Source organism: Petaurus breviceps, unplaced genomic scaffold (genome assembly GCF_028583685.1).
Source record: "Petaurus breviceps papuanus isolate PSGF00001 unplaced genomic scaffold, PetGlider_PUasm1.0 79, whole genome shotgun sequence".
Classification (NCBI taxonomy): Eukaryota; Metazoa; Chordata; class Mammalia; order Diprotodontia; family Petauridae; genus Petaurus; species Petaurus breviceps.
The window spans coordinates 1,208,547-1,280,635 of record NW_027186523.1 but is presented as its reverse complement, the minus strand read 5'-3'; the positions used below and the strand labels follow the sequence as shown (position 1 = coordinate 1,280,635).

At 37.4% G+C, this 72,089-nt stretch overlaps 1 protein-coding gene and 1 pseudogene across 1 annotated transcript; one reads left to right on the top strand and one right to left on the bottom strand.

Annotated features, from left to right (window-relative positions):
- Positions 1-45,476: 45,476 nt before the first annotated feature.
- On the bottom strand, positions 45,477-46,343 carry LOC138175784 (activator of 90 kDa heat shock protein ATPase homolog 1 pseudogene; annotated as a pseudogene).
- Positions 46,344-47,433: 1,090 nt separating this feature from the next.
- On the top strand, positions 47,434-51,874 carry LOC138175783 (elongator complex protein 5-like). Its single transcript, XM_069106264.1, has one exon. It carries the CDS (start codon positions 47,592-47,594, stop codon positions 48,459-48,461), a length of 870 nt encoding a protein of 289 aa, XP_068962365.1. The 5' UTR covers positions 47,434-47,591; the 3' UTR covers positions 48,462-51,874.
- The last annotated feature ends 20,215 nt before the right edge of the window (positions 51,875-72,089 follow it).

Genomic DNA, 72,089 nt, shown 5'->3' with positions numbered 1-72,089 from the left:
TTAGAGGAAGAAATAGATAGCAAAACTACACTCGTGGGGGACCTCATTCTCCCCCTTTCCAAACTTGATAAATCTAAATTCAAAATAAACAAGAAAGAAGTTAAGGAGGTGAGTAGAATTTTAGAGAAGGTAGATATGATAGACCTCTGGAGAAAATTGAATGGGAATTAAAAGAAATATACCTTCTTCTCAGTTATACATGGCACATACACAAAAATTGACCACTTACTAGGGCATAAAAACCTCACAATTCAGTGCAGAAAGGCAGAAATATTAAATGCATCCTTCTCAGATTATGATGCAATTAAAATTATATGTAATAAAGGGCCATAGAAAGATAGACTAAAAACTAACAGGAAACTAAATAATTTAATCCTAAAGAATGAGTAGGTCAAAGAAGAAATAATAGAAATGATCAGTAACTTCATTCAAGAGAATGACAATAATGAGACAACATACCAAAACTTGTGGGATGCAGCAAAAACAGTTCTTGGAGGAAGTTTTATATCTCTAAATATATACATGAATAAAATAGAGAAAATGGAGGTCAATAAATTGGGCATGCAACTGAAAAAGTTAGAGAAAGAACAAATTGATAATCGCCAATTAAATACTAAATTAGAAATACTGAAAACCAAAGGAGAGATTAATAAAATTAAAATTAAGAAAAGTATTGAAGTAATAAATAAAACTAAGAGCTGGTTTTATTTAAAAAAATAAAATTGATAGACCTTTAGTCAATATGATTAAAAAAAAAAGACGAAAACCAAATTACCAGTATCAAAAAAGAAAAGGGTGAGTCTATCTCCACTGAAGAGGAAACTAAAACAATAATTAGGAATTATTTTGCCCAATTGTATGCCCATAAATTTGACAATCTTAGTGAAATGGATGAATATTTACAAAAACTATAAACTGCCCAGATTAACTGAAGAGGAAGTAAAATACTTAAATAATCCCATCTCAGGAAAAGAAATTGAACAAGCCATCAACTAACTCCCCAGGAAAAATTCTCCAGGGCCACATGGATTTACCAGCACATTCTTTCAAACATTTAAAGAACAATTGATTCCAATACTCTACAAGCCATATGAGAAAATTGGAGAAGAAGGAGTCCTACCAAGGAGTCCTTGGCTAGGTCAAACTAATACAATAAAAATGACAATTTTACCTAAATTAATTTTAATATTTAGTGTCATACCAATCGGTCTACCAAAAAATTATTTTATAGAGCTAGAAAAAAATGGTAACAAAATTCATTTGGAAGAACAAAAGGCCCAGAATATCAAGGGAATTAATGAAAAGAAATTCTAGGAAAAGTGGCCTAGCTGCAGCAGTCATCAAAACTATTTGGTACTGGCTGAGGAATAGAGTAATGGATCAATGGAATAGATTGGGTACACAAGACTCAACAGTCAATGACTATAGTAATCTACTGTTTGATAAACCCAAAGACCCCAGTTTTTTGGATAAGAACTCACTATTTGAAAAAACTGCTGGGAAAACTGGAATATAGTATGGCAGAAACTAGGCATAGACCATTATCTAACACTGTATACCAAAATCAAGTCTAAATAGATGAACAATCTAGGTATAAAGGCTGATAATGTAAGCAATCTGGGAGAGCAAGGAATAGTTTACCTGTCAGATTTATGAAGAAAGGAAGATTTTATGACCAAACAAGAGTTAGAGAGTATTGTAAAAGGCAAAATGGATAATTTTGATTACATTAAATTGAAAAGTTTCTGGACAAATAAAGTCAATGTAACCAAGATTAGAAGGGAAGTGGAAAATTGGGAAAGAATTGTTACAACCAGTGTCTCTGATAAAGATCTCATTTATAAAATATACACAGAATTGAGTCAAATCTCTAACAATACAAGTCATTCCCCAATTGATAAATGGTCAAAGGATATGAGCAGACAGTTTTCAGAGCAAGAAATTAAAGATATATATAAGCATATGAAAAAATACTCTAAATTACTATTGATTAGAGAAGTTCAAATCAAAACAACTCTGAGATACCACATCTCACTAGTCAGATTGACTAAAATGACAAAATAGCAAAGAAATAGATGCTGGAGAGAATGTAGAAAAATTGGAACACTAATGCATTGTTGGTGGAGTTGTGAACTGATCCAACCATTCTGGAAAGCAATCTGGAACTATGCCCAAAGGGCTATAAAAAATGTGCATACCCTTTGACCCAACAATATGATTTCCAAGGCTGTATCCCAAAGAAATCATAGAAGTGGGAAAAGGACCCATATGTACAAAAATATTTATAGCAGCTCTATTTGTGGTGGCAAAGAATTGGAAATTAAGGGGATGCCCATCAATTGGGGAATGGCTAAACAAATTGTGGTATATTAATGTAATGGAATACTATTGTGCTATAAGAAATGAGGAGCAGATGGACTTCATATTTACCTGGAGAGACATATAAACTGATGCTGAGTGAGGAGAACAGAACCAGGAGAACTTCATACACAATTACAGACACATCATATGTGTGACGACTCAGCAATTCAAGGTTAGAAGGAAACTACAAAAGACTCATGATGGAAAGGGCTATCCACATCCAGAGAAAGAACTACAGAGTCTGAATGCAGATGGAAGCAAACTACTTGCCCTCTCTCTTTTGTGTGTTGTTTTGTTTTGTCCCTTCTTTCTTACTATTCACTCCATTGGTTGTAATCCTTCTTTACAACTTGAATAATGTTCAATGTGAAGGTATTTGTAGAACCTATACTTAATTGCAGGCCACCATGGGGGTGACAGGAGAGGAGAGGGAAAGGGGGAAATTTTGAAATTCAAGGGATTGTGGAACTGAATGTTGTAAACTGAAAGTAAATAAATAAATTTAAATTTTTTAAAAAAGAGAAGAAGAGGAAAGGAAGAGGAGACACCAATTACAGACTGCTTTCTCAAGGAATTTAGCAATGAAGGGAAAAGAGATATAAAACAGTCCCTTTCTTAGGTTACAATGTCTCCAAAAGATCCCTGCTTAAAAGCACAAATTACTTAGGAAGGGCAATACATTAAGGATAGGACCCGTTCACTGATAAAATTATTTAGCTGCTATATCAAGAGAAACACAATTTAGGACTCCAAGCAAACAAGACCTTGGAGCACTAAGCAGAGGCACCTAAACAGAGGCAGAAGAGGAAGATTTCAGTAGGAAGACTGAGGAATGAGTGGTTTGGACTAAATGATCTCTAAGACCCCTTGTACCTCTGACACTCAAAGTCTAAACACAAAAGACAAACTTCCTACTTAGAATATTAGTGATGAAAAGGACCTCGAATGAATGAATGAGAATTTTTTAAGTGCTTACTATGTGCCAACTGCTATGCTAAGGAGGGGGTTTCTTACAAATTCGATACAAATTCAAAAACAAAATCCCTACCCTCAAGGAACTTACAATTCTATGAGAGAAGCAACACTAGAGATTATCTCTATGATTCCCTCACTTCTAAGAAGTTTAATCTGAAAAATATTAAGTGATTCAAAGTCATACTGCTAGAGGCAAAGCCTGGAATCAGGTCTCTTGACTTTCAATCCAGTGTATTTTCAAGTGTATACTTAGAAAGATTTCCAAGCCATCATGACCCACAGTAAGCAACACAAAGAAAAAACTCAATAAAATTTGTTGAATGAACAAGTGACATCTGTTCTTCTAAGTAATAGTTTTTTTTTAATATTGCTTTAAGTGATAAACTATAGAAGGAAGTTATATTCATTTGGATACAGTTCCCAAGAGTGAGAAGGTAAACATAAATGTTAATCTGTTACTCAGGTTTTCACCTCTGTTACTTAATGTTCATAAAATACTTTCCAGTACTCTGGTTAAAGACTTCATGGGCTCTCAGTCTGAAATTTATTTTATTATTACAGATATATATCTTAATTTCATTCTTTTCCTTTTCCATGAGCTCTATGAGGCCTACCTCACAATGTGACAGATAAAGAAAAAGTATTTTCACATAAGAGTTCCAGTTTTCTATGTTGTCTTCACATGTAAAGATTGCTGGCATCTTAAGAAACATGGGAAAAGTTATTTCACTGCAAGTGTGATCCAATTTTTTTAATAAAAGTTAGTGATGTGTTGGTCAGCACTTACTTTATGAATTCATACATGCTTCCAAAATATAATGGCAATAGCCCAACTCCAATGAAACCATTCATATAATGAGAGAATTTTCCCTAAAGGGAGTAACTTTTGCCCAAGGGTATGATTACCATTACAGGGATGGAATTTCCAACAGTATGAATTATTGAAAGTAAAGTCTCATAAGATTTTACGTTCAATCACTCAGCATAACAGTTCTGTGTATAGTATCACAGTTGTGTTCTAGAGCATTTTCCATGGAGTACTACCTAAACACATGAAATTTTACATCCTCTATATGGTCTAAACTATATCTGCTGCAGAATTCTACCATCTAATCAACAAGAATTCTCTGATAGACTCAGAAGTAGTCTAAAGAGAATTATGAACTTTGTTAGCAGAACTGCAAGCTTTCCATTCTTCACCCCTTCCACCCTTCAGTAGCACTCATTCTTTATCCACATCTTCACCTTTAGCTATCCTATATTATAGATCATTGGGTATAGGATTGTGAGGTTGAAAGGGGACACCCTGAAATAAATCTTTCATATTTGGCCATGGTAAACTGAATAAGAGACAAAACTCTCCACCAAGGAGAGGAATATTTGATGCAGACTAGCAAATGCATGGACTTGGCAGAAAAATTTCAATTCATAAGAAGCATGTAAATCTATTTTAAAATGACTCCCAGGAAATAAGAATATATGTTTAGTAATAATCTAAAGATACATTACTGCCAAGAAGATGGACTTAGTTTTAAAATCAGACTTAACACAAGGTCTCATTGTCTACCAGGTTCAAATTAGAAACCTGGAGGATGGGGGAAAGGGTGCCAAGAGTAAAGGAGAGATCAGAGATGGAAAGAGCAAGATATAGAGAATAAAAGGTATGCAGTGCAAGGAGAAAGAAGCTAGAAATGAAGTCCTTTATATGCCCCTTAAATTCTTCCTACTACTATTAGTCTGGTCATATCTTGTGTCCCAGATATTTCTTTGGTAGCCACTATAAACTACTCTTTGTGTGTCCTTATGCATTAGAGATAAAACTGCACCTTCAGTCTCCCAAGCTCTATGTCAAAACTCAGGATAATTAACTCTGAGAGGGATTTACCTTTTTAAGGGATAGGCACTATTATGCTCCTTCCTACTCTATATTCTAAAAAGTAATGAGGTTTCAAAGGATAACAATGTTAAGGACTACCTAACAAATACCTTCATGCTCCATTCCTATATGAAAATATGCTTTCTTCCTTTCATTTACCCTGATCTTATTTGGAACAAGGTATAAGAATGATCATTCATACAATATGTCAAAAATAAAACTAGCCCAAAATCATGGAGGAATGCCCAACAGGTTGATGTGTGTATACATATGTGTGTATATGTTTGAGCCTAATAAGCAATTTTCCTTTTTTGAAATGGAGTATACCAGTTTTTATGTCCACACTGTTGTACCTATGTCTATAGAATTAATTAAGGTGGATAGTTTTCAGGCTTTATGCAATCAGTACAGTGCCATCAACAAACAGAAGAATATAGAAGACCTCATTATCTATAGAATCTTCATGAAATGTCAAACACATTTGGCAAAGAAAAGTCATCCTATTTTATACCTCACTGAATATTAATGATAATAGTACTTATAGAGCTAGAGTTAGAAGGAACCTCAGAGCCCATCTAGCCTAACACTTTAATTTTACACATTAGGAAACTGAGGTATAGGTACACTAAGTGTCTTGCCCAAGGTCACATAAATAATAAGCAAATGAGGTTATTTCTGTGGTTTCCCCTTTCAAGGAATCTTGTATAATTGTGACATATGAATGGGAGACATCTTGTTGCATGACAGACTTTAGGCAGTCTTATTGTGCCAAACCAGTTTTTGAATAATGAATAAACAATTTAATAAACACAGTGAAATCTTGTATTTGCTATACTTCTCAGTTAATTATATTATGGTAAAGATGTAGTATACTATGGAATATCTTTTATTAAAGCTTGACTATTCCTTTCTAATATTCCTATCTAGTATGTTTTCAATGCATTTAATTATATTGGTAAAAGTTTTGTATTGTTAGGGAAATTGTTGTATGGTTCAGTAGTTATTATGCTGATTGTTATTTCAAGTTTTATTTTGGGGACCAAGATTTTTTCCTCACACCTTTGGCATTGCTTGTTCCTTCAGTCACTTTGACTGTCAACCCCTTAATGTCCTCAAAATTGTATCACTTTCCATCATGGACAATTCGTGACATGGACAATATGTGAGCTTGGTCTAATTAAAGTGATTTATGGATCTTTGGGTTTTTTTTAATTCTATTTCAATATCCTTAAGAAGCACATCAAGGACTATGATTTTATAGTCCAAATGTAGTGACTCTATTACCTTTAAAAATGAAAAGAATTTTATATAAAAATCTTTGCAGATCTTTTCTATCTTTTGTACATTTATCGTCCCTCCATGTTCATTCTTAATTGTCAAAGGGATTATTTTCTTTAGTGGAGGTTCTGTTTGCTTTAAACTCATATTCTAGGATGGCTAGGTGGTGCAGTGAATAGAGCACCAGCCCTGGAGTCAGGAGGACCTCAGTTCAAATCCAGCCTCAGACACTTAACACTTACTAGCTGTGTGACTTCAGGCAAGTCACTTAACCCCAATTGGCCTGCCCTCCTCCCTCCAAAAAACAAACAAACAAACAAAAAGCAACTTCATTGTCTCTGTATTTATTCTCTCTTTCTTATATGGAAATATTTCTTGTAGTCTTCTACTGTCTTTCTCTGTAAAGGTTTTACAAACTATTTTCTGTTCCACTCAAACTGACCCTATACTTAACATACTATCTCTTATCTCTCTGAATTTACACAGATTATATAACCTCAACCTAGAATGTACTATCTCCTCATCTATGTCTCTTAAATTCTGTAGCTTCTTGCAAGGTCTGCCTCAAGTGGGATCACAATTGTTAGGCACCTCCCCTCAGAAGTTATTTTGTACTTGCTTTGTAAATATATGCTAGTGCTTAGCAAAGTGCCTGACACATAGCAAGCTCCTCTTGGTGGAGTTCATTAGTTCCCATGGATTTAGTTATCATTTCTAAGCCTGTAACTCACAAATCTATACATCTGTCCCTGAGCTCTCTTTGAACTCTCATTCCTAAACTTAAATGTCCAAAACAGAAATCATCTTTCCTAAGAAATCTATCCTTCCTATCTTCTCCATTCCTTTGAGGGCATCACCATCCTTTTAGTCACCCACATTCTCAACCTCATCATCCTCAACTTTTCACTCTCCCTCATCACTCCCATATCTAACTAGTTACTAAGTCCTGTCAGTTCTGTCTCCAAAGAACCTCTTATAGCCACCTCCTTCCCTCTATTCACACAGCCACTGCACTAGTTCAGGCCTCATCATCTCTTGCCAGGAGTATTGAAGTAACATTCTATTTGGTCTCCCTGATTCAAATGTCTACCCTCGCTAATTCATCCTCCACACAATTTCCAATATATTCCTGAAACATAGGTATGAACATGTAGCCCCAGCTCAAAATGTAGCCTTTTCATAATCCATTCCTCATGCCTGGAATATACTCTCTCCTTAGTTGTATGTCTTAGAATCTCTAGCTTTCTTCAAAGCTCAGATCAAGTGTTGCCTCCTACATGAGGCCTTTTCTGATACACCCAGCTGGTCGTTTCTCCCCTCTTGATATGCATGTACATGAGTGTATGTTAATGTAATGCAATGCCAAAAGAAAGGCAACTTCCCAAGGTTCAGAATACCAGCATAGGTGCTCTCTATTTTATTCAGTGACAAACCAAGAACAGAGAAGATCAAAACATGACATCATTCAAAATACAGCATTTACTAAGTGTGATTAAATAATCTCCAAGTACTACCCCACCCCAGGACCTTCCAATCATTCAATCAATTACAAAGTCCCTGTTCTAAATACTCCTCCACCCCTAGGCTATACCTTAATTAAGTCCACCACAAAGCCCCTCTTCTCAAATGGAGATTAGTTTCCAAACATAAGGTCAAAAGTTCCCCACCCCTGGATCACAATTGAATCTACCCCAGAGTTACATCAAGTTTAAACACAGCACTTAATACCCAAATGGAGCTCTTTTCTTCATCTTGACACGAGGCAAGTTCTCAGCAATCTTAGTTCCTGGGGAGACAAGGCTTAGCAAGGCCATAAGATACATTGCCAGTCCCTTCATGAATTTATCCTCTGTCTGTAGAACAGTCCTAGAACCCCTGAACACATTAGCAAAGCCCTCTCCCAGGATTTCTGTAAACATACAACAAGAAAATCCTTCTTCAGGGCTTCTGAACCAACAGAAAGGCTCCCAGACCCCTGCAACAACAGCACTGTCCTTCACCAGTGGACAGTATTCACTCTGTCTGTAGGACAGTCTCCAGACCCCTGCAACAACAGTACTGTCCCTCACCAGTGGACAGTATTCACTCTCTGTCTGCAGGACAGTCTCAGGGCTTCTTAGCGAACAGCCAGGTTCCAGGACTTCTTCAACAAAAGGACTGTCTTTCACCAGTGGACAAATCTGGCAAAATAACATCAAAACAGACAGACAAAGTACCAGCAAAACAGCCATGTCTCCTCAGTCCTTGGCAGCTCAGGGGGCAGGTCTCAAAAGTCCAGGGCAATTCAAAGCGGCCACCAGCAATTCTCTTAGCCTCTCTCTCCCTCCACGAGGTGCTGCTTCCAAAAAGATCTTCCGCCTCTCTCTTGTCTCTCCAAATCTACGTCACCAGCTCCTCCCAGTTCAGGACTTTCTTTTCACATCAAAAAGTCCATCCCACAGGTGGGATTAACAAGCTCTGGGTTTTAACACAATCAATTTGAAAACCAAGCCAATACAGGGGAATCTTTAATTGCCATTACTATCACAGTATATATACTCCCACATAAACATGTATGTACTTGTACATTTGTATGTGTATATGTATGTATAGGCATAATGGACCTTGGGATTAGACCTGTGATTTTACTAATACAGGGAAACTCCTTCAATCGATGCAAGTTAACACTTCCTCTAAGAATTTTAGTCTTAGGGAGTTTTCTAGAACACTGAGAGATTAGATGATTTGCCCATAGTCACAGAGATAGTATATGTTAGAGTTGGGATTTGACCGAATCTTCCTGAACCCCAGATAAGCACTTTGTCCACTATGCTACACTGCCTCAATTTAATCATATGTGTGTATGCATATATGTATTATCATTAGTTTATGTATAATTTTAATGTTTTTCTTTCTTAGAGGTGCTTTCCCTCATTATTTAATAATAATGATAATAAGCATTTATGTAGGGATCTAAGTTTTGCAAAATGCTTTATGAATACTATCTCATTTTATCCTCGCAATAATCCTGGGAGGTAGGTACTATTATTATATTGAGACTGAGAATCAAAAGATTTGATTTGCCCAGGGTCACACAACTGTAAGAGGTCAAAGGGCAAAATTTTAATTCAGATCAAATTATAGGATAGTACCAATGATGAATGACATTCATTTTGGGTTTTCTTGTTTAATAGATATAAATTGTATATGATGACTATTTGATTCTTTATTATGACATATATATATGCATATGTTATGATTATGTAGCATTGTTAAATATCATTTTTATATTGTACTCTTTTTTTTAAATGGGCAGACATATTTAATAAGTATTGTGATGTTTTTGACTGAAAGCTCATAGGAGCTTTCCTGCTCCACTTTTTATTTAAGAAATAGGCCAGGAAAATAAAAATAAGGACATAGTAAGAATAATGAAAAGAAAGTCAAAGAACTGAGAGATTGTAAGATAATTCAGAGCAAGGTCAGCACTGATTATTCTTGACCTTTTGTTCTTCCAGATGAATTTTATTATTTTCTCTAGCCCTATAAAATAATTTTGGTAGTTTTATTGATATGGCAATGAATAAGTAAATTAACTTAGGCACAATTGTTATTTTTATTATATTGCCTCAGCTTACCCATAAGCAATTGATATTTTTCCAGTTCAGATCTGACTTTATTTGTGTGGAAAATTGTTTTATTATTGTGTTCCTATAATTCCTGGGTTTGTCTTAGCAAGTATACTCCTTGATATTTTATGTTGTTTACAGTTATTTTAAATTGAATTTCTCTTTATCTATCTCTTGTTGCTGGGCTTTGTTGGTCATATAAAGAAATGCTGATGATTTATGTTGGTTTATCATATAGCCTACAACTTTGCTAAGGTTGTTAATTATCTCAAATAGTTTTTTAGTTGACTCTCTAGAGTTCTCTAAGTATACTATCATATCATCTGCAAAAAGTGATAGTTTTATTTCCTCATTACCTGTTCTAATTCCTTCAATTTCTTTTTCTTCTCTTATTGCTAGAGCTAAAATTTCTAGTACTATATTGAATAATAGTGCTAATAATGGGCATTCTTGCTTCACCCCTGATCTTATTGGGAAGGCTTCTAGCTTATCCACATTACAGATAATGCTTGCTGATGATTTTAGATAGATACTGCTTATCATTTTAAGGAATGTTCCCTTTATCCATGCTCTATAGTGTTTTTAATAGGAATGGGTTCTGAATTTTGTCAATTTTTTTCCCCATTTATTAAGATAATCCTATTATTTCTGTTGGATTTGTTATTGATATGGTCAATTATGTTGATAGTTTTCCTAATACTGAACCAATTGATTTCTGGTATTAAATTAAATACACATTTCTGGTATAAATCCCACTTGTTCATAGTATATAATCCTTGTAATATATTGCTGTCCTAGTTGCCTTAGTAATATTTTGTTTAAAATTTTTGCATTGATATTCATTAGGGAAACTGGTCTATAATTTTCTTTCTTTGTTTTAGCTCTTCCTCATTTAGGTATCAGCACCATATTTGTGTCATAAAGGGAGTTTGGTAGGACTCCTTCACCTATTTTCCTGAATGGTTTATACAGTATTGCAATTAATTAATTGTTCTTTAAATGTTTGGTAGAATTCACTTGGGAACTCATATGGCCTTGGGGACTTTTTCTTAGGGAGTTCATCGATTTTGCTTGTCAGAGAACTGTTTAACTTTCTTCACTTATATAGAGGGATTTCCTAAGCAGCACCAGTTTTGGAGTTATCTGTCTGGCATCTTCAAGTACAAATTATTTTTCAATGGATCTCCAAATTCTTCCAAATTATATTTGGATTACATTTAGGGGACTTATCCAAGATGCTACAATTTTCTTTCCAGCTATACTATTTACAAGACAATTCATCCAGGATTTCCCTATAGACTAAAGGTACATAGGAAAGGAGTTAATATTGCATTAATTTTTCTTTTGGGGTATTATTTTTGTCTTCTCTTATTTTTCTGTTATTCATTTTATTTTTACTTTTTCCTATTTAGGTGGTGGGTATGGTGGCAGGAGGAAAAATCTGGAGGAAACAATAGCTCCCCTATTGTAGGAGCTATGAATGACTGCCTTGGAGCATAGATACCTTAAAGTTACATTTACTTCTTTTGTTGCTTATTTGTTTACTTGTAGAATCCCCAGGCTGGAAGTGCAACAACCATTCATGGGCCTGATCTCATTCCTGACTGGCATGAAAGCTTTGACTTACTCTATTTCTGATTTGGGAAAGTTCACCCTTCCTTAGGCAACCTGATGCTCCCTACATCACCCAATTACACCCCCACTAGGGTTCATCAAACCAGGTTGAAGGTAACTAATAGGCCTCAAACCCATCAATGAGTTAGGGAGCTGTCAACCCCAAGCATGGGAACACTTCCCCCAGTGGATTGTGTGGTTGACAACAGTTTGTTCCAACAGCCATGAAGGCTGCTGAAGCAGACACTGTGGAGTGCTTAGACCTTGATCAGACCTTGAAGACACCAAGGTCATCTACTACATCCTGGGTCATTGCCAGTTCTGACTTTTGTCTTGCCACTGGATTTTGATAACTGTGGAAGAGAGAGTGAAGCTGATGTTTTTGTGTAACTCTGCCTCATTTAAGTTCAATTTATGCACAAGTCAAGACATCACCCTATGATGTCATTGGTTGTCTTCAAAAACAATTATTTAGGCAATATTAGTATTAGGCAATAAGGATACAAATAAAGGAAGAAAATAGCTAGCCCCTGTCCTCTAAGAGCTCATAGTCTAATGAGGAAAATAACATACAAGCAATATATAGATGGGAAAAATTGGAGATAATCTCAGACAGGAGGCACTGAAGTTAAAGAGGACTGGGAAATGCTTCTTGTAGAAGGTCGACATTAGCTAAGACTTGAAGGAAGCCAGGGAAGCCAAAAGGTAATAGTGATATGGGAAAGAATTCCAGGCATAGGGACAGCCAGGTAAAATGTCTAGATTAGATAGAAATGGAGTATTATATGTGAGGAACAGCAAAGAAGTCTTAGACTACATGGAGGTGAATAAGATGGAAGAAGACTGGAAAGATGGCAGGTGTCAAGGTTATGCAGGATTTTCAAAAACAATGGATTTTATATGTGATCTTCAAGGTGATGGAGGAACCACTTGAATTTTAGGAAGATCAATTTAGCTTAGAGGAGGATGGACTGGAGAGGAAGAGAGACTTGAGGAAGGAAGACAAACTAAAAGGTTATTATTATAATCCAGGTTTGAGGTGATGAGACCACATTGGACCTCAGAATGGTGACGACATCAGAGAAGTAAAGGGAAATATAGAAGAGATATTTCAGGTTTGAAGTAAGGAAAAACTTCCTCACAATTAGAGCTATTCAAATGTCATCAGCTGCCTGAGGAGAGGCTGCTTCCTCATTAGCCTCTTCAAGCAAAGGCAGGGTAGCCACTTCACTTGTAATGTAGTAGGGCATAGTAGGGGTTTTTTATTTGGTTATAAAATGTCCTCTCAGGTCCCTTCTTACTCTGAGATTTCATGATTATGGGTTTGAATAGTAGTTCTCTGACCTGAATATTGGAACAATTATTAGTTGTAGATCTTGAAAATTATCATGTTTGCTAATGTTGCAAATATAACAAAATGCTATACAGTGTCATAATTAAGAGATTTTTTCTCTACATCGAGTAGTTTTCATTTTTATCATTATTTCTATTTTGCATGAAATACACTCTCAGTCCTTATTTCTTAAGGAGGCAGTAGCATTTAGTACAGAACAAAAAAAAAAAGCTCTGGATTTAGAGGAGTTGAATAGCCCTAGCTATGTAATTAATTAATTGTAGGACGAATCACTGAAACATAATTTCATCAACTACAAAATGGGAGGGAGAGAGTAGACATAACAATATCCAAGGTCCTTTCCTTCTCTATAACCTTTTTCAAAAAAATTATTTTTGTCTTAAATAAGGAAATAGATTTTTTCAAGATATTAAAGATATTGTTACTTATGTTATTGTCAGATGTACACACACATGCACGCCCCTCTTTTCATACCTAGCCATAAAAAGTTACTGCCTTTATGACCAACATCTATAATTACAACCTAACATGAAAACAAGCATACCAGTCCTGGTGAAATTTCACAAAACATTTATTCCCTTGAGTTTCTCACCCTCATATAGTTCCTGCTAAGCATTCTGCCACAGCACAGCTGCCACTGTCCCCTGCTGCTACTTATGGTCCCAGCCTTTGTTGCTCTTCATTGCTCTAACTTGTCTTCTTGCCCCCTGAGCTTTGCCTCTCCCTGGATTGGAGGCTCCTTCCTTCTTACTTGTAAATTCATCCCTTAGGCCCCCAACACCATCCTTCCAGCTCTACCCCAAAGATGGGTTCTTACCTCCATAATATGATAACTAATGTTTATCCCTTCTAGTACCATCCCATGTGGGACATGTTCAGAGTTAAAAGGCATTTCACTATCCTGGGGCAAGTGTTACCTTCTCTCCCCCTTATAGAAAAGCACCAAAGATTCAAAGTAAAATTGGTATTAAGATATTCCCCTTTTTGTAGGAGAAAAGGCCCTTCTCAATCAGTTCATTTAAAGTCCAGTGGCAAAGGCTGGGCCCATACCAGATGTTACATGATATGAGTCAGCCCAGTCCTCCCTATCCAGTTAAAACCCCTGGGCTACTATAAACATTTTAGCTGAAGAAACTTATTATTTCCACTGAGAACTGTGACAGCAAGCCCATTAAATAATTTGTATTGCCTAACAGTAATATGGTTATTATAAAAATGACAGAAACCCTGAGTTGGAAAGGACCTCATATTTCATGTAGGCCAACCCAAACCTCAGAAGAAATCAGCTATAATATATCCAACAAATGGTCATCCATCCTCTACTTGAAGACCTCCTGTGATGAGAAACTCAATAGATACCAAGATGTCTAATTCCATTTTAAAACAGTTCTAATGATTAGAAAGCTTTTCCTTTTATAGCACCAAAATCATTGTAACTAGTGCATGTTTGCTACTAGTTCTTTTGGGGGCTAGACTGAACAAGTTTAATCACTGTTATGCATAGCAGTCCTTATGAACACTAGGAAATAATTACTGTTTCCTTTCCCATATCTTCTCCAAGCAAAACTGCATCTATTAAATATTTTAAATATCAAATAGATATCAAACAATATTTAAATATGCATGTGCTCCATACTTCTCACTAACCTAGCTGCCCTACCTTGCACAAAATTCAACCTGTAAATATCATTTCTCAAAATATAGCACCCAGAAACTGGGCACACTATCCTACATTTGGTCTGAATATAAGACTGACTACAATGGGCCTATCAACTCCACTGTTGCACATAAATACCTCTTATAATGTAGACTAAGATAAAATTATCCATTTACATATATACATATACATACATACATATACATATACTAAAAAAAAAAGGCTGATGAGAGAAGCTGCTTACATGATACAGTTGGTGTGGAGAGCTGATTTTATTGGGAGAAAGTTTTTATTCTGGAAGCTGATTGGAGAAAACAATTTCCTATATTGTATGAAGAACTGGATGGGTAAAGGCTACTATGAGCTTCAGTGCCATCTATAATTTGGGGAAGGGAAACCTCTCAGAGGCTTGCCTGCATTGACCTTTACTGTTTTCCATGGTTTGATGGGGGGAATCCTTCAAAGCCTGTAGGGAGCCAACCTGAATAATTTTACACATCTGAGGCTTAAAGGAAACTGATTTTCACTGAAAAAAAACATGGCAATGCCTCAGTGCTTAGCAAAGGCAACGGACTTGGGAATCTCTGTAAATCCCAAGCTTGAGATTACTGTTAGCTAAAAGAGCTTAATACTGTTTCAACAGCCCAAGAGTAGCAGAGAAGTATCTTCATCCAGTAAGAGATCAGAGAGGTTCAGGAGTGGTCCTGCCCAGTAGGTGGCAGATAGTATAGATTGTACCTAAAAGAAGCCACAGATTCCCAAACCTGAGATCCAGGGTTGTGAATCATTCCAGGCATATCCAGGCTGGAAGTCCAGAGTTCTAACCAAGGTACATAGATTTCCCTATTTATGTGACCCACTGCTATATTTCTGCAATTTTGTGTTCTTCTCTTCCCACTGTATGAATTAATGGGAGAGCGTGAACTACATTTATCCGTGGACTGTTGTATTTTCATTATTATTGCTTTTTCCTACTATTTAATTAATATAGTATTATAATTATACTTCCTTTTGCCTTCTTGCTTAGTAAACACTTCATATTTAAGAGTTAACAATGTCATTGTAACTGATTTGTACCGTGTTTCCCCGATAATAAGACACTGTCTTATTAATTTTTTTGGACAGAAAAACACCAGAGGGCTTGTTTTCAGGGGAGGGCTTATTTTAATGAACATTGACAGCAATTTTAATAAACAGGTAAATGTGAACAAAAAAATGTACCTTTATTCAATAAGCAAATCACTGGGGAAGAACAAGATGACGCACTCACTGCTGCAGCTCTGATTGGATGCAGCTCGGAGCACGGAGTGCGTTTCAGGTGGGGGGGGGAACGGTGCATAGAGAGGGTACCGTAATGTAGCGTGTAGTGCAGGGGATCACCTTCACTACAGTAGCAATCTCAATAGGGCTTATTTTGGGGGGAGGGCTTATTTTCGAGGAATCTTACACAGTAAAGGGAGGGCTTATTTTCGGGATAGGTCTTATTATTGGGAAAACACGGTATAAATAAGAAGCACACCAGCTGGGGCTCAGGAGTTCTAGCAGTAAGTAATCAGTGTGTCTCATCTCCAATCCCCAAACATCATGGTTACACTTAGGACCCTAAGAGAGTGAGTTGTAATTGCATGGCAAACATGGTCATGTCTTGAGGGGAAAAACAGACTTCCCAGTGTGAATGTACTTTGGATGAATAAGCCACCAAGAAAGAAAGGAGGGAGAGTGCCACTCCTGACCACACCCATGCTTGGGGGGGACAGGGTCAGGAACTGTATTAAAACTAACCAAAATGGAAGTCTTAGAAAATCAGGTATGGATTTGGTCACTTAGATATAAAAAAGTTTTTATGATTGTGGTATATGGTGTCATAATTATTATTTCTTGAGCATTCACTTGACATTTTAAACTCTACTTATTTAAAGTCATGTGTGTGAATGTACATGTGTATGTGTCAAATTTCCTCCTTGCTGGATCTCTTTCTCTCTTGCCTTTTCTTTTCATTGCTACCATATAGCTAGCCTCAGCTACAGCCTCTTCTTCTCTAGAAGAGGAGAGATTGTTTTTGCCATCTTTCTCTTAGTTTATAGCCCAAGGATTAAGCTTCAGCTCTTTTACAAAGGTAAGCTCTTATATACCCACTCATCAAAATAGAGAACAGACTTTTCATAGAGAGAGAAATCTGTCAGTTTCCAGAGTTCTCACTCCAGATTCTAAATTTTTTCAGTGTACAGATCAGTCAAAAGCTAATAAGAAGCCACAAATATTTATTCTGTCTTTTGGACTCACTTCTCCTAATAGCAGGATCAGAGTCTGTCCCAAGCTTTTATCTGATTCAGTGTTAGACAGTCTTCTTTAACTCTAGTCAGTTCCTGACTGTCATTCCCACAAACCACAAACGTCTGTGTGAGTCTGAGGTGCTGCAGTTTCCCTAAGCTCTCCAAATCCTTTGGGTCTCTTTTAACAAAAGAAAGGGAAAGGGAAGGTGTTTGGCAAGTACAAAAAGGCTAGGTGGAACCAAGTAAAGCTCTTATCCTCCACTTTGCAACAATTGTCCTAAATTCCTGTTTTTCACTTGTAAATATTGGCTGGCAAGAAACTTCCCAGCCTTGAAATACCTACCATGAGCTTGAAAGTTACCTATGCTTTCTATTATATATGTCCTGTTAGGTATACTTGTGATTGTAAACAATATCTTTGATTCAGCCAACACAATATCATCATGAAGCAAGCTAGCACTCATATGTGATGTACCTGACCTAAAGAAATCAAATAAACAACAAAATTCCCCACAGTACATAAGCCCTCCCATATGTTGAGAGAGGCAGCATGGTAAAACAGAAAGAACAGTGGATGCAAAATTAAAGGATACAGATTCAAACTTCACCTCTACCATTTAACCTCTCTAGACTTCAGTTTCCTCAATTGTAAAAATGAGGGGGTTAGACTAAGTACCTTCTAGATCTTAATCCTATGGTCCTATGGTCCTCTGATCTCTCACCAGGACTATTGTAATAGTCTTCTAATGTATCTCCCTACTCAAGTCACTTCCCCCTCTAGTCACCCTAACTACTGCTGCCAGCTTCATAATTCCAATATACAAGTCTGATCAAGTCACCCAACTGTCCAAAACCTTTACTAACTCCTCATTGCTTGCCAATGAAATCTATATTCCCTAGGATAACATTCAAGACTTTCCATAATCTGGCTCTCACCTAGCTCTCAAGTGTTTTGTGTAGTCACAGTTCAAATGGAAAGAACCTTGTCTTAGGAGTCAGGAGATTTAGATTTAAATCCCAGCCCCACTACTTGCCACCTGTGTTATTTTAGACAACTCACTTAATTTCTCTATGCCTCAGTTTCCTTGCCTGGAAAATTAAGAGGTTATACTTCAGTGGTCATTTCAGTCATAACTGACTCTTTGTGACCCCATTTGGGATTTTCTTTGCAAAGATACTGAAGCAGTTTGCCATTTCCTTCTCCAGCTCATTTTACAGATGAGGAACTGAGGCAAACAGAGTTAAGTGACTTGCCCAGTCACATAGCTAGTAATTATCTGAGGTCAGATTTGAACTCAGAAAGATGAGTCTCCCAGATTCCATGCCCAGCACTCTATTCACTATGCCATCTAGCTACCCAAAATCCTTTATCACTTTACTGTATATAGGCTCTTAAGTTACTCTCCCAACACCACCTATACTGGCAGACTGAGTCCCCAGAGTTTGGCTACTGCTACCTCAGGGCCCTAAGGGCTAATCGTAAAGGGTTGTAAGTTGTTTTTCTCTAGTTTATGAGCCACCATCCATTTGTTATCCCCAATATCAATCACCAGTCAATATTTCCCCAACACCATGTTACCTCTTGACCAACTGATTTCATGAAGATTTTACAAAGGGATATTTTCTGGGTATATATTACAAGGACAAAACAAAAGCATCCCCTAGAACTGGGGCATACTCTATCCTCTGCACATCTCAGTTCCTGGGATAATGAGTTTAACCTTAAAATGATTATTATAAAGCAACACATGCTTGACCCACCCCCATTCATTTCTAGTGTGGCGTAGCTAATGACCCTTGCTTGCAGGCCACAGTATCTCAGGTGCTGGATCAATCTAGATCAGGCAGGTCACTCTTCAGCAGGCTCAGATGTTATGACTACCCGTCATCTCTGCTATGGATTTCCATTGCTGGGCCTCTGGTGGCTCCTCTGACCTTCAAAGCTCACGAGGTAATAACTGCTCTATTCTATTTCTGATACTCATTCATCTAAGAATAGGAAAGAATACACATGACAGAGATAAGAAACAAAGGCAGGCACGAGTTCACAGTCACATGAAGGCCTGGGAGGGCAGATAAGTAAGATAGTGGTACCTATTACTTCTCTCCCACCCAGAGGCTTACATCAGTTCTTTCCTCACTTGACACCAATTCTTCCATTTGTTCATGCCTTTTGAATACATATTCAGTTCCAGCTCAGCAGCCAAGTAAAAGACTTTTCATGGCCATATGGTAAGCAGGCAGGAAATAGTCACAGGTGCATGCTCTGAATCAGGGAGGGCCCCTCCATCACATCATGGATTTCCAGAAGCAGGTTCACTGAGCCTCCATGGACAGTGATATCAGGCAAAATATATTGTTTGTTGCTCTAAGAACTGTGACTGTCACAGATCAGTCCCCTTTTTGTGGGACAATGATTGTTTTACATTCTATTTAAGCTGAACTACTCTCCAACCCCTGAACAAATCTGGGTCTTTATTTTAGCAACCAGGTTCCATGACAAAATCCACATATATGAATGAATCCAGATACCCCATTCTCTTCAAAGGCAGAATAAGGTAAATTCTAGAACCTATGTCAATGACTATCAGAAAGGGTAGCATAATAACTATGAGGGAATATTAAAGTATGTCAAGGTAAGAAGATGAATCTAGGGGTGGCCAGGTAGCACAGCTAGTAAGAGCACCGGCTCCAGTGTTGGGAAAACCTGGAGATCGAATCCCAGGCTCAGACACTTAGCACCCACCCAGAAACACCTGGCCGTGTAACCTTGAGTAAGTTACTTAACCCCAATTGCTTAGGGGCAGCCAGGAGGCTCAGCGAGTAGGAGTACCTGCTCCAGTGTCAGGATGACCTGGATCAAATCCGGGCTCAGATACTCAGCACCACACCCAGAAATAACTGGCCATGTAACCTTGAGCAAGTTACTTAACCCCGATTGCTTTAAAAAAAAAAAAAAAAGATAAATCTATCATTGCATAAGCATTAGAGTACAGGTCAGATGGAGGTTGAGAAGGATCTTTTGTGGGCTCAATGAAAATGGAGGATTATTTGAATATCCATGGTGCTATGCAAATATTTTTTTCTCCCTGTAGCTTAGTGTATTTGTATTATACTAGTCCCTATTCCTTTCTGCCCTTTCCCTAATCAGAAATCAATTCATTTTTACAGTGTTTGCCTTGAATTTCCTGATGGGCTGGAGCAATTTACCTCATTGGACCCTTGTACATAAGCATCAGGGACTAAGTGCATAGACCACCACCTTTCAGTCTGACAACCTGTCTCAGTGTTGAAAAACAGTTCAAGGTAGCACTTCAGACCAAACATGTCATTTTCCTTGTCAAAATGAAAACTGTAAATTTTAAACCTAATGCTTAATGTATCTAGATATTGAACACAGGGACTTTTATCCTCAGCTTAATGGTCTGTCTAAAAACATCAAAAAAGATTACTTAAAAACTCATGGTCTCAGAGGTCCTATAAAATTACGTGAAGCTCTTTTTCCCCTACAAGTTTTAAAAAATTTATTGAAAAACACTTATTCAGCATGTAAACTACTTTTTAAGCCTTGATTACTTGGACTATGTGCTTGAATGCTTGGGGATGGTGTGGAAAGGGAGGATTGAAAAGAGAATAGCATGAAATTTTGTTAGGTTATGATCTAAAATTTAAGAGACCTTACTTTGGGGAATGATACTTCAATGGATCTATGATCTCAAGGATATGGAAATTCCAATGCTACAAATAACAATTTATCCTTGTGCTCTCAAGCTAAGAAAGTTGCTTATGCCTTCCTGAAGGTCCTCCACAAAGGAGGTACATGCATCTTGGAGACTGATTGACATTGCATGGACAACATGAAAGTGTGGGTACTCTTTATCAGTTATCTCTAGCTCTGGCCGCATGACTGACCCACCTTCTTTTCCATCACAAATCTCTCCAATAACAAGCTTTATGTTTCTTCTCTTTTGCAATTCTTTACTGGTAATATTGTTCAGCCTGCCTTCACCCTCCCACTCTGTGCCTTTTCATTGTCCTTTGGGTGACCCTCAACTTCAGTTCTTTGTATGCTGTGATATTTCATGACTCACAACAATACAGCATGATCAGGAGAAAACTGGTGTTAAAATAGGGGCCTTCGTTTCATTCAGGAAGAATCCTGGGTTTATTAAGAAAATACACAAATTCCCAAAGGCAACACAACCTGTTCTCCTGTTTATTTCTGAGAACAGCTCACTGGTTGTGTTATAGCGTGTACCAGACATGATATTGGGATGTCCATCCAACTGCATAGCATAGATTGTACTTTTTCAGTCTTATTTTGTATTCTCCCTCTTTTCACACTCTACAAATCAATCAAATTAGCCTATTTACTATTCCTCAGGCTCCAATTCCTATCTCTGTTCTTTTGCAGAAGCCACAAGCTTGGTACCACCTCTTCATCTCTTAAAATCCTTAGGTCCTTTCAAAACTAAGCTGCAACATTGCTTCCCACGTGAGGTCTTTCCTGATTCTCCCCTCCCACAGATAATAAAATATTTTAATTTTTACATACTTATTTTACATACACACATACATGTACATACTGTACATGTTGTCTCCATCCAAGCCCCATGAGGCCAAGGATGACATTGTCCTTTTGTCTTTGCATTCATTCCTAGAACCCAGCACTATCCCTAGCTCTTCATAGTCATTCAAAAATACTTACTGTTGATGGACAATAGGTATTCTTTATCCTTTTGGATTTTCCTATGTGGATAATTAAGCAGAATTCTCTTGAGAATTTATAGATTTCATTTAGGAGGCTCTGCAGTGTTCTGGGCCTTGATTCAGTCAACACAATGCAATTCACAAATTATAACGACCTTACTATCTAAAGGGAATCTCTCTTCCATTTGAACTCTGTTCACTAAAAACAGTGATAGTGGCTAACATCTTTAGTGGGTACATATGTCCTTTTTTAAAAACAACATTTTTCATAGATAATTATGATCAGAAAGTTGTCAGATAAAGTTGTCTATATTGCTACATCTTGAGGTTGAAATTTTGAACAATTCTGAAATATCTAATATATCATCATATTATATTTGTATGTGCATGTAAATATATGTATGTGAGATCATACAGATAAATATACTTAAGTATATATTACTCTAAGAATGCTAATAGTCCCCAATAAACATCTTATTGAACAGGTTAAAAAGGATAAGCACATTTTCTCCTAATATAATTTGATAATAAAGATAACCAGAGCTTCTTTTGAACTAGACATAGGGCAGCTATGTGGCAAACCAGACAGAGGGCTGGACTTGGAGCTAGTAGTAGGTGCTGAGTTCAAATTTGAACTCAGACACTAGCTGTGTGACCCTTGACAAGTCAATTAACATCACTCAGCCCTTCTGTTATGAAGTTTAAAGTAAATAAGGTATGTAATTTGCTTGACAAATTTTAAAGAATCACATAAATGCTAGCTAGCTATTGTGGAACCTGGCCAGAGTTAGATTTTGTTATTGTTTAACAGTTTCAGTCCTGTCCAACTCTTTGTGACACCATTTGTGGTTTTCTTGGCAAAGATCCTGGAATGGTTTCCCATTTCCTTCCCCAGTTCATTTTATAGATGAGGAAGCTCATAAGGCAAACAGGTTCAGTAACTTCCCCAGGGTCACAGCTAGTAATTGTCTCAGGCTGGATTTGAACTCAGGAAGATGAGTCTTCCTGACTTTAGGCCTGACATTATCCAATGTATCACCTAGCTGCCACAGTCAGAGTTAGAAGAAGGGAATAATAATCAAACAGGAGTACCTATAGAGTTCCAATACTATCTGTTAGCCCTCCCTGACACAAAGGAAGAAAACTAATATTGAATCCCCTAAGTTTGGTTAAAAACTGAGTTATCTTTTATCTTTATGAAAAAAGTAAACTAGGTATTTTAAAAAACAACAGTAAAAACTAAACAGTGAATCCTGTATTATATGCAGAACAGTTGTGTGTAACAGATCTTGCTTTCAGTCTCTCATACCATTCTTATGGAAAAGATGGAAAGGGGTGGGCTAGTCAGTAGGCAATAAAATTAAGCGAATTCAAAATGTATCGAATGTCTAGACACAAAAAAAGGAATTATCAAGGTTTGGATGTCAATCTGAGAGGAAGGTCTTTAGTGGAGTTCGTGTTTAATACTATATGCTCTTTACCATTTTTATTAATGCCTTTGATGAAGGCATGAATGGCAGGCTTCTCAGATTTGCAGATGACACAAAGCTGAAAGAGATAGCTAACATACTGGATGCCAGAATCAGGATTCTAAAATAATTTGACAGGCTATTTTGAACAAAATAAAATGAATTTAATAAAGATAAAAGTAAAGTACTTAGAATAGAAAAATTCATATACTTCATAAGTAGAAGATTTGGGGCAGGAGGAGAAATGGAGTTACACAGCAGTACTGCTTAAAAAAAGGCTTAGTGTTTTAGGGGACTATGAGACAAGTATACATCAACAAGATAACATAGCATCCAGGAAAGCTAATGCCATCCCAGGCTAAATTAAGAGGCTGAGTTCTCGGGAGAAGTTGGGTGATACGCTTATTTGCCCTGGTCAGAGCACATCTAGAATATTGTGCTCAGTTCTAGGTGTCACGTTTTTAGAAGGATGTAGAGAATAAGGTGAGGGATGCCTAAAAGATGGCAAGAAGGATGGTAAATAGCCTCCACACCATGCCCTAGGAGGATAGACCGGAGGAACTAGAGAGGTTTAGCATGAAGAAGAGAATATTGATGGGGGGATCATAACTATCCTCAATTTGTAAAGGGCTCTCAAGTGGCAGAGGGAAGAGATTTCTTCTGTTTGACCCAAAAGCAATGGATGAAAACTTCAAATAGGCAAATTCAAGCTTAATAACAAGAAATTCTTGCTTAGCAAGCAGAGCTATCCAAAAGTAGAATGGTCTGTGTCAGGAGGCAGTGGGTTTGCCCTCACTGGAGGTCTGGAGCAAAAAGCTAGCTGAATGTTTCAGGGCATGTTTTACAAATAATCCTTTTTCAGGTATGAGTTGAATCATATGGTCCTTGAGGTAGAGTCTGATTTTTGGATCCTGTGATTCTTATTGGTGTAGCCTTTCTCTGTAGTTAAGCTCTGTCTTAATATAAACAGGCAAACTCACTGTGTAACACTTCCTAGGCAGTTCACCTCTTTGAGATTTTGAGTAAATTCTTTGAGAAAATGAGTTCCTAATGTTCCTTCCAGGTAAAATGGTCTTTAATTTTGCCTCCTTGTTTATCTCAGTAGAGTAAGAGTTTAAAATGAAGGTATGAACTATAAAGTTGAGGGAGATTGCCACTGCTTCAGAATGGTGTCATATCTCTCTGAAAAGTGATGCTGTTATTTTTCCTTATGGTGTATGGAATAGGTAACAAAACAAAGAAAATGAACATCTTTCTAGCTCCTCTCAGAAATATTTTGCTTTAAGTGTCACAAATTATCAGAACATTATCAACATAGATTTAATTTGTATAGCACTACGAAATGTTTTCATTTTACATCTCACAATGTAAAAACAGACATGTACTCCAAATGCTATGTCATATAAGCCAGCTATTTAAGGTTGACTACTCTTACCCCACATGAAGACCTACTTGTATCATCTTCAAATGTGTAAGAAGTATGCCACTTACACTTTTTTTCAAAACATCCAAAATGTTAAACAGCATAGGGTCAAAAATATATTACTGTAGAATTTATGTATATAACCATTCATGATTACTTTGGGGACCTAACCATTCAATCAATCCCAAATCTGCCTGATTACTCTGTGGTTAGCCTATATCTCTCCATCTTTTCCAGAAAAAGAACAAGAAATTTTAACAAATTTTTGTTAAGTCATACATGACATGACAACAAGCAGAACTTTACCAGCCTCGGCCCAACAGCAGAGCTACCTCAATCCTCTTTTTAAGAAACTAATGTAAGTAGACTAAAGCAGCTGCTCATGGGATAATGGAGCTGGGGTGATCTTTGCCCATTAGCAGCTGCTTGAACAGCAGGATGAGAAGAGCTCTGTTCCCAATCAGTCATAGCTGACAATATTGGTAACAGTATGAAGGTGAACTTACATACTGAGTATACTCCAAATCACATAATAATTTAGAGCTAGAAAGAACTTCAGAGATCATCTAGCTCAGATAAGGAAATTGAAACCCAAAGAGGTCAAGGGATTTCCCCAGTGTCATGCAGCTAGAGAGATATTCATGCATACCGGAGCTGGAAGAACGACTTTAGACATCCTTTAGTCATTGACATGTAGAGTCAGGGGATTTCAGAATTGGGACAGACCTCAGAGACCATCTATTTGAACCCATACCTGAAAAAGGATCTTCTCTGAACTATACTCTCCAAGTAATCAGCCAACCTTCACTCCAAACATCCAGTAAAGGCATACTGTATCCCTATCTCCTGAAACCTCCCATTTCACTTTGGGATAGTTCTACTTGAGAGGAAGTTTTTCCCTAATATCAAACCTAAATTTGCCTCTTTTTGACTTTCAGATATTGCTTCTAGCTCTTTCCTGTGGGAATAAGCAAAACATTTTTTCCTTCTTCCCCAGCACAGCCCTTGACATACCAGAAGTTAGCTAGCATGCCCCTACAAATGGCCTCTTTTCCAGGCTAAACATGACCATTTCCTTCAACCTATTCACATATAGCATGATCTCAGGTCATTTCACCATAATTTTGGGTCTCTTTTGACCACTCCCAGATTATCAATGCTTTCTTAAAATGTGGCATCTCAAACTGAACACAGTATTTCAGGGCAGAGGACAATATGACTATAATCTCCTTATTTATGAACATTCTTCCTCTCTTTGTGTTGTCTAACACTGTTAACTTTCTTGACTGTTTTGTCACATTGTTAATTTATATTGAGCTTCACTGGTTGAGGTTCACTATAATCATCAGATCTCTCTCAGAAGAACAATGGTTTAGCACCCTGATCTCATACTAGTGAAGCTGATTTTCTTAATTCAAGTGTAGATATCACAATAATCCCTGTTAAATTCCATCTCATTTGATTCTGTTCGATGTTCTAACCCATCAAAATCTTTTAAAATTCTGTAATCTACTCTGTAAGTGATTCCCTCTCAATGTTGTATCATCTTCAAATGCATAAGAAGTATACCACTTACACTTTTATCCAAACATCCAAAATGTTAAACAGCATAGGGTCAAAAATATATTACTGTAGAATTTATGTATATAACCATTCATGATTACTTTGGGGATCTAACCATTCAATCAATCCCAAATCTGCCTAATTACACTATGGTTAGCCTATATCTCTCCATCTTTTCCAGAAAAAGAACAAGAGAAAATTTAACAAATTTTCATTGTCATTTTTCAGTCATGATCCCATTTGGAGTTTTCTTGGCAAAGACACTTAGTGCCACTACCTTCTCTAAATTATGATGAGGAAAAAGATGAGGAAACTGATGCAAAAATCGGTAAGTGACTTGCCCAGGGACACACCGCTAGTAAGTGTCTGAGATCAGACTTGACCTCAGGTCTTCCTGACTCCAGGCCCTGTGTTTTATCCGCTATACCATCTAGGTTCCCTAATTTAACAACTGCATTGCTAAAATTAAGTAACTGTGCCTACAACATTCTCCTGATCTATCAGTCCACTAAGCCTCTCCCAAAAGAAAATCAGATGATTCTGGCATTACTTGGTCTTGGAAATAAGGTTCATTATGATCACCACTGTTTTTTCTGGAGGATCCCCACCTATTTAATATTATAGTGTAGAATTTTGAGAGGAATCAAAGCCAAATTCATTAGCCTATGTTTAATATACTCTATTTCTACCCCTCTGTGGAAAATCAGACAATATTTGCCCTTATCTCTCCTGTTATCCACAATGTTTAAAAGACCAGTAGTTTAGTACATATTCCAACTTTTTCAATATCCTAGGGCATAGATAAGTAATGTCAAATGTCTTGAACTCATCAAGGACAGCAAGATGTTCTTTTACTATCTCCCTATTCATATTGGTTGCCAACTTTCTTTCCAGTCGGATGAAAATTCTTCTTTACAGAAAAAAAAGAAGAAAAACAATAATAAAACAACAATAATAAGCATCTCTACTTTCTCTCCATGGTCACTTATTCTATCTACCTGAGTAATGGTCCTACCCAATTCTTTAGTACTCCTCTTTAACCAAATGTAACTTAAAACTTAAATCTATGATCCTGTCATTTATTTTACAGGTGAAGAAACTGAGGCACAAACAGGTTGAGGAATTTACCCAAAATCAATTTAGTTGTGGGAGGCTAGAATCTAGGCCTTCTGGCTCATAGGTCAGTTTCTTTTTATTATGTCATATTTAATACGCTGTGTATATAGGTGGCCAATAAAAACCAAATGAATGATTTATTAGTTTTATTCTACAGACTTTTCCATCAATATATCATTATCCTTTTCTTTATTTCCTATATTCTTCTACATCCTCTTTGTCTGTCTTTTTCCTCTTCTCTTTTTTCCTCTTTTTTTCCTTTTTTTACTTACATTTTCACAGACTGCACCAATGTCTGAAATATAATATTTCCTTACTTCCACTTCTTAGAATTTCTCCCTTCCTTCAAGGCTTGGGTCATGTGCTGTCTCCTGAGGGAAGACTCTTTCTACCATGAAATAATCATGTATAAACATATGTGTTTACATGTTATACTCTCTCAGTGGAATGTGAGCTTCTTGAAGGCAGAGGCCCTTTTTTTTTCATTTTTGTCTTTGTATCCCTATCATCTAGCACAACACTTAGAGCTTAGTAGTACTAATAAATGCTTGTTGGAATAGAGTAAAGAGAAAAAAGCAACTACTGCTAAAATTCCCTTGAAAAAACACAGTGAAGTACACAGTTCCTATTCATCACACACACTGAAATTCATCACTTACTCTGCTCATTTTAAAGTAATATGTACAAATATCTACCAGAAAAAATTAACATAATTTTGCTTTTGAAGATACTAAACCACTTTAATGTGAAGACTTTTAAAAATCCTTACCTACAAAATATTTTGATTCAAAAGGTGTATCTTTACCATACTAGTTCAACTTATTGGAAGGTGAAAAATATAAACAGCCCATGCAATTCCAAGGCCTTCTCCATTTTTAAGAGAGTTATGGAGTGGGGGGGGGGGGAGACACCAGGAAGATACTGTTTAGATTTTAAAGTGTGATATTATGAAGAGAGTGCTAGCTTGGAAGCCAGAGAACACGGGTTCAAACTTGGCTCTCCTATTCACTGCCTGCATAAATTTGGAGCATATCACTCAGTATTTCTGAACATCAGTTCCTTCCTCAGTAAAAATGAATAGGTTGACTAGATAATTTATAAGGTCCCTCCCAGCTCTAAATTTATAAAGCTATTTTATTTACCTAGAAAGCAGAAATGGGCATTTGTATTTGACCGAGCTAACTACTGGTGACTTGAGTTTAGAATTCAGAACTCCAACAAAATTTTCAGGATTTTCCTACCAGAAGTCATACTCTTTCTAGAAACATCTAACCACACACTTTCATAGGTCCTTTAAGAACCAGTGTCATCTTCAACACTTCCTTCTCTCTAACTAACCTTATCCAATTAGTTGCCAAGTCTTGTCAATTTTGTTAAAACAGACCTCACATTCACATGGTCACTACTCTACTTCAATTTCTCATCAGCTCTCCCCGGTCCTATTGAACTAGACTACTAACTTTGGTTTCTTTCCTCTCCAGCCCTTGACACAACTACCAAAATATCTTCATGAACATACATTTGATCATGTCACTCCACTGCTCAAGAAGTATCAGTGGCTCTCCATTGCTTCTCAGAGAAAATACAAACTCTTCAGCTTGACCTTTAAAGCATTTTATGGTAGGATTCTGGCCTGCTTTTTCGATCTTAATTCACATTATACCTCTTCATTCAACTTACATTCCAGCTATAATGGCCAACTTTCTGTTTTCTGAACCTAGCATTTCATCCTCTGCCTCTGTACATTTTCACAGACTACACCACTGCCTGGAATACAATTTTTCCTCACTTTCACTTATTAAAATTCCTCCCTTCCTTTAAGGCTCAGCTCATGTGCTGTCTCCTGAAGGAAAACTCTTTTCATTCTCAAATAACCATATATAAACACCCATATTTACATATTGTATCCCCTCAGTGGAATGTAAGCTTCTTGAAGGCAGAGAATAATTTTTTTTTCTCATTATGTCTTTGTATCCCTAGCATCCAGCACAACACCTTGCACTTAGTAGTATTAATAAATGCTTGTTGGATTGGAATGAAGAGAAAAAAGCAACTACTGTTAAAATTCTCTTGAAAAAACACACTAAAGTACACAGCTACTATTCATCACACACACTGAAAACTGTATCAGCCTTGAAATGAACACTCCTTTCTAACTTTCCATCCAGCTTAATTTAATTTAACTCAATTTAGTCTAAAGGCTTACACACTGTATTAGGCTGTCTTTTAGCTTTTTGAAGTGAAAATAACATTGATACTTGAACCTGTGGACCCGTTGCATATTTTCTAATGTCTATGTGTTTGTTTGAAGCTTGTAATGAAAAGCAACTATTAAAAAATAATAAATGTGTGTCCACATTTTGAAATGTCAGTAAATACACTATTTATATGACAGATCATAATGACTTGTAAAAGGCAGCCATATGTGTATCAAACTCTGTCTTCCTGGGGTTCTTTCTTTTTCTTTTCTTTTTCTTTCTTTTTTTTCCTTTAAATCAGAGAAAAATAGAACTAAATAAGAACAACATTTAAGGAATTTTAACACTTTCACACAATTCTGAATTATAGCTGATGTTCTTGGCCCATGACCCACTCCCTTGCCAAGAAGAATCAAAGGAGCTTTTCCAGAGTGTGGACTGATATCACATCACCACATCTGGGGCAAAAGTGAAACACAAGAAAAATGAACTATTTAAATAGAGAATATTTGAGTCAGTTCCTTGGCTTTTCATAGTCTATTTCACTGACTTACAATGCCTGTAGCAGTTCAAAAGCTCATGACAATCATAACATTCAGGATTAGAAGAAGGGTCTTTAGAGATAACTTTGTTCAAGCTCTTCATTTTACAGATGAGGAAACTGAGACTGAGAGAGATTAAGTGACTTGCCATATTTGTAGGTGTTTCATAAGAAAAAACAGGCTTAAACAGTACTTTACATTCTTAGATCATTTGACCTTCCAAAAACAAAACATTTCTAAGACATCATACATAAGACAGATTTTAAATTATACAACTGGAAATCGAGCAGTTATGGGGCAAGTGGAGGACAAGTTGTCACTGACAAAGGACATTTCAGAGATTTTTATTTTTAAGGAAAGAAATTCAAAAGATGGTCTTAAAATTGCTGGGGATGTTAAGTGTTTTCTAAGGAGTGAAATCAAATACACCAGCATAAAGCTGGTACAAAATTTTCAGAGGAGACATAACTTCTGTTTCTAAGTGATTAAGCATTTAATCAACATTCATAGTCTTACAAATTTCACAGTCCTATATACATAAACTGTATCTTAAAATGCACAGGAATGATATCTGGAGCATAAGCTGTCCTTTATTCTGAAGCCAGTTTGTAAGTGATCTTTCCATAGACAAAAGCTTTTGCATTTATACTGACTAACCATCTTTCTTTAGAAAAAAGCTCCGAATATACTTTATGGATGCCAAATTGCACAATAGAGAAAACCAAACAATTCTAGCAAGGTTTGAGGAGCCCTCAGTAAATCCTACAACAATTCTAGTCATCTGTCAATCAGGATGTTTCTTATAAAGAATTGTGTGGCATTGCTACTGTCTATTACCTGTAACTATTCCTTTCGGTTCACTTGAGAATTAAAAAATATATATAATAAATGCATTCAATAATTGTTCAAATTGCTGCTGTGCATTCTGTCATAAATGGTTTATGGATAACCATCAATTGGTTCTGCTCATCAGTCTAACAAGTTCAATGTACTACTCAGAGCAGAGGAGGACTATTTATTTAACAGCTCTTGGCAGGAAAATTTGTTGCATGCCACAACTTTACAAAGAACATTAAAATCAATGACAATTTATAAACCAAAGCCTGGGAATTATGGTTTGGATTCCCATAATTCATCAGAATAAAGCTGTCAGATAGCTTTTATTATAAATTAATAGCATGTTGTCTAAAAGCTCGGTAGTGCAGATGTTTTGCCAGTTCAGTACTGACATCTAGTGGTCGATGGATAAAATCCTTGATTTGAATTTGAATCGGGAATTTTCTTTCATTCCCCAAAGTGTTCGTTATCAATCATGAAATTTTATCATGCTAGAAACTAGTTGTATGTTCAAAAGTACATGACATGCTGCAGAATTTAGTGCTAAATATTTCCATATTGTACATCTTAAATTATTCAAGTCTAATCAGCAATCTTTTTCATTGTTTCTATGCAATATTTTAGATTTGTTTTGCTACTTCTTGACATATTTGATTCCTATCCCTTCACTATCAAAATAATTTTATTCTAATTCAGTCTTAAAACCACCAGTATCAACTAATGCCCTCTTTTTAAAAATAGCAGCAACAGGGAGTTTTCTGTATTTCCAAAATGCTATACCATAATTTTATTCAGAAATTTAAAACAGCAGTCCCTATTTAGAACACATTTGGTTTAAAGGCAATAATCATACTTGAATTAATTTTTGCAAGTGTCTTCACTCATAAAAATTTATTTTATTATGTATAAATTACTAAGTAAATGAATACCATCTGATGATGAGGTCAGTAGAAATAAACAAAATGTTCTTTTTCTGTCCATGTTTATTAAAATAACTTGTAACTAATATCACTTGAATAATAGCTACTGTATACAATACTCTTGGAATCACTTCCTACATCTAGCAGGTTAATTACCTCTATAATGTCTTCAACAGGAGGTCATCTCATTTCTGCTCAAACCCCTACAAGGACTGGGCCATTCAGACCTCATGAAACATGTCATTTTTGACAGCTCCAGTTGTTCAGGAATTCTTTCTTGTATTAAAGTGAAATCTGTAACCTTGTAGCATCTTCATTTCTCTCTATGACTTTCTTCCATATGAGAGTATTTTAAATATTTGGAAACAATTTTGGATGTGCCCTATTGTAAATAGTCTCTTTTCAAAAATAACATGTATCGCTTCCCCTTACACTACATTAATGCTGTCTACACAATAACATACACACACACACACGTACATTAAGAAGATGGAAGAACTCCCCAGTGTTTGCTGGTGTACTACTAGATTATTTACTCTTTTACCTTAGTGAGTGTTCTACCCTGATACATTCTGGGCATATATCAGAAACTGAGTCCAGTACTGGACCTCTCTAACATTCCAGGAAATCAGGTTTGTCTTGGGTAGGACATGATTAAACAAGAAAAAGAAAGGGTTTTTTTAACCTATTCTGGAAAAAAAAAAGATGATGGAAGAAGGGCTAGAATCTTTGCTTTAGGCTGATGAGTGACAACAGAAGGAACCCAGAGCTACTCAATCCTTTTTTTTGTTTCTTTTTTCCCTGAAAATAGGGAAGAAATTTTGCTCTGGACATGACAGGGAGAAAAATGTCAAACAGAGAAATAATACCCAAGTAAAAAGATAGAAAGACTGTATCTAGCTGCCCTTGATGAATTCAAGTCACCTGGCTCAGAACAACTACATTCTCTGGTCCTAAAAAAAACTCAAAGATGTGATTACTAAGCCACTTTCAGTAATATGTGAAAGGTCATAGAAAACATGTGAGGTACTACAAAATTAGAGAAGAGCAAATGTCATAGCTATCAAAAATAAGTGAAACTTAACAGTCTCTAAACTATAGGTCAGTGAGTTTGATTTTGACTCCTGGGGAAAGTCTACAGTAGTTCATTAAAGGGTAGATGTACTAAAAGAAAATTGGTGATTACAAAGAGCCAGCATAGCTTCACCAAGAATAGGACATGCCAGACTAACTTAATTTCTATTTATTTTACAGGAGTATTGACCTAGTAGAAGGAGGGATTGCTTTGGATAAAGTTTATGTATATTTTTGCCAAACTTCTGACAAAGTATTAAATTATATTCTGGTGGAGATGATAAAGGGATATAGATTAGACAAGAATACAACCAAATAAACTCAGAACTGGATGGATGAATGGGTTCAAAAGTGGTTGTTAATGATTCAATGTCAACAGGGTCAGAGATCTTCAATGGAGCATCTCAGAGATCTGTGCTTGGTTTTGTTCTGATTAACATTTTTATCAGTGTCTTGGATAAAGGCATAGATTATGTGCCCATCAAATTTGCTGGTGATACAAAGCTAGGAGGGACAGCCAATACAATGAATGACAAAATTTGCTGCTGAAAGGATCTTGACAGGCAAGAGCCCTTGGCTGAGTCTAATTAAAAAAATGGAATAGGGATGTATAAAGTCTAGCATTTGTGCACCAAAAAAATCAACTCACAAGTATGAAATGGGAAAGAAAAAGACAGAAAGTAGTCTTGCAAAAGAAATGGGGTTTTTTAGTAGACTGTAAGATGAATATACATTATAATGCAATACAATAAGCATTTATTAAATGCCTACCATATGCCAGGCACTACGCTGAGACATATTGATGCAGTCGTGTGATGTGGCAGCCAAAAAAAAAAAAGCTAATGAAAGTTTGGGTTGCGATGAATGGCATAACTTCCCAAGAATAAGAAAGTGATAAATTTCTTTACACTCTGCCTTCTCTAGACCTCAACTGTAATACTGTGTTCAGGTCTGAGAACCACAGTTTAAGTATACTGATAAACTAAGCATATTCAGAAGAAAGCAAATAGATTAGTGAAGGGCCTTGAGTTTGTGACATGCAAAAGTAGAATGAAGGAAGTGGGCATTTTTAGCATGAAGAAGAGAAGACAGCAGAAATGATAGCTATCTTAAGTGGAGGAGGAAATGCACTTATTGTATTTGACCCCAGAAAGTAGAACAAGGAGAAATAAGTAAAAATTGCAAATAGGTCAATTTTGACTTGATGTCTGGAAAATTTTCCTAAGAGCTTTCCAAAAGTGGAATAGGATGCCTTGGGATATGGTGATTTCCGTTTCACTAGAGGTCTTCAGCCAAAGTTGCCTGACCATTCTTTAGGTATATTATAGTGGAGATTCCTTGAATTTATAGGTTTAACTAGATAACCACTGAAGACCTTTCAAAATTTCAAATTTTATGATTTTATCAGGATTTCAGGCAATCATAGGAGAAAGTCATTTTCATAGCCTTTTTTATCACATATTCATCCTTAAGACAGAAATTGAGATAGAAGGAAGAAAGGCAGAAGTGCACCAAGAGTTTAGAATAAATATTGATTTAAAAACATTACATGCTTCCACTAAAGTTCTACTCTAATATCTCATCATGGTATGTAGGTAACTCTGTATTCTTGAAGGTTACGTGAACAGAATGAAAGTTCTAACCAGTCTTACAAAACTGTTTGAAAGGCTTCAATCATGGTCCTGGTGGTGGACTATATGTCTGTTGGCCAAGGACTCACCTAAGTTCAAAGCATTAGCCACCAGCTAACGAATTTTTTGTCACACCACAATTTCTGAAGAAGCACTAAGTGACAAAGAGGTTGTGATCTGTGTCACTGGAAGGAGATGCCACATCAACACAATCAAAAGTGTTTGAAGTATTTAAGAAGTAATTGATACCAAAATGAAATGTGTCATATCATTCAACTCTTCTATGAGACATTCAACAAAACTTTTCAGAAGACATTTAAATTACCTTTTACTCTCCTGGAGTATAAAATAGGAAGAAAAGTGTGTGCTACTACTGAGATTTTGTGAGTTTATAAAATCATATTTAGGCTATTTTGTAAGAAATTCATTGCACTACTATTATTATTATGAAGGTGAATAAAAAGAACAAAATACAGCATCCTCCCACCACAAAGGAAAATCAACTTCAGATGTTTTTTAGCTGAACAAAAAAGGCTATTTAAAGAGAAGCCCCACAATTTTGTATAGATTAATGTAAAAGAAAATCTTCAGGAATTTAATTTTTCCCTTTCAAGAGCCCTTGCAATCCTTACCCTCTGCCTCTATCCTCATGTAGACATTTCCTTTTAGAACAAGCTTTCTCCTTTCATTAAAGAAAAACCAGTGAAAGAATAAAATTGAGGCAAAATTTTGACTACTTAGATGCCATACCAAAGATTAGTTTTTTTTCTCTATTAGAAAACAATCTATTCTGTTCCCCTTATAATAAAAATAATCTATTCACATTGATTTTTCCTAGTATTTCCAGGCTTCTCATAGCTCTTTCCCAAACTTCTAATCATTCCCTCTTTCATATCCCACCTACATGGCCTCCATCCATTCTAATACTCTGGTGATATGGTTCCATAATCCCAGAAAACTAGAAATCTATATTTTGTACCATGTCTATCATGCCCTGGCCTATGTGGCAGCAGAGCAGGTCTGACCAAAACAAACTAAAACCAGTATGTCAAAATGAGGTAAACCATAGGCTGGCATCCAATGAGAGAGAGAGACAGAGAGAGAGACAGAGAGAGACAGAGACAGAGACAAAGAGAGAGAGACAGAGAGAGAGACAGAGAGAGAGAGAGAGAGAGAGAGAGAGAGAGAGACAGAGAGAGAGACAGAGAGAGAGAGACAGAGACAGAGACAGAGACAGAGACAGAGAGACAGAGAGACAGAGAGAGACAGAGAGAGACAGAGACAGAGAGACAGAGAGAGAGAGAAACAGAGACAGAGAGAGGGACAGAGACAGAGAGAAAGAGAGAGAGATTGAGAGAGGGAGACAGAGAGAGGGAGAGGAGGAGAGGGAGAGAGAGACAGAGACAGAGAGAGAGGAAGCACAATGCATAGGTATAGATATGTAACTTGATTCAGAAGTCCAACTGTATGGGACTTATGATGCAGCTAGGTGGTGTAGTGAACAGAGCACAGGCCCTGGAGTCAGGAGGACATGAGTTCAAATCCGACCTCAGACACTTAACACTTACTAGCTGTGTGACCTTGGGCAAGTCACTTAACCCCAATTGCCCTCCAAAAAGCAAAAAAAAAAAAAGAATTGATTACTCATTTCCCTACACCTGTGTGAGGAACAGGCAGCAACCAGGAGTGCAGCATGAACCTAAAAATTACTTCCCCTAGACTAACAATATTTAAGGTAACAGATAGACACAAGTCTTACCAGGAATCCCCTTTTTCTGAGGAGAACAGAGTAGCTAGCCTCTGGTCCTTAACCTCCTGCTTCTCCTCCTGGAAGGAATCAAAGTCTTCTTTGGAGGAGAGTCAGGGGTGGAGTTTCAAGAGCTATCTATTCTTGCTTTCCTGGAGCCACATCTAGACAGAATCATCTGGACACTTATAATCTACATGGACTAGACTGGTCACCCCACATACTCTACCTTAAGAGATAGAACTAAAGATGATATAGATAGACTATACATAGTTATATGTATATAAATATGTATATAAATATATTTTAAAATATATATAATAAAAAATATATACAAATACATTTGTGTGTGTGATGAATTACTGCCCAAGAAGCATTGAGTAACCTCCTTTCAAACACAGAATTCCCAGAAAAGCTATCTGAGGTTCAGGAGCCTCTATGTGTCAGCATTCACTCAAAACCATAACCCATGAGGCCTCATCAAGAACAACAAAATTTACTTTTTCTTTAATCAGTCAGAAGGCACAATTAAATGAAAATAAATGCATCAATGAAATATCACAGTAGGAAAAGTACCAATGGAACATTTCACCATAAAACTATTTCATATTCACCTACAAACATACATACTTTCAGTGGGAGAGAACACAAGCATTTGGATGAATAGCATATGGAGAGACTGAGTGGACAAGTTACATGCATGGAAGGACAACTCAAGCCTCTGATAGCACAAAACCAGTTTCTTCTGGTAGTGTCACTGTGTTTTCCTCACTGGAAGATTATGTGTATATAGTGTGTTTATATCCACAGATATACATACATACATGTATACATATATGCACAAATACATGCATACATACATATGTAATATACATAGCTGCGGCCCTACTCTCTAAGAACCAGATCTGTTATATCCCCCCTTAACCCTCCCCAAGATTCTCTGAAACCCTGAGGGGAAGTAGAGGCGTCTTTTTCTGCCATTGGCTTAATCCAACACCAGTTGCATTTCTTCCATTTTGAGTGGACCAATGACTAGTACTCCTATTCCATTTAACCATTTAACACCTAATCAGTTTTTGCAAAGAGATGTTTACTTCAAAAATATAGCAAGAACAAATATATAAACATTTTCCCCCAACACTTTAAGAACATAATCCACACACATACACACACCTTAGACCATTTCACTATCTGGAGAGGGGATAGGATAAGGTTCACAGTTTAGCTTAGTCCCACCAAGTTTAAGTCCAAAGCCAGTTATGCCAATTTTTGCTGGGCTCACACCTAGACATATGCTCCTCAGGGCTGCCAGCCTAGCTGAAACATCCAGATTAAATGCCATGGCTCTAGCTACTGGACTAAAGACTGCACTAGTGCACCTAGAATGAAAAAAGACAAAGGACAAGGCCAAAAGCTCATGCTCATTTCTCAGGGCTACATGCCCAAAAGACTGGGGGGGGGAGGGACATGTGTGTGTGCATACATACATGCATATATACATATACATACACACATATATTATACCACTTGATCCTTACAAGATCCCTACAAGGTAGGCATTATCCTCATTTTACAGTTGAGGCAACTGAGACAAATTGAGATGAAGTGACTTGCCCAGGGTCACACAATGAGCTCAAATCTGAACTCAGATCTTCTTGACTCCAAGCCCACAGTCTTACCCACTGTGCCACCAGGTGCTTCTGCAGTTGGGCATCTTGCCTAAACTAGACTCTCCCTGACTTTTTCTGAGAAACTTCTTCACCCTGGAAGCTCAATCCACCCCTAGAGTTCACACACTGAAATATACTCCATTTCTGTGACCTTTCCCTATAATTAGCTGGTTCCTCCCCAAACCTCCATTTTCAGGAGCATACCTATGCCACTCTTCATTCCTCCAACTCCAATCAGTGTTCTTTCCATTAGAACATGCTGCCTCCTTATCTATTGACTACTTAACCTTTTTTCTGTTTTATTTACTTTCATGTCTTCCATCTTGGATGTTTTTAGAGGGTAGGGTTGCAGTATTTTAAGTAAACTCCTATATTTCATCCAAAAATATTTTAATTTCATTATTTAATTTTATAGTTATTATGATTATGACAGCATAGCGTACTGGATACAATTTTGTCTTGAAGTGAGGAAGACATAGGTTTAAGTACAGCCTCTGATACTATAGCTAAGTGACCATCAGCTAGCAGCATAGCCTCTCAAATGCTTCCTGGCAAATGCCCCTTTACAAAATGAGTTACTCATCTGCAACCATCAAAGTTCTTACTGGAAGTTCCCTATGCCAAGAAAATCATACAATAGAATTTTATTGGCTTAATAAGGTGAACTCAAATAAGTTTATTTTTCTAGTATCTTTTTCAGGTAATTTATAGGAGAAATATAATGATCTCTGATTGTACCTGAAGACAATCCATTCCCCTTTCAGCCTTAAGATAATGGATTGCAAAGACAAATAAAATTGAAAAAGAAAAAGAGAGGGATATAGGGGAAAAGGGGAGAGAGAGGTGGAAGGAAGTAGGGAAGGAAGGAAAGAGGGAAGGAGGAAGGAAAGGAAAAAGGGGAGAGAAGGAAAGGAAGTGGAAGGTACATGAGAGGTGGCATGGTTGGAGATATCCAAGAAGAATTGGAACATAGACTTTGACCTATGAAAGCCCAGTACAATTTTAGAGACAGAGTCTAATTTTCTAATTGAGAGGAAGTTGAGATAATTACCTTAGTACAGTCTAGTGGAAATAGCATAGCTGGAGATATCCAAGAAGCACAGATGATGAAAAGTAAAATGAAGTTTATTATTTATTTTAAATCTTTGTAATTTTAATGAATATTTAAATTACATGGGTGTTTTTAAATTATATCTGTGATTTTATGCATTTATGTATATGTGTAATTATTATTACATAACAGTTATCACAATTATACATGTGCATGTATACATACATTTGTGCGTGCATACTCTGTCATTTGTAGTTGAATGTTTTCTTTCTTAGGTATTCACTTCAGTCTATCACACAAAGACTTTTACCTAAAGCTTTAGAAGTATCTAAACTAGAACTTGGAGAAATAGTGTGCAGCTGGGTAGTTGATTGAAAATTCCAACAGCTTTTTGTTTATTCTTTTTGATATTCCATCAGTAAGGTTTTAATAGTTACACAAGAAACACATGTTGATGTTATATGATAGAGTCCCAAGCAGAGATATCAATGACTGTAAATGATTAAATAAATAATACTGACAGCAAAAGTACCTCCAGGATGGTAGAAAAGAACATCATGTAGAGAGGGAAATGAGTTGCTTTACAATATGTAAACAAGAATTTGGCACTGTTTATTTCTCCTTTCCTCCAAATATATTGTAGAATTGTTTTGTACTTTCTGTTTGATAGAAAGTTTGTGAAATGCAATGAAATATTTCCAAAGGAGGAAGGAGAGAAGGAAGAAAGGAAGGAAAGGAGGAAGGGAGGGAGAGAGGGAGGAAGGAAAAGCAGTAAATCCAGTAGTCTCAGATATCTTGGGGTGGGGGGGCAGGAAACCTATGGCCTTGAGGCCACATGTGGCTATCTAGGTCCTCAAGTGCAGCCCTTTGAATACAAACCCACCCACGCCCAAATGCACAAAGTGAATGACAAGTAAGGAGAACTAGAGATCCAAATATAAAAATACAAAATTGATCACCCAGTTTGTCATTGAGACTTAATGGGATAAGACTTAGGACTAGAATATTTCTCTGGAAGGTTATACCTTATTCAAAAGGGACAGTATAGGGAAAATAGGAGAGAGTGTAACATTGTAAAATAAGAAAATATACTCATATGAGAAAGTAAGCATGATGAAGAGCATTTGGGTGAAGATAAATGGAGGCAGAAGATGTAATTAAGATTGGCATCAAAGATGATTTCAACAGGAAGAGGGAGTAAATTAGGAGTTCAGGAAACAGCTCACAAAACTGGCACAAGGGAATGTTGTAGTAGTGATGAGGGACTCAAATTATCTGGACATCTGCTAAAGTTCTCTCTTTTCCAAAAGCAGATCATCGAATAATGCATTGGCTTCCTTCATTGATAATTTCATCCTTTAAAAGCTGGAAATGAAGAGGGGAACTGCTCTTCTAGATTTCTTCTAACCAACCAGGAGGAACTTTTTTTTTGGTTGTTTAGTTGTTTTCAGTTGTATCCAACTCTTTGTGACCCCATTTGAAGTTTTCTTGTCAAAGACATTGGAGTGATTTACCATTTCTTTCTCTAAATCATTTTACAAATGAGAAAACTGAGGCAAACTGGGTTAAGTGACTTACCCAGCGTCACACAGCGAGTAGGTGTCTGAGGCTGCATTTGACCCACAGAAGATGAGACTTTCTGATTCCAGGTCCAGCACTCTATTCACTGTGCCACCTAAAAACACTTACTACTGTATACTGAAGGTCAAAATTACGGGAGCAACCATTTCATCCTAAAATTTGTGATAGAGGAGAGGAAAACTAATTTGACATGCATTTGACTTTTGGGTACTAGATTTCACAGGGTTCAGAGGAACACTACAGAGGATCCCATGATGAAAAATTCTGTGAAGATAACTTTAAATAAAATAAAATTCTAAAGATATCAAGAGCAAACAAGTCTGTAAAGCAATAAAAGGACAGAGAGTAGGAATATGTTTAAAGAGACTAATATGGATGCTCAGGAAATTAACTTGTCTATCAGTTTAGGGTTCTTTTGTTATTTTTCTTTTAAGATATCAACAAGGCAGAAATTAAAAGTAGTGGGGGGATGATACAAAAGGCCTGTAAAAATCATATGAAAAGGGGCCACCAGGTAGCACAGCGAGTAAGAGCACCGGCTCCAGTGTCGGGATGACATGTGGATCGAATGTGGGCTCAGACACTTATTACCCACCTGTAAGGGTTATGGGATTTAAAGATCTCCCATGCCCCATGGACGTGCTGACATAGCAGAGCAAGAGAAAGTGAAAAGCCGAGCTAACAGTCCTGCGGTTGGCAGTTGGCGGCAGTTGCCTTTTTTTTTTTTTACCCACCCAGAAACACCTGGCCATGTAACCTTGAGCAAGTCACTTAACCCCAATTGCTTAGGTGGCCAGGTGGCTCAGCGAGTAAGAGCACCGGCTCCAGTGTTGGGATGACATGTGGATCGAATCTGGGCTCAGATACTTAACACCACACCCAGAAATAACTGGTCGTGTAACCTTGAGCAAGTTACTTAACCCCAATTGCTTTAAAAAAAAAAAATCATATGAAAAGTGCCAAAGCTCAGAAAGATCTGAGGCTGACAAACAAATCTAAGGACAACAAAAAAGACTTTTAAAATAATTTTTAAAATGTATTGTCAAAGAAAAAGAAGAGACTCGAAAACAGTGTAAGATTGCAGTTATGTGTGGAAAAGACGATAGTAACTGATTTTGGAAAGAAGCTGCTTAACTCTTTCTTGGTTTCTTTTTTCTCTGCAAAGAAGAATAATCTTTGGACTAGAAAGGAAAGCAAAATGATGAATAAGAAATTGCATCCAAGATAAGTAGGGAAAGAATGAGAGGGAATCTGGCTGCTCTACACTTATTATATTCATATATGTTCAACTCATCAGACTCAGATGAACTATATCCTTGGGTACTATGCCTTTCTTTGGATCCCCAAAATTTAGTACAATGATGTGGAACATGATAAATTCTTATTGACTGAGCTGTGGTCAATGACCTTTTAGAAACAAAAAAGTATGGAAGAAGTACCAAAGGCCTAAAGACCAAAAAGGTCCCTCTTTTGGGAAAAAAATTAAGAATAGGGTCTGGAACTTTAGGTCAGCGAGTTTGACTTTAATTTCTGCTTAGAGATGATTAATAAATATCTAGAAAAGGAAGTGGTGATCACAAAAACTGTCATGACCTCATTTCATATTCAATAATTATTTATTAAAATAATCAATAAGTATTTATTAAAAATGCCTATGTGCTGATCAGTGTGCAAGGACAGAAGATATACACACAAGAAACAATCTCTGCTGAAAAGCTGACTTTTTAATGGGAAATAAAGTACTCATATAAACGCCATAAAGTGAATAAACACCAATGTATATCATATAAACAAAGTAAAGTACTAGACAGTACCGTATTTTCTATTTTTAAACAAGTTTACTAGACTTGATGATCAAGAGAATGCTATAATTTATTGGAAAGGCTTTTTAAAGTTTTGAGGCCTTTTGCTTTTACATTAGTCATTTCCTTTTATTGCCCCACCACCAGCCCCACTGAATCCTTCCTTAGAGGCAGGTAAGTATTACAGTGGATAGAATGCTGACTCTGGTATCAGGAAAACCTGAGTTCAAATTCCACTTCAGACCCTTCTCAGCTAGGTGACCCTGGGCAAGTCACTTAACCTCAGTTTCTTCAACTATAAAATAGGGAGAATAATAGCACCTACCACCTCCCAAGGTTGTGAAGATCAAATGTAATATTTGTAAAGTGCTTAGCAAAGTGACTGGCACATAATAGGTGCTTAATAAATGTTCCTTTCATTCCTTGTAACATAACCCTCCCTTGGAGAACTATAATGAAAGAACCTTTTTCATTATCCATGAAGATTTGCTTAATTGGCAGCTGAGCCAGAACTCCAGAGATATACTATGTAGCAAAGGCTGTCCCCATCATTTAGCATGGGGGTGTCATTTTGTGGCTTGGAGGTAGAATAGTCATCTCCAGCCTCTTCTCCCTCTGAGGTTTCTCCAAGAGAAACTTTCTTTCCTTCCAGGAGAAGAAGCAGGAGATTGGGGCCAGGAGCTTGGCCACTCTTTTCTCCTCAGAGAGGGAGGATGCTTGGGCTAGAATTATATCTGCTGTCTTGAATATTATTGTTCTAGGGGATATGATTTTCAGACTTAAGCTAAATTTCTGATTGCTAGTCATTAATGTGGGGAGGAAAGAAAGACCTCACACACCCAAAGTTTATATACAAGGCTTGATACTCCCCGCTACACACACACAATAAATACCAGTTCCACAGTGAACATAGAGAAGGCAGGAAAGAAACCCATTTATCCATGTGTGATAGTAATGGCAATTAAAGATTCCCCTGTATTGGCTTGGTTTTCAAATTGATTGTGTTAAAACACAGAGCTTGTTAATCCCACCTGTGGGATGGACTTGTTGATGTGAAAAGAGAGTCCTGAACTGGGAGGAGCCAGTGACGTAGATTTGGAGAGACAAGAGAGAGGCAGAAGAACTTTTTGGAAGCAGCACCTCGTGGAGGCAGAGAGAGAGACTGAGAAGGATTGCTGGGGGACACTTTGAATCGCCCTGGACTTTTGAGACCTGCCCCCTGAGCTGCCAAGGACTGAGGAGACATGGCTGTTTTGCTGGTACTTTGTCTGTCTGTTTTGATGTTGTTTTGCCAGATTTGTCCACTGGTGAAAGACAGTCCTGTTGTTGAAGAAGTCCTGGAACCTGGCTTTTGGTTAAGAAGCCCTGAGACTGTCCTGCAGACAGAGAATGAATACTGTCCACTGGTGAAGGACAGTGCTGTTGTTGCAGGGGTCTGGGAACCTTTCTGTTGGTTCAGAAGCCCTGAAGAAGGATTTTCTTGTTGTATGTTTACAGAAATCCTGGGAGAGGGTTTTGCTAATGTTTTCAGGGGTTCTAGGACTGTTCTACAGACAGAGGATGAATTCATGAAGGGACTGGCAATGTATCTTATGGCCTTGCTAAGCCTTGTCTCCCCAGGAACTAAGATTGCTGAGAACTTGCCTCGTGTGAAGATGAAGAAAAGACCTCCATTTGGGTATTAAGTGCTGTGCTTAAACTTGATGTAACTCTGGGGTAGATTCAATTGTGATCCAGGGGTGGGGAACTTTTGATCTTTTTGGGTTCTATGGTTGAACAAGTGAATGTACTTTACTTATGTTTGGAAACTAATCTCCATTTGAGAAGAGGGGCTTTGTGGTGGACTAAATGAAGGTACAGCCTAGGGGTGGAGTAGTATTTAGAACAGAGACTTTGTAATTGTTTGAATGAATGTAAGGTCCTGGGGTGGGGTAGTACTTGGAGATTATTTAATCATCCTTAGTAAATGCTGTATTTTGAATGATGTCATGTTTTGATCTTCTCTGTTCTTATTTTGTCACTGAATAAAATGGAGAGCACCTATGCTGGTATTTTGAACCTTGGGAAGTTGCCTTTCCTTGGCATTACATTACACCATGTCTCTAGCAAAACAGAAATCAGAGAAAGTATACATATAAGAATATATACCCAGAAAACAAAGTGTGAACAAGTCTCCCACTGGAAGTGAGGTAACTAAGTTCAATAACTGAGGGTCCTAGATCTCACCCAAGGGGAAGTTTCCCAAAGTCTCTAGTGTTGACATAGGGACATGATGGAAACTAACAGCTCCTTTCTTGTTGGCTTCTTCTCAAGAGTTTTTTCCTTCAGCAACTTAAAGTAGGGTTGGCATTTTCCATCTTTCTTGAAGTTGAAAGCTAGAAATACCCAAAGCAACTTCATGCAGGTGTAGGACATTGCTATCCACTAATGAGGAGAGAATTCCATACCTACAGGCTTTCAGACTCAGCTTACAACTAAAAGGGCAATCTTGGCCTCTCCTTTCTGCTGAGCTCCCAGTAGTCAATAGGAGGCAGGAAGGAGACGGCTTCCCCACAAGCACATAAGGCAACAAATCTGTTTGGGATCGGGTCACCTCTTTTTTTCTGCCTTCTTTCCTTTGGTTCAGGACCTTGTGAGATCTCAAAGACATTAAGTATCTTTCCTCTTCCCAGCAACAGCTATCAGAGCAGTTGCAGAAGAGCAAAGGAAGTAACAGGACTAGCCAGGAAGTATCACCCAGAGAGAAAGAAACCACAGGGAAGAGAAAGATCCCACTTGGTTAACTGGAGGGGAAATGCAAAATAGTCAATAGTCAGTTGTTTCAAAGTAGCAGTAGTAGTTGTTGCTGTTGTTCTTGTAGCACTTAAGTTTACAAAGTCCTTTATAAATATTCTCTTTTTATCCTAATGACAAACCCTGAGACCTTTTTTAAAGTTATGTTTATTTAGCATACATATACATAAAAGATAATTTACTGTCTGACCTGCCCAGCAGAAAACATGCATAAACCCATGGTATATGAATTGGGAGGGGAGCTAGGTCCCACGATAGTGGTTGCAATGGTGCAGTTCTGCCAATCACAGCTGCAGGACACTAGAGAGCTGGACAGAGCTACTGGGTGGGCCATAGTTCTGTATTAGTTAACATCAGAATAAGTGTGCACCAAAGCCAAAGGTCTGTTTGATGCTCTCAAAATAATACCACTGCCAGCCCTGCTTTGTCTGTTCCTCCTTATGGGATGCCTTCGCTCTCCATAAGAAGTTCTGTCTCTCTATCTTTGCCAATAAAGGTCAAGGCAATAGTAGTAAACCCATCAGGCCAAGATTTAAACCTCCATTTCATCACAATCTTTTTTTCAGGGACCAGATCTAAGAACTCCCAAGTGACACTGTCATCCAGTAAGTGAAACTTTCCACCCTTTCCTGCTTCTAACAAAGGCAGAAGCATGGGTTAAGGTCTGAAACCATCTTCTGAGAGACAAACACCCTAAAGACCTCCTTTGGTGATGAGTGTCCTCCTTGCAGGTGATAATCTTCACTCAAACAGTTTTAGGATGACTTGCCAAAGTACCAGGTTTGACTTTGGACTCTTCAGCTTTTGCCAGCAGCTGGGAGGCTAGATCAAGAGAAGGTAAAATCTTGCCCTCTGTGAATTCTGTTTTAAGAATCCTAATATAAGTTTCTACTGCATCCTCAGATCTTTCGTGACACCTTGCTTCATTAAGGCCAAGAGGGTTGTGTCAGATTCAACTTTGGCAAGGCTCACAACAATCTCTACTTGACTGACATTATTTTCATCTGACAAGTTGGGAATCTCTACATGTCCCTTGTATTTCACTGCTGACTTAGAAATACTTGTCCAGTTCGGTTTGATGGTCTACTTATAGAAGATGAGTTTGCCTTTGTGACTGTTGATTGATGCCTCTCCATCAGCTTATCAGTGGACCAGTTTGAAACATCCCTTTCAGTCCAGTGCCAGTTATTGACATTAGTGGCATCTGTCTGCTCCTCCATGATTTAATGTGGATCATCCTTGTTTTATTATTATACCCATTTTACAGATAAGGAAACTAAGATTGACATTTGCCCAGGGCTACACAGCTAGTACTGAAACTGATCTTCTATTATGTAAGTGTGGTCAACAAAACGCCTTTCCCAGTTTGGGGCTCCTTTTTCTATTTCTGAAAATTAGCACTCTCGACAGTATTCTTACACAAGGCCATGCCAATTTATTCTATATATTCATTCCTCATTACATGCTCTTCCTTTGTTGCATATGCTTCTTTTTTCTTAGTTGCTTGATTTCTCTGTACATCCACTTCAGACTTTTTCTTCATCGGAATTGTTTCCCTTTGTGTTTTTGGAATTTCATTTTTGAGAATTTCAGTCCTCCAACTTTCCATTCCTCTCCTGCAATTGAATAACTACTATTTTATTGCTCTAACATTTTATTACTCCATCCGTATTTTAATAAGTACTAGCATTTACGTAGCTCTTTCAGGTTTTCCAAGTGCTTTTATTCTCCAGGTAACCTTGGGGGTAGCTATTATCTCCATTTTTACAGATGAGGAAACTAAGGCACACAGAAGTTGAAGTGAGCTGCCCAGAGGCACACAGCTAAAGCCACATTAGAACTCAGATCTCCCAGTCTCCAGGTCCAGCGTCCTATCCACTGCGCCATCTGGCGGCCTCCTCTTTCCTGTGCTTACTAAGATGATTGCGGAGCACAACAAAGGTATCCTTGATGAAAGTATGAGAAAGCCAAGGACTTGCGAAAGGTAGAGGGAGTAGTCCGGCGCATGCGCTCACGCAATCACAACAGTCCCTAATGGCTATTTACGCCTTTCCAGGAAACCTAAGCGGATGCAACTTCCCCCACTCTTTCTTAAAGAAGGAAGGGGTGCTCTCCTCGAAAGGCCATACCAGGCTGGTATTAACTTCCCACCTGGACCTGGGAGGTGGCTTGAGGATCGACCTTCAGCTTCTCCCTTTGAGCGTCTCTTTCCAGCCCTAACTCCCACCCCACACAAGCCGCGGGACCCGGAGGCGCGCCTTCCCCAAGCCCCGCCTCCCGCACGGAGGAAGACCGATGACGTCACAGTGAGCGACCTGAAGAGGCCTTCGGGACCCGCAGGGGTGGAAGAAGGTCCCGCCGCGGGGGATCCGAACTCAAGCCCCGTTACGCCATCAGTGCGCGCCTCCTGGAGCCGCGTGTGGGGCCGGGCTTGTCCAGACTGACGGGAAGGAGAGCCGGGAGGAAAGATGCTGCAGCTGCTCGGCAGCCGCGGCGACTTGGTGCTGCTGCGAGACTCGGTGGAGTGGGAGGGCCGGAGCCTGCTGAAGGCTTTGATTCGGGAGGTCGCCCTGAAAGGGGAGCAAGTGCAAGTCCTGGGCTGCGAGGTAAGCGAGGAAGCATTCAGGGAAGGCTTGGACTCTGATACCAACCGCCGGCTTGTTTACCATGATGTCTTCAGAGACCCCCAGGGCTGGGCCGGGAACGGGGGACCCCTGGGAGCCCTAAGAGCATGCTTGAAGGGAGCAGACCCCGGCCAGTGCACCCTCGCCGTGGACTCCCTCAGCTGGCTGCTGCTCCACGTCCCCTGCAGTGCCCTCTGCCAGGCTCTGAGAGCCCTGGGCCGTGGCAGCGCCCACCCCGGACAGGTCCGTGTGCTTGGCCTGTTGCATGAGGACATACATGGCCCGGGACCCTTGGGCGCCTTGGGGAGTCTGGCCCAGCTCCAGGTGACTGTGGGCGGGGCCTTGGGCTGCACCACCGCTAGAGTGATCCATCCTAAGCCCAGACATCGCCCGATCGAGCAGACCCATTGGTTCTCCATCCTGCCCAACTTAAGCCTGCAGTTCCACAGGGAACCCCCTTTGGAGGCCCAGCTCCAGCGCAGACCCCCCTCACCCACGATGGACGCCATGGCAGACCTGACCTTTAACGTGCACTTGTCCAAGAAAGAAAGAGAGGCCCGGGATACACTGGCCCTGCCCTTCCATTTCAGTTCTGAAAAGCAGCAGTCCTTGCTTCATCCTGCTCTAGCCTCTTCCACTAGCCAAATATTTTATGAGCCTGATGCTGACGACTACCTGGACCAGGAAGACCCAGACAATGACCTGGATATCTGATGATAATGGGACACCTAGCTCTGGCATTGGCTTAGAGCCTCCTGATGTGCTGCCCTGATATCTCAACTTGAAAGTTATGGTTTAAAGGCAATGTGTAAACCAAAAATTGATACAGTCAGAATTGCCTTTGAAAATACAGTTGTAACTGGGAAAGGACTAGGATCTCTTTTTTTTTAAAGCAGTGTATCAGAGAGCAGATGGTGCAGAAGTGGTTGCTGTAGAAATAATTGAATATAAATTTTATTTTTCACTATACTCAGAGTAACTGGTCTTCTCAAATCAGGAAGAAAACAGATAAACATTTAGCTGGTAAAGAAAACTGACGGTTAGGGGGAAAAACTGCTGAAGGGGCTTTACACATAAGTATGATTATATTAAAGATGGACCACACCACAGTGTGAACTGTTTCACCAGGAAATGCAAGGGGACAGTTCATCAGGAGCCTTCTAGCTAAGCAGAAGTTCTAGAAAGGGTAACTAATGAGGCTACCCTTCTCATTAGCTCTACCAGCCTCAAGATTATGAGTAAAATCAGGAGATTCTAGAATCACTCCAAATCATGTGCTCATTGTGCCACTGAATGGAGTAACAGGTTTCACCTCTGTTATTTGAATAATTTTTTCTACTCCCTTTTTAATAATTGTCCAACAAGTGCAATTGAATTAATTTAAGATTAAAAAATAAAAGTGGGGTTGAGTTTGACTAAATTTGGAAGAGAGAATCAAAGGAGGGGTAGGAGCACTTTTCATTGTGAATGGAAAGATTAAAACCATTAATGGAGAGAAGGCAGAGCTGCTCAGATTTTATTTTGAATCTGTTTTCTCTGCTAAAGAGAATAATCTTTGGAATGTAAAGGGCAGGGGGGTGGAGAGGGGCAGGTATCAGAAGTGAGTTTCTGTCCAGGTTAAGTGTGATGGTGGTTATTAGAGAAGCCCTCAGATGCCAGTCACCCATGCTCTGGCTAGGGCACATCCAGCATGCTTTCTGGCCTCTTCTAGTGGCCCCATAATTAGTCACTTCTGATGACACATGAAGCCTTGGTCTCTTGCTCAGGAGTGTGCTGGAACAAAAGTTCCTAGTTGGTCCCCTAAGTCTCTGTGACAGGTGGAAAAGGGAGCGTAGCTGTGCCAAGTCAGGCCACTGAGCCAACCCACCTTAGTAGACTTGAAGAGGACTGACTGCCTTCTTGCTCATTCTCTTCCTGATGGTCAAGTATGTCAGGACTCTTCAAGCTTTACCTTAGGCTTTCAGTGATGGTACAGACAATTGCTCTCCCTTTCCCCCAACAATTTTGGCAGCTGCTCACACATGGCAGTGAGAACATGTACTGTCTAGGTAAGACTGAGATTAAATCACCATGACCTAGCTTCCTCTTCTTTGTGTTTCTTATCCTGAGCAGAGGTCACCAAACATTAATCCTAAAATGCATAATTCCTAACCTTGGCAGCAACCTTGTGAGCACAAGAATCTGTGATTTCCAGAATCAGTACAGTTTGCCCAGTGGAAAGTACTTGCTGTTTGGGCAGTATTTCTTAGAAGGAAAGATAACCACTGGACAAGAAGAACCTGACTTGCTAGAAAATACAGACCTTGAGTGAGCTGAGCAGACAGTGTAGATCTGAAGTGAAAGTGCTCAGCGATTCCACGAGTTTCTGAGGAGCCTTTGCCTTGTGGGAGAAAATAAAAATTATGAGTTACTGTATAGTGTTTAAATATTTGTCAGTGTGTGCTTTCAGGTCTTGTTTTAAACATTTCTTTTGTGATAAAAAGGAAATAGCCATCCTATATTTTTAGTATATTATACATTTTTTAATATAAGATCTACTTTATAAACTGAATGTCTTTCTATAAGGGATCTTACTAATTATTTTGGGGCAGCCCCTAAACATTAGCCAAACCAAAGATTTGAGAGATGTGCCCCTGACAGGGCCTTGAAATGGAGGTGTAATGAGCCAGAGAGTGTAAGAGAGCTTGGTCCCATTGCTGGAAAGGTTCCTATACTTGTGCTGTTGTTCCTTGCATAGGTAATGAATAATAAGAACATGTAGCTGTTTGGTGTATTTGAGGCACCAGACCAAGATGAACTACATTCTAACTGTGAAATCTGATTAGTAAACCAATATCAATTATCTTTTAAAGATTTTGAAGAATCTTCCCAGTTTTTAATCAGCCAACAAACATTTGTTAAGTGGCTACTATGTGTCAGGCACTGTGCTAAGCAGTGAACCTTTTGATAGCAGATTGTTTCATGCACTATTGGATATTGTTATTTTGTCAATCATTTTTCCTTAATTGTTTTTATTTCTTAACAAGGGAGAGAAATAGAGTAACAGGAAATGTCTAGATTCTAAAACAAAAGGTATTAACAAAACAAAATGAATAAAGATTATGGAGGATGGGAAAGATACAAAAAAACTTGAAAATTTTAGTGTTGAAACTTTTGAAACATCTGAGCAGGAATACTAAAGAATGTGTGCAAATTAAAACAAGTTACCTCCTCACACCCATCAAATTGGCAAATGTGACACAAAAGAAAAATATAAATGTTGGAGGGGATATGGGAACACTGGTACACTAAATGCACTGTTGGTGGAGTTGTGAACTGATCTAGTCCTTCTGGAGAGGAATTTGGAAGTATGTCCCAAAGGGCTGTAAAACTGCATAGTACCCTTTGATCAACAATACCACTATTAGATCTATAGCCTAACAAAAGGGAAAAGAACCTATGTGTACAAAAATATAGCAGTTCTTTTTGTGGTGACTAAGAACTGGAAATTAAGGGGATGCTTATTCGTATCAAATGGGGAATGGCTAAACATGTTGTGATATATAATCATAATAGAATATTATTGTGCTGTAAGAAATGACAAGCAAGATGCTTCAGAAAAACCTGGAAAGACTTACATGAACTGATACAAACTGGAGTGAGTGGAACCAGGAGGACATTGTACACAGTAATAGCAATATTGTATGATCAAGAACTGTGAATAACTTAGCTATTCTCAGCAATACAGTGATCCAAGACAAGCCCAAGAGACTCATGATGAAAAATATCCACCTCCAGATCAAGAACTGATGTCATCTGAATACAAATCACTTGTTGTTTGCTTTTCCTTGCTCAAAATGACATATGGAAATGTTTTACGTGATTGTACATCCATAACATCAGATTGCTTACCACCTCAGGGAGGAGGAAAAGGAAGGGATAGAATTTGGAACTCAAAACATAAGAATGGTGAATGTTATAAATTGGTTTTACATGTAATTGGGGGAAAATATTATTTTAAAAATAAAAAATACATGGGAAAATGTGTGTGAGTGTGAGAGAGAGCACCACATGGCACCTTTATAGAAACAGCATGTGCTAGGGGCTAGAGAAAATAAAAAAAAAATTTTTTTTAAAGCAATACTAAATGCCATCTTTTCCAGTGTAATGCAATAAAAAATAGTGCAGAGAATACAAGAAAAAATACAAACCTAAATGGTGACTTACTGTTATGACATACTGAATAGTGTATCAGAGAACAAATCTTAGAAATGGTGAAAAGAGAATGATGTTAATGAGACATACCAAAATTTGTAGGATATAGCTATAGAAACATCTGGGAGCATAGATCAACAAAATTTAAAAAAAAAAAAAAGACGCAATTAGAAAAATCCAAAGGAATAAAAAAAAGGGGATATTGAAAATTAGAGGAAAAACAGACAATAAAATTAATGAAACTAAAACCCAGTTCTTAAAAGAAAACTAGCAAAATTAATAAACCTGAAGTTAACCTGAACAAAAATAAGATTACCAAAGTACAACATTCAGACAAAATCATAAGACAGAGTAATTTAAAAGGATTATCAGAAAATACCATATACCTTTGTGTGCCAGCAGAGCTATGAATTTAAAAGAAATGGAAGTTTATCTAAAAATATTTATAATATTCATATCAGCATATGGCTGTGATGGGAATACTATTGTGCTATGAGAAATGAGGGAGGTGATTTCAGAAAAACATGGCAAGACCTATATGAACTGATGCAAAATGAAGTAGAATCAGTAGATCACAGTGCACAGTAAACAACAATATTGAAACAATTTTAGCAATGTAGCAGGATGTAAAGTAAACCCATATAAATCATCAGCATTTCTATATATCACCAACAAAACCCTACAAGAAGAGAAAGTAAGAGATACCTCATTTAAAATAACTCTAGACAGTATAAAATATCTGGGAGTATACCTGCCAAAATAAACCCATACACTATATGAACAAAATTTATACAAATAAAATCATATTTAAATAATTGGAGAAGTATTAATTGTTCATGGGTAGGCAGGGCCAATAAAATAAAAATGAAAATTTTACCTGAACTATATATGCAATGCCATCCTAATTAAATTACCAAAAAATTATTTTACCAAGTTAGAAAAAAATAGTAACAGAATTCATTTGGAAGAACAAAAGGTCAAGAATATCAAAGGGACTAATGAAAAAAAGGCGTAAAGGAGGTTTAGCAGTAGCAGATCTTAAACTATCATAAGGCAGTAATTATCAAAACTGTCTGGTACTGACTAAGAAATAGATCAGCAGAAGAGTAAACATACAATTTAGAGCAGCATCTGACTATAGTAATCTTGTGTTTGACAAGTGTAAAGACTTAAGTTTTTTGAGATAAGAATTCATTATTTGGTAAAAATTGTTGGGAAAACTGGAAAGCAGTCTGGTAGAAATTGGGCATAGAGCAATATATTACACCATTTGCCAAGATAAGATCAAAATGGATACATGACCTAGATATAAAAGGAGATATTACAAGAAAATTTGAGGAAAATGGAATATATTACCTATTGGATTTACGGATAGGCAAACAATTTATGAATAAACAAGAGATAGAGAGCATTGTGAGGTGTAAAATGGACAGTTTTGATCACATTAAAAAGCTTTTGTACAAATTTAAAAATGTAGCCAAGATCAGAAGAAAAACAGAAAATATAGGTAATTTCTCAGATAAAGTCTCATATCTCAAATATACAAAGAACTTTGTCAAATCTTTAAAAATATGAGTCATTCCCTAGTTGATAAATGATCAATGGACATGAACAGGCAATTTTCTGATGAAGAAATCAAAACAATTTATAGTCATGAAAAAATGTTCTAAATCATTATTGATTAGAGAAATGCAAATTAAAACAACCTTGAGATATCATTTTACACCTAATCAGATTGGCTAAATGGTAGGAGGGGAAAATGACAAATGGTAGAGGGGATGTGAAAAAATTGGCACATTAATTCATTCTTGGTGGAACTGAACTAATCCAGTTATATTAGAGAGCAATCAGGAATTAATACCCAAAGAGTTATTAAACTATCTTATACCCTTTGACCCAGCAATACCACTACTAAGTCTGTTTCCCAAGATGATCTGGGGAAAAGGAACAGAACCCACATGTTCTAAAATAAGTATGGCAGCTCTTTTTGCAGTGGCAAAGAACTACAAATTTGGCAAATGACTATCAGTTGGGGAATCGCTAAACAAGTTGTGCTACGTGATTGTGATGGACTTACTGCTGTGCTGTAAGAAACACATGTTTGTACCTCATGGTAGCCATCTCTAGGGTGGAAGGAAGGGAGGGAAGGAAAAAAGGAAAGTTACATGATAACTTTATTATGTATTTAAAAGGAAAAGCAAGTTGCACTTAAAGAGATTTGCAGTTTCATGTGCAATCCTCTTTTTCTTTTCTACTTTGTAATGGAAATGCTTATTTTTTTCTTAAGTTCAGAATAAAAAATAAAAATTTAAAAAAGATTTCACATAGACATTAATGCTTAAGCGGGTTCTTGAAGGAAACTAAGGATTTTAAGAAGTGGAGGTAAGGAGAAAGTGATTTCTAAGCATGGAGGATAGTCAGTACAAAAGCACAGATATGGGAAGTAGAATACTGACTAGAGTGTTTCATGCATAAAGAGAAATGACACCTAATAAAGCTGGAAAGGTGGGTTGGAGTGAGGTGAAAGGATGTAAGTGGTAAACAGGATTTGACAAGCTCTAAGAGGTAGACATGAGAAGGGAAAACATTTCCAGAATGGTAAGCAGCTAGTGCAAAGACTTATAGATCAGACATGGAACATTATGTGTGGCAAGTAGTATGGCTTCTAGAGAGTGTTTGGAAGAGGGTAATTGTAACACCAATCATAGCAGCACACCTGAGGACTGCTGCTGTGAATAATTTTCAGGATCTAATCACATAGTATAATTAACTCTCTACTCAGAACTAAACATTGTTCAATAATATAAAGCATAACATTCATAACAACATCCTTAAGCAAAATATATCACTATTATATAATAATATGTATATATGTATATACATAATATATCATTGCATTCAGTAGCATTCCCCAAATACTTATTTACATAATCAGGGGTCCCAGGCTAGAATCTTTGCTAGCACAGCACATCCTTAAAGAGTAGCAGAAAATACACCATCTACCCCTAGGTCACAGTAAGAACATCACAGTACACAGCATATATCATTGCATCCCCCAAATCAGAGGATCCCAGGCTAAGGTCTTCCCTAGCATAACACATCCTTAAAGGGTAGCAGAAAATACCACACCATTTACCCCTAGGTCACTGTAAGAATAATCTCCTTAATAAGTATCCAAGTAAAGTCCTCTTTCATCTTAACTTGAGGTTGAGTTCCAAGTCCCATGGCTCTTCCTCTGTGGACTGACTGCTCCTGACTCTTGCCTGAATTCACACATAGGCAGCTCTCTGCTCCTGCTCCATGTCTCAGCTCATAGGGACTGCTCCACTCCAAACTCTCCTTGCTTCTCCCCAACATCAGGTTCAAGGGGCTCCTGCCACAGCTTCTGCCTCTGGGAAAACAAAGCTTAACAGGGCAACAACAATACTGACATGCACCACTAGCACCATCATCTCAATTCATCTCCAAAGTCCAGAGGCTCTGTAATAAGAGCTTAGTTCACTTTAACAGCTCTCAAAAGGGACTAAAGCTAAGCCTCCCTCCCAGGAGGCAGATCTCTGCCCCACAGTTCTATTCACTTTCAAAGTTCAAAGACTCCCTCAGCAAGTCTCTGCTGTCAGAGATCTCCTCAGCTCCCAGAGGTTTCTTCATTTTTTTCTCAATGCTAACAGTTCTCTCAATACTGGCTCTCTCAACATCTGCTCTCTCATACCACCAGCTGTCTTAATATACAGTTCTAATTGGCATTTTATTGGATAAAACTCACTACCCATATCTGATTGGCTAAAACTCAATACCCATGTCTGATTGGCTAGAACTCACATACCAGTCTCTGATTGGCTAGAACTCAGTTATGTATAACAAGAAGGGGGAACATTTTGAAGAGCTTCTAAATAGGACACAGAGAAGATTTTAGTTGATCTTGAAGGGAATAGGGAGTTATAGAATATTACTGAGAAGAGTGGTATAATAAGACGAGTACTTTAGGAAAATCATTTTGTGAGCTTTGTAGAGGATGATTTGAAGTACGCCAAGATTTGAGGCAGGGAGATCAGTTAAGAGATTATTGCAGTAGTCCAGATGAGAGACTGAGTTAGTGATGGTGGCCATGTGAGTAGAGAGAAGCAGATTTATACAAGAAGTGTTGTGAAGGTAGAAATAACAAGATTTGGCAATTGACTATAGTTTGAGGGAAAATGAGGACTTGAAGATGGAACTGAAGCTGCAAACCTGAGTGACTAGAAGGATAATTGATATCTCAGTAGAAAGCAGGAAATGTGTAAGAGGGGATCATTTTGAGGAAAAGACAATGAGTTCTGTTTTTCCCAAATTATTTAAGATACTTAAGGAGTTCAGTTCAATATATTCAGTAGGCAGTTGGTGATATGGAACTCAAGAAAGAGATTAGGACTTTATAAAGAGGCTTTAAAGTTGTCTACATAGAGATGATAATTAAACCCATAGGAGACGATAAGGTCACCAAGTGAGTGAATGAAGACAAAGAAGAGAAACATTTCTGATTAAAAGACCAGAGCTGAGTAGAAACTTTTAAGTACAAGAGTCAAGAGAAATTTGAAAAGGTAAATTCATTTGAGCAATCAGAAGGAATCATAAGATAATTTAGTGCAAAAAATTCTAAAAGGGGGAGAAGAAACAAGTGTCCTTTCAGAACCTTATTGTCCTCAAAGAGTTTGCAGTTAGTTAAATAAGAAAAATTAAAAGGTGCAAGTGAAGTGGTTCAAATGTTTGAATTTTAAGAGAGGAAAGAGAAAGGAGGGTAAAAAGAATATCTTAGGGCAGAAAGGAAAAAGAAGATATAGAACTTGCTATTTCTTATCATTAGGGTGTGAAAAGGAGAATATACAAATATGGAAGTAAAGGGAGTGGACATGAAACTTAGCCAATTCAGACAAAGGAAGGTTTGGAAAGTGGTATAGAAATATAGCTAGACTCCTAAAATAATAAATGTGATTGCTGAGCTACTTACAGAGAGCTTTTAAAGATTATGAACAATGAAAAACATACAGGATTATTGTAAAAGGGCAAATGTCACAAGCATATGGTCTACAGACTATAGGCCAATAACCTTGACTTCATTTCTGGCAAACGTTCTATATCAAATTGTTAAATTATGGCTAGGAAAAAGAAACAGAAGCAGTTAACATGAAGAATAAGTCATGCTGATTAACCTTATTTTCTTTTTTTGACTCAACAACACTAAAAATATATCTATACTACAAAAAGCTGCTATAAACAATTTTGTACTAATAGGTCCTTTTCTCTTTTCCCTCTTCTCTTTTCTTTTTGGGATACAGACCTAATAGTGGTATTGTTGAATCAAAGGGTAAGCAAAAATTTATAGCCCCCTCGGCATAGTTCCAAATTGCTATCCAGATCAGTTCACAACTCCACCAACAGTACATTAGTGTCCCAATTTTCCCTATCCCCTCCAACATTTATCATTTTCCTTTGTCCCTCCTTTCCATTGTCCTTCATAGACAATCTGATGGGTATAGGGTAGTACCTCAGTAAGGTTTGTTTTAATTTGCATTTTTCTAATGAGTAGTGATTTAGAACCTTTTTTTTCATATGACTATAGATAGCTTTGATTTCTTCATTTGAAAACTGCCTATTCATATCCTTTGACCATTTATCAATTGAGGAATGATTTGTATTCTTACAAATTTGACTCAGTTCTCTATATGTTTGAGAAACAAGTCCTTTATCAGAGATACTTGCTGTAAAATTTTCCCAGCTTTCTGGTTTCATTCTAATCTTGATTGCATTGGTTTTGTTTGTGCAAAACTCCTTTAATTTAATATAATCAAAAGTATCTATTTTACATTTTGTAATGCTCTCCATCTCTTACATAAATTCTTCCCTTCTCCATAGATCTGAAAGGAAAACTACTCCTTGCTCTCCTAATTTGCTTATGATATCACTCTTTTTTTTTTTAAAGCAATCGGGGTAAAGTAACTTGCTCAAGGTTACACAGCCACTTATTTTTGTGTGGGTGCCGAGTATCTGAAGCCGGAACCAATCCCAGGTCTCCCAACGCTGGGGCCAGCACTCTTACTCACTGCGCCACCTGGTCACCCCTATGATATCACTCTTTATGTCTAAATCATGTGCCCATTTTGACCTTTTCTTGGTATATGGTATAGGATGTTGGTCTATGCCATGTTATTTTCCAGTTTTCCCAGCAGTATTTGTCAAATAGTGAGTTCTTATCCCAGAAGCTGGGGTCTTTAGGTGTATCAAACACTAGATTGCTATGGTCATTTACTACTCTGTTTTTCCTCTGATCCAACACTATATGTCTTAGCCAACAGCAGATAGTTTTGATGGTTACCGCTTTATAATATAGTTTGTAATCTGTTACACCTAGGCCACCTTACTTTTCATTTTTTCATTAATTCCCTTGATATTCTTGACCTTTTGTTCTTTCAGATAAATTTTATTATTTTTCTAGCTCTACAAATAATTTTTTGGTAGTTTGATTGATATGACACTGAATAAATTAACTGAGTTAGAAAGAATCATCATTTCTGTGGTATTGGCTCAGCCTATCAATGAGCAATTGATATTTTTCCAGTTATTTAGACTTGACTTTATTTGTGTGAAAAATGCCTGCTAATTTAATAGGAATGGGTATTGTATTTTGTCAGGAGCCTTTTCTGTACCTAATCATATGATTTCTACTGGTTTTGTTTTTGATATGATTAATTATGCTGAAAGTTTTTCTAATATTGAACCAACTCTCCATTCCCGATATAAATCCCACCCAGTCATAGTGTATGTGTCCTGTTATATTGCTGTAATCTCCTTGCTAGTATTTTATTTAAAATTTTTACATCAATATTCATTAGGGAAATTGGTCTATAGTTTTCTTTCTCTGTTTTGGCTCTTCCTTGTTTAGGTATCAGCACCATATTTGTGTCATAAAAGGAATTTGGTAGGATTCCTAATTATTGGGCCCTGTGGATTATTTTCCTAGCCATTAATGGCTTGTTCAGTTTCTTTTTCTAAGATGGATTTTTAAGTGTTCTGTTTCTTCTTCTGTTAATCTGGGAAATTTACATTTTTGTAAATATTCATACATTTCACTTAGATTGTCAAATTTATTGGTATATAATTGAACAAATTTGCTCCTGATTATTGCTTTAATTTTATCTTCATTGGTGGCAATTTCATACTTTTCATTTTTTATATCGGTGATTTGGTTTTCTTCTTTCTTCGAAAGTGTTATTTTTAAAGCACAAATTTAACCATGACACTTCTCTGCTCAAAAATCTCCAGTAGCTCCTTATTGCCTTTAGATAAAATTGAAAATTTTCTCTTTGGCATTTAAAACCTTTCATAAGCAGGCTTCAAGCTATCTTTCTGGGTTTACCATCCTCTCCTCTACCCCCAAATGATTCCTTCTCTGGAACTTGGCTAAAAGAAAACCCTTACACTTCTAAACTCCCAAAAGCCCAAATCCAGATTCCAAACAAGCTTTCTAGTTTTATTTATGTCCCCACAGTCATGACAAAGTCTCTTCAACTAACCCCAACAGACTTCCTACCACATCTAATTGAAATATTTTTGATTGATTGATTAAGGATGTTTTCACTTGATCAGGGGTAAGTGAGGAGCAATGGCAGATTAATTTACCAAAGCAATGCCCACACTTATGCATCTATAATTCAAACTGTAGTACAAAAGCAAAATAAAGTCATGCTGTAAGCAATATTGAACATCTGAAATTTCAGGCAAAAGGAATACCTCCCTAAATGTTTAGTATGGTAAAAAGAAAGAGTTCTAATTGTGGGGTGGCCAGAACACCAGAATTCAAGTCACAGAGTCAGCAAACACTTTCTAGTTGTATGATTCCAGGTAGGTTACTTCCCCTCTCTGATGCAGCTTGCTCATTTAGAAAATTAGGATATTTATATATGTTCCATCTACCTCACAGTACTATTATGAGGAAGGCACTTAGAAGATTTTAATATTTTATGTCTAGGATAGTTTTTTTTTAGTAGAAAGGATAGAGGAAGCGGGAATGTAAATATTAAGTTAATGCAAAAGTTTATAGTAAGGTTAGATATAGGAAAGGCTCAGATTTTGAAATGAAATATTATACTACTCCAATACCTCTGAGTTAAACATTTTATTTTCACATGAACTTAAACATGTGTGCACATTTATGCAAACATTTTAAACTAAAATTTTTCAAAATCATTGTATAGAATAAAAGTGTATTATTCAATTTCAGTTATCTGATTTACACAGCCCCTAAAGTAATTATGGAAAACCAAATTATTAACCTGAATCGACACAGCCAATAATATAACCTAAATTATCATGGTTCACCATTATTATTGTTTAATAATATTTCTTTTTTTTCTTTTTCTCTCTTTTTTATTTTTTTTTAGTTTAAATCATTCATTTCCACAAGATTGAGTTACAAATTTTCTCCCCAATTTTCCCTACCCACCACCCCAAAACAGTGTTCCCACTGAATATCCCCTCCCCCAATCTGTTCTCTCCCATATCTTTTCCCATTCCCTCTTCAATTTTCCAGTAGGGCATGGTGGATCTCTATGCCCCAGTGCCTGTATATCACATTTCCCAGTTACATGTAAAATATAAATTATATATACATATATATATTTTTTTAAACATTTGATTTTAAAATTTTGGATTCCAGATTCTTTTCCTTCCTTCCTTCTCACCCACATTCACCGGAAAGATAAGCAATTAAGTATAGGTCATACATGAGTAGCTATGCAAAACATTTCCATAGTGGATATATTGTAGAAGACTGACTATATTTCCCTCTATCCTATCCCACCCCCCACCTGTTCTATTCTCTACTTTGATCTTTTCCCTTTTCAAAAGTGGGTGCTTCCAACTTCTCTCCCCCCCAGCCTGCCCTCTCTTCCATTATCCCCCCCTTTCTTCCCCTTCCCCTCTACTGTCTTGTAGGTTGAGATACCCTGTTGAGTGTATATGTCATTCCCTCCCTAAGCCAAATTCAATGAGAATAAGGTTGACTCATTCCCTTTTGCTTTCCTGTTCTTCCCCTCCATTGTAACAATTTTCCCATGCCTCTTCTTTATGAGATAATTTACCCTATTCTGTATCTCCCCATCTCCTCTCATTATATTCCTCTCTCACCTCTTATTTTCATCTAAGTATCATCCCTTCCTATTCAATTGGTCCTGTGCCCTCTGTCTATGTATACATGTTGACATATATACACATACTCACATATGTATTCATTTACCCCTATACCTTCCTATATAGATATATATGTATGTAAACATATACACACATATACATATATATACATACACACATATATACATTTCTGTTCCCTTCAGCTATTCTTATATTGAGAAAAGTTTAATAAGTTACAATTTTCATTTTTCCATGTAGGAATATAAGTAGTTAGGCTTTGATAATTTCCTTATTTCTTTTCCCTGTTTACCTTCTCAAGCTTCTCTTGCTTCTTGTATCTGAATGTCAAATTTTCTATTCAACTCTGGTTTTTTCATCAAGAATGCTTGAAAGTCCTCTGTTCCACTGAATGACCATATTTTCCCCTGGGACATGATACTCAGTTTTGCTGGGTAGGTGATTCTGGCTTTTAATCCCAGCTCCTTTGACCTCTGGAATATCATATTCCAAGCCCTTTGATCCCTCAATGTGGAAGCTGCCAGATCCTGAGTTACCCTGATTGTGTTTCCACAGTATTGAAATTGTTTCTTCCTAGCTGCTTGTAGTATTTTCTCCTTGATCTAGGAACTCCAGAACATGGCTCTAATATTCCTAAGAGTTTTCTTTTTGGGATCTTTTTTTAGAAGGTGATAGGTGGACTCTTTCAACCTCTATTTTGCCCTCTGGTTCTAAAATATCAGAGCAATTTTCCTTGAGAATTTCTTTTTTTTTTTAAAGCAATTGGGGTTAAGTAACTTGCTCAAGGTTACATGGCCAGTTATTACTTCTGGGTGTGGTGCTGAGTATCTGAGCCCGGATTTGATCCAGGTCATCCCGACACTGGAGCCGGTGCTCTTACTCGCTGAGCCACTTGGCCACCCCTAAGCAATTGGGGTTAAGTAACTTGCTCAAGGTTACATGGCCAGGTGTTTCTGGGTAGGTGCTAAGTGTCTGAGCCCAGGATTCGATCTCCAGATCTTCTCAACACTGGAGCCGGTGCTCTTACTCGCTGTGCTACCTGGCCGCCCCATCCTTGAGAATTTCTTGAAGGGTGATTTCTAGGTTGTTTTTTTTTTATTATGTCTTTCATATATTCCAATAATTTTTAAATGATCTCTCTTGGATCTATTTTCCAGGTCAGTGGTTTTTCCAATGAGATATTTCACATTGCCATCTATTTTTTTCATTTGTTTGGATCTGTTTAATAGTGTCTTGATTTCTCATAAAGTCACTAGCTTCCATTTGCTCCAGTCTAATTCTGAAGGAATGATTCTCCTCTTTTGAGATTCTTTTTCCATCTGGCAAATTGGGCTTTTTAAGGCATTCTTCTCCTCATTGCCTTTTTGAGCCTCTTTTGCCATTTTAGTTAGTCTATTTTTTAAGGTATTATTTTCCTCAGTCAGGCTGTTGACTCTCATTTCATAATTTTCTTACATGGTTCTCATTTCTCTTCCCAATTTTTCTTCTACTTCTCTTATTTAATTTTCAAAATCCTTTTTAAGCTCCTCTATGGCCTGTAAGCAGCTCATATTTTTCTTGGAATCTTTTGGTGCAGGGATTCTGACTTCTCTGTCTTCTTCCTGTTCCATGCTTTGATCCTTTTTGTCCCCAAAATAGTAGTGCAAAGTTGGGTTGCTATGTGTGTTTTGCTTCCTTTGCCTGCTCATGTTGCCCCTCAGTTGCTTGACTTTTGGGCTTTTTGCCACAGTAGAACTCTGCTACCAGAAACAGAAACTTTATCCCAAATTCTGGGGTTTTTGCAGCTGCCGAAGGTATTAGTTGGGTGACCTGTCTGAAGCCTCCACCCACTCTGGCAAGCTGATCACGCACCCCAGGACCTCCACCCTAGACAGCAATCCAGATCCAAGCAAGTCAAATGATTACCCCTCATACTGGTTGCTTGGTCCCCCTACGCTCTGCAGGCCAGAAGCTGAAACTACCACGTGCTGGGGGCTGCACAGCTTGGGCACCTCAGCCGCTTCTCATCCAGGAGGCAAAGGTCGGATCACCCTTTGAATTCCCAGGTCCCAAAGTCCATACTGACCTCTCACTTTGTCCTTGGCTTCTATGGGTTGATAATTCGGGAAACCACCACAGCTGCTGGTGGTCCAAAGTCCCTCCAGCAAGCAGCTGGTCAGGCCACCCTGAGGCTAAGACTTCTAGCTCCAGTGGGGCTGGGGTCGGCTCCCAGAGCACTGCTCTGGCCACTTGCTGCTGGCCTACTGGACTGTCCTCAGGAGGAGGTTAGCTTCTCTGTGTTATTTTGTGGGTTCTGTAGCTCCAAAATTTGTCTAGAGTTATTTTTTACATAAATTGGGGGAGGTGGGAGCAGGACCTGCAAGGAAGTGACTCCCTTAATAATATTTCTTAAGAATCCAAGATCATTCACAAGAAAATCAGCAATTCTATACAGTACTAACATCAACAGAAAGAAATTATAATTAGAGATATTAATGCATGGGGGGGATCCAAAAATTGCAAAACATACCTACTAAGATAGGTTGTTAAGTCTTTTCAGTCTTGTCCAATTCTTTGTGACCCTATTTGGGGTTTTAGTTGCAAAGATGCTGGAGTAATTTTCCATTTCCTTCTCCAGCTCATTTTACAAATGAGGAAACTGAGGCAAAAAAGACTAAGTGACTTGCCCAGGACCAAACAGCTATTAAGCATCTCAGGCTGGATTTGAACACAGGCCTGTCCTGACTACTGGCCCTGTGCTTTATCCATTGCATCACCTAGCTGCCCTCTAAGACATACACAAGATTTATATAAATAAAAATACAAAATGTTCTTTGTAGAACTAGATGAAGGCTTAAATAATGGAAGGAATAGTCACTGTGGTCAGACCATGCCAATATAATAAAAGTAATGATACTACTTAAATTATTTTACTGATTTATTGCAATACTAATCAAATTATTAAATGAATACTTTTTATAAGTAGACAAAACAATAATAAAAATTTATTTAGAAGTACCAAAGACCTAGAATCTGAAGGGAAATAATGAGGAAAAAGTAGGAATGAAGAAGGCATAGTATTCCCAGAATTTAAACTATATTTTGAAATCATTGTCATCAAAATTCTTTTAGTACTGGTTAGGAAATAGAAAAATTGGTTAGAAGAACAGGAACAAGCAAGAGAAACAATAAAAAGCAATAGTCCCATGTTTAATAAACCCAACAACATATATTATTAGACTGATTTTTTTCTAAGAGCTGCTAGGAAAACTGGAAAGTAATCTTGGCAGTTATTAGACTTAAGTCAACGTCTTACAACATATATCACAGTAAGCTTAAAATGAAATATAAAAGGTCACACCCTAAAATAATTAGAATACAATCAGGCACCTTTCGTAACTATGTCTAGGAAGTGAATTTTTATCCAAAAAAGAGATAGAGGAAATTATGCAAGAAAAAAGATTTAATTTCAAGTATATAAAAAATTTTTGTACAAATAAAGAGAAAATATAAAGTAAAAGAGTAGAGTAGGAAAAATGTTTGCTTCTAAGATCTAATAAAAGTCTCCTATCCAAGAAACAGAAAGAATTGACAAATGTTTAACACTGACAGCTATTTATCAATACAAAACTGGTCAAAGAACATGAGCAGTTTTCCACAGAAGAATAAAACTATAAATAATTACAAGAAAACATGATATAAATCAGTAATAGCAAGATAAATGCAAATTTAGGGGCGGCCAGGTAGCTCAGCGAGTAAGAGCACCAGCTCCAGTGTCGGGATGACCTAGGGATCAAATCCAGGCTCAGACACTCGGCACCACACCCAGAAATAACTAGCCATGTAACCTTGAGCAAGTTATTTAACCCCAATTGCTTAGGGGCGGCCAGGTGGCTCAGCAAGTAAGAGCACCAGCTCCAGTGTCGGGATGACCTGGGGATCAAATCCGGGCTCAGATACTTAGCACCACACCCAGAAATAACTGGCTGTGTAACCTTGAGCAAGTTACTTAACCCCAATTGCTTAAAAAAAAAGATAAATGCAAATTTAATAAACTTAGGATTCACCTCCCACCAATGAAAATTGGCAGAGATGACGAAATATGGCAATGATCAATGTTAAAGGGTATACGGGAACCCATGTACAATTGTTCGTAGGGTTGTGAAATGACCCAATAATTGTGAATATCAGTTTGAAATTATACAAGAAAGGTGAATAAACTCTCCACACTCTTTGTGTCACTATTAAGCAAGGAAGTCAAAGAAGCAAAGATTCAATATATACCAAAATATGTATAGCAATCCTTTATAACTATTTTTTCATTTTTATAACTATTCATAGCAACTATTTTGCTCTTTATGGTAGCAAAAAAAAATAACCCAAAGTTGGAATATGTCATAAAATGTTATTATGCAGTAAGGAACAGTGGCTGAGAAATTCAGAGAAACATGGGAAGATGTGTATTAACTACTATAGAGAAAAATCAAGAGAATAAAATACATGAGTACAACAATATAAGTTAAAATATTACTTAAAGAAAGTCAATCTCTGTATATCAGAAAAAATTACTGAAAGTTCCAAAGATCAGATGATGAAATATAACTCCATCATCTTGCCAGTTACTAGGACTGGATGTTGTATATACACCATCAGATGAAGTCACTATTGAATGTTTTTGCTTTGTCACAGGGAAGAGTTGGATCTGGAAAGAAGGTTGATATGACTGTTGTCAAGGGGAATCCATAAAATTTATTTTAATAAAATTTAAAATGAGTTTTTAATTAAAAAAATTTCAAGGTCTGTACCCTTTTATTGAACTGGTATAAAATTATGTGCGCCTGTTTCCAAGAAAGACAACATTTACTAAGATTATTTAGGATTGGGCGAGTAAGTTTGTATATTTGTGATCATACCTTTTGAAGTAAATATTCCTTTTTAAAGTCTTCACTGTGCTATATTCACAACATAGCCCCTTCCTACCTTTCAAGGCTTCTTCCACTTTACTCCTCTCCAAGTATTCTGTGATCCAGCAACACTGGCTCTTTCTGTTCCTCTCTCACAACATTTGATCCCCTGACTTCAAGATTTTCACTAATTCTTCCACATGACTGAAATGCTCTTTCTGCTGCCTCTGCACCCTTACTTTCTTGGCTTCCTTCAGTACTCAGCTCATATCCTTTCTTCTGTAGGAGATTTGGTTGATTATCTCCAGTTTATCATGTATACATGGCAGCTAGGTTGTGCAGTGGATAGAGAGTTGGTCCTAGAGTCAGGAGGACTGAGTTCAAAGTCAGCTTCAGACACTTACTAGCTGTGTGACCCTGGGCAAATCACATATCCCTGTTTGCCTCAGTTTCCTTGTCTGTAAAAAGAGCTGGAAAAGGAAATGGTAAAACACTCCAGTATCTTTGCCAAGAAAGTCCCAAATGGGATGATGAAGAGTTGGACATTACTGATTGTCTAAAGAACAACAAATGTATCTTGTTTGGACATTTTTGTTTGTATATTGTCTCCTCCATTAGACTTTGAGTTCCTTCAGGGCAGAGTCTAATTTTATATATATTTTTTTAGTATTTAGTATAGTACCTGGCACATAGTAGGTGCTTAATAAATATTTGTCAACTGTCTAGTCGTTGGCCTAGATTGGCTAGTGATCTTCTTCTACCATGATCTCCTGTGCTCATAGAGAGGCCAAACTGACTAGCAGCATCCACAAATTCACAGGCAAGTAATCCCATTCCTGAGCTTGCAGATAGCCTATGTTGTTTGCCATTATCTCCAGATTTACAATTGCCCTCTGTTCCCTAGGTAGAGTATTAAGTATAGGTAGAGTATTAAGACAGAAAGAACTGCACTTACATTTATCCTTTTCTCCCTATCTGAACAGAACTCTCATTAAAACCATGATAGATTCAGCTGACTTCCCAGCCCATATACTATATCCCATAGCTCTCCTCATCTGAGTTAGTTATCTATCATTAATGTCAAATGCAAATAGAAACAGATATCTATGGACCTCATATTAATTTAGAGAACTACAAATTAACATTATGTATGTTATGCTGCATCTTTATTTTATTAAATATTTCCCAGTTGTTCTCAGAAGATGAAATTAAAGATATCTACAAGCATATGAAAAAATGTTCTAAATCACTAGTGATTAGAGAAATGCTAATCAAAACAACTCTTAGGTACCACATCTCACCTGTCAGATTGGCTAAGATGACAAAACAGGAAAATGATAAATGCTGGAGAGGATGTGGAAAAATTGGAACACTAATACATTGTTGGTGGAGTTGTGAACTGAGCCAACCATTCTGGGGAGCAATCTGGAACTATGCTCAAGGACTATAAATAAGTGCATACCCTTTGACCCAGCAATACCACTTCTAGGGTAGGAAAAGAGATCAAAAAAGTGGGAGGAGGACCTGTATGTACAAAAAATATTTATAGAGGCTCTTTTTGTGGTGGCAAAGAATTGGAAATCAAGGGGATGCCCATCAATTGGGGAATGGCTGAACAAGTTGTGGCACAGGAATGTAATGGAATACTACTGTTCTATAAGAAATGAGGAACAGACGGACTTCACAATAACCTGGAGAGGCTTATATAAACTGATGCTGAGCAAGAAGAGCAGAACCAGGAGAAATCTCTACACAATTACAGACACAACATATGTGTGATGACTAACGTCAATAGAGTGGGTCCCTCTCAGCAATGTAAGGTTATAAGACAACTCCAAAAGACTCATGACTGAAAGAGATACCCACATCCAGAGAAAGAGATGCAGAGTCTGAATGCAGAGTGAAACAAACCACTTGCTCTTTCTTTTGTTTTGTTTTGTTGTGTTTCCTCTTTCCCATAGATCATTCCATCAGTTATAATCCTTCTGTACAATCTGACTAAAGATTAATGTGAAGATATTTGTAGATCCTATATTCAAGTGTATACCTCCATGATGGAGGGGAAAGGGGAAGAGGGAGGAGAAAAAAATGAAACTCAAGGGACTGTGGAACTGAATGTTGTAAAATAAAAGTAAATAAACAAAACAAAAAATAAATATTTCCCAATTATATTTTAACATATTTACTTGCATTTTATGTTTTTAAAGCACAGACTTTTAATTCTTTTTTTTAGTTCCAAATCCTCTTCCTCCCCTCCCATCTTCCCCACCTATTCAGAAGATAAGAAAAAGAAAACCCATTATAAATATGTATAGTCATACAACACAAATTTGCACATTAGCCATATTCAGAAAAAAAGAAATAGGAAAAAATAGGCTTCAATCTGCACTCTGAATACATCAGTTCTCTATCTGGAGGTGGATGTCATGTTTCTTCATGAGTCCTTTTAAATTAGAATGGGTCATTGTGTTGATCAGAGTTACTAAGTCTTTCCAAGTTGTTTATCTTTATAACACTGATATTATTGTATAGTTCTACTCACTTCTCTTTGTATCATTTCATATGGGTTTTCCCAGGTTTTTCTGAAATGATCCTATTCATCATGTTTTTATAGAATAATAGTATCTCATCACATTTTTATATCATTTACCCCAACTGATGAGTTCCCTTCAATTTCTAACTTTTTGCCACCACAAAAAGAGCTACTATAAATACTTTTGTCCTTTTCCCCTTTCTTTGATCTCTTTGAAGTATAGACCTAGCATCAGAATTACTGGGTCAAAAGACATGTGCAGTTTGTTCGTTTTTGGTCATAGTTCCATATTGCTTTCCAGAATTTTTGGATTTGTTCTCAGTTCTACCAATAGTGCATCCCAATTATGTTTTAACCTGGTTCTGGTGCACTTGGGAGTTTTGCTAGCCATGAGTTTGACACTTCTGATCTAAACTGTTAAGCTCTGATAGTCCCAGTGCAACTGGCAAGTGGTCTCTTCTTGGAGTCTGTTGAATTAGGGTATTGAATTAGGTGGCTTGCCAAGGGTCCCACATGCCAATATGTATCAGAGGTAGGACTGGAAACCAGATTTTCCTAACTCAGAGTCTCTCTGTTCACTACCAACTAACCCCTTAAAAGGCATGCTGGTACTTATGTCAATGCCAAATTGTTTGTCTGGCCTCCACAAACATTGCAATACTATGACATGAAGGTCTTCATATTTCATACTAAACAGCAAATTAAAACCTGGTTCCTTAAAACGGTTCAGCTATCTACACTTCTCCATTTCAGTCCCCTGCCAGTGCTGCAATCCCTCTGTGCTAAAGAGGTTTTTTTTTTCATCTAGAAGATATAAAAGCCAAAGTGACATGTTTTGTGCATTTGTAAATGCTCTATTGGGTAGGCTTTTGGGATTTTTTTTCTTCTGTTGAATAATATGGCTATGCTTAAAAAGGTTGCCTACTGAGCCAAGTATAACTTTTTTTGTAATGGTGTAATTGTTCTCCATCAAGCAATCAATAAATAAAACTGCCATAGCTATTTAAAAAAATTATCTAGTTCCTCACTGTAGTTGCAATGCAATATTTACAGCACCCATGATCACAATACCGACTGTGACTATAAATATTCCTGCATGGCACTGGATCACAAAATATAACAAACTCTCCATCCAGAGGACGGAAGCAAAGCATTTATTCAGACACCAGAAGACCAAATCCTCAAACCAATAAGCGGATTCCAATCATAGTAGTAAAGAAGTTAACAAACCATGACAACAGAGAGCGACAGCATCCTTTAGCCTTCCCACAAACCAACACAAGATCAATATTTACTCACAAGCCTATCTGACTCCTTGCCTGAGCATCTTCTTTCTCCCACCATCTCTCTAGCTCTGACTCTCAGCTTCCTGTGGGCTCTGCTCCACCCTTTAGTAAACTCCTCCCATCACAGGCTCCATGTGACTACATTTAGCCTATTAGGGGGCAGAGTTTACTTTCAAAGCAGGGAAGGTCTTCAAATTCCCATTCCCATTATACTCACCCATCTTGATGTGGTAGTTCTCCTGAGGATGTTGTTTGCCACAGTAAGGTTTTTACTCTGGCTTACATCCAGATTGCCCTCCACTTCCAGAAAAATTAATCAATCAATAAACATTCATCAGGAACCTCCTACATGCCAGGCACTGTACTAAACTCTGGGGATATGAAATGAGGCAAAAGATAATCCCTGCCCTCAAGGAATTTATAATGTAATGTCAGTTTTCTCTCATATATACATTGCACAGCATCTTCACCTTCCTTCCCTTTGCAGGAAGTCCTTGAGTCTTATTTCTATCTCTTCTTCAACTGAGGAATTTCATAATGAATTTCCGGATTTTCTCCCTGTGGGTGCTAGAATATGCCATTGAGGCAGTTACAAACAGACTCTCTTGTTCTCCCTGTGATGTTTAATGAGAACTTCACGTTTTCACCAAAGTGTACATCCAAAGTCCTTGAAGGAAATTTAATTTAAAAGCCTCACATCAAGGCTGGAAGTTTTTAACATCCTCACTCATTTTAACTTACATTGCAATGCAACAAAGAACATTACTTAATCACACAATAGCAACTGTTTATCTTTAGTGTAAAATAAGAACATTAAATCTTGTTAAATCTTACTCATTAGGATAAATTCAACAAGCCACGGCACCAGTACAAGCTACATTTTTTTAAACAGAAGATAAAAGCATTAGCATAAATTCAACATATAATGAAATGCAACAGTTCAATTCAGAAAGGGCTTCTGAATAAGCAAAAAGGGGGGAAATCTTTCAAACATGGCAAATATTTAAAAAAGGAAAGTTTCAGGGAAATCCATAGAATTCTAGGGATCCGTAGGCTTTTCTCTTCTGACTAATTCTGTAATTTTTTTTGGAATAGGGAGCTGCCAGAGGGGAACTTCCTCTGCCAATATAAATTAGCATAGCTATAATTAGTTAAATTAATTAAAATCTCTATAATCCTTAAAGGAGGGGTTCTGAACCTGGGATCCCTAGACTCTATGGGATCCATGAACAACAACAAAAAAAGTTAAGAAACCTTATATTAGAGTGGTCCAGGGTATTGAATTAGGTGGCTTGCCAAGGGTCCCACATGCCAATATGTATCAGAGATAGGACTGGAAACCGGATTTTCCTAATTAAGTCTCTGTTCACTACCTTGCCTTGATTTCCCAAATAAGCCCCATATTTAACCTACAGGTTGGCACTAGTAGTTACTAAGATGCTCCTAGTGCTAGAAAATCTCATGATCCTAGTATCTATGTGATCCATTCCCTTTTAATAAAAAATCAATCAAACATTTATAAAGCACCTACTATGTGCCAGGCACTGTGCTAAGAGCTAGGGTTACAAAAAGAGGCAAAAGGAATTCCCAGTCCTCAAGGAGCTCACAATCTAATGGAGGAGCTTACAATCTCATAGATAGAACATCAATCAATCAGTTAATACAGTAGAATAAGACTTCATGATAGGCACTGGCAAAGGAGAGCCTGATGGAGTTATAGCATGATGTCTATCACCTTGAGCCCTTCAGTTCAACTCTCCAGTAACAGAGAGATGTCACATCCCTCCCACTCCTATGCTTTATCCAAAGTACTTCTCCTTTGGTTGCTACAACTCAACACTTCTGCCTTCACCCTTCTCTCTAGCTCCTCATCACAAAAGTGAGAAACAGAGGGAAGGACCAAATTGTGTGCTTCACATTCAAATCACTTAATAATGAAAACATTCACTTCAAAGTGGTGAAAATTTGTAGAGTATGAAATATGCTTTTGTATGATCATCTACGTACTTTTGTATCATGACTTATATAATGGGTCACATGCTTAATAACCAATTATATTATTATATACATGTATCAGCAATGCCATATTCAAAATGCCTATGGAAATTACAGATATGCTGATATAATTATCCATCATAAAATACATCAGGCTTGCCATATGGGGGAATAAGCTAGAAAATTTATTAAAATACCAAAAGACTGAGTCCCAAAACCAGAAAGTAAAAGCCATCAGAGTAGTTATGACATTGGCACAGGTAGATAA

What these genes read in the sequence shown, in the direction of transcription:
- LOC138175783 (XM_069106264.1), top strand. Translation starts at nt 47,592, where the DNA reads ATGCTGCAGCTGCTCGGCAGCCGCGGCGACTTGGTGCTGCTGCGAGAC.